The sequence below is a fragment of the Solanum dulcamara genome, chromosome 6 (genome assembly GCF_947179165.1).
Source record: "Solanum dulcamara chromosome 6, daSolDulc1.2, whole genome shotgun sequence".
NCBI lineage: Eukaryota > Viridiplantae > Streptophyta > Magnoliopsida > Solanales > Solanaceae > Solanum > Solanum dulcamara.
In genome coordinates this window covers 16,467,738-16,539,826 of record NC_077242.1, presented here as the reverse complement: position 1 = coordinate 16,539,826, position 72,089 = coordinate 16,467,738, and the positions used below count along the sequence as shown (strand labels likewise).

The 72,089-nt window shown below is 33.3% G+C and overlaps 3 protein-coding genes across 4 annotated transcripts; 2 read left to right on the top strand and 1 right to left on the bottom strand.

The window, feature by feature from the left end:
• Positions 1 to 4,277: 4,277 nt before the first annotated feature.
• Positions 4,278 to 11,372, top strand: LOC129892374 (gamma aminobutyrate transaminase 1, mitochondrial). 2 transcript variants are annotated; one of them, XM_055967942.1, is made up of 18 exons: positions 4,278 to 4,531; positions 6,101 to 6,231; positions 6,438 to 6,522; positions 6,605 to 6,677; positions 7,942 to 8,039; positions 8,151 to 8,243; positions 8,541 to 8,614; positions 8,704 to 8,742; positions 8,832 to 8,920; positions 9,005 to 9,081; positions 9,167 to 9,241; positions 9,753 to 9,884; positions 9,965 to 10,052; positions 10,136 to 10,214; positions 10,417 to 10,507; positions 10,595 to 10,673; positions 10,752 to 10,867; positions 11,026 to 11,372. In XM_055967942.1, exons 1-18 carry the CDS (start codon positions 4,475 to 4,477, stop codon positions 11,095 to 11,097), a joined length of 1,548 nt encoding a protein of 515 aa, XP_055823917.1. In that variant the 5' UTR covers positions 4,278 to 4,474; the 3' UTR covers positions 11,098 to 11,372. The 2 variants fall into 2 exon arrangements, with proteins under 2 accessions (XP_055823917.1, XP_055823918.1); XM_055967943.1 differs by lacking the exon at positions 4,278 to 4,531 and adding an exon at positions 5,302 to 6,002.
• Positions 11,373 to 42,141: 30,769 nt separating this feature from the next.
• LOC129892372 (uncharacterized) lies at positions 42,142 to 52,173 on the top strand. Its single transcript, XM_055967939.1, has 6 exons — positions 42,142 to 42,328; positions 45,593 to 45,710; positions 47,005 to 50,250; positions 50,364 to 50,606; positions 51,163 to 51,300; positions 51,599 to 52,173. The coding sequence occupies exons 2-6, from the start codon at positions 45,630 to 45,632 to the stop codon at positions 51,845 to 51,847; spliced, it is 3,957 nt and encodes a 1,318-aa protein (XP_055823914.1). The 5' UTR covers positions 42,142 to 42,328; positions 45,593 to 45,629; the 3' UTR covers positions 51,848 to 52,173.
• Positions 52,174 to 56,702: 4,529 nt separating this feature from the next.
• Positions 56,703 to 58,358, bottom strand: LOC129893157 (scarecrow-like protein 23). The gene has a single exon (XM_055968652.1). The coding sequence runs from the start codon at positions 58,142 to 58,144 to the stop codon at positions 56,834 to 56,836; it is 1,311 nt and encodes a 436-aa protein (XP_055824627.1). The 5' UTR covers positions 58,145 to 58,358; the 3' UTR covers positions 56,703 to 56,833.
• Between the last annotated feature and the right edge of the window lie 13,731 nt (positions 58,359 to 72,089).

The following is a 72,089-nucleotide window of genomic DNA, read 5'->3' as shown; positions in this document are numbered from 1 at the left end:
AACATCACTGACTCTACAACCAGACAATGTCAAGTGGCATAGCAAGAGTAGTATCAGTACAAATAACATGTACTGATAGGCATTATTGGTCAACTCGATATCCACCGCATAATATACAGAAATCAACAAGAAGAAGCATGCTCATAAGGAAATACACTTGGCAACCTTTATGCACAAACTCTTGTCATTCTCATTAACCTCATTAAAGTTGTTTAAGCCTAACTCTCATCCCTTCTAGTTGATCCGGTGCCAACTCTAATCTAGATCAAGGCCTAACACTTTTATCACATAGATGAGTTTCAGAACTACGAAGCTCATTAACTTTATCTAACTAGTCTACTACCTTTAGCTTTCACACCAACAACTGGCCCTAGAATAATTAGCATCTCACTCGAAAGAGGAAAACATTTAGGTCGTCTAAGGCTCATATTCTAACCGCACTGGCCCGCTATGGCAGGACGCTCTGGCGTCCTTGCCACAACAGGATTCCTCCCGCCAGAGCGGCATGTACGGAGGCAGAAGCTTTGAATTCTCTTCAAATACCTCATTTAACATACGTGCCCACAGGACATCAGCAATATCTAACTTTAAGTCACTAATTTCACTTAACAATGCATCGATTGCTCTCCACTTATTTACCCATGACCTCATGCCTACGATGTGGACAAATCTAGCAATCATAACATAATACGAACGGGCATATACATGAACACATTATAAATTTACCATTTCAGAGCAATATACAGTTTCACAATGTAAATCTCAGATACAACAGTCAACATGGTAACACTTGGACCTTCTGTCCTTTCATATCAATTATTACATTAGATGGGCATGCTCAATTATAATCGAGTCAGTTTCTCTATCATCATACATATAGTCAAGATCAATTCACATATGATAGCCACACAATCGTTCTCTCATGAAACCCATACTCAAACTGCTAATATGTCGACGTGACACTCGATCCAATAGTTAGTATGTGTCAAAATGTGACATCCGATCCAATATATGTGTCGAAACGTGACACTCGATCCAATATATATGTCAGAATGTGACACCCTATACAATATATGTATCAAAATGCGACACCTAATCCAATATCACAATCACAATACACAATACAATCAAGTAATCAGGCTCATTGAATGTAATTGTTCACAAATAGTTATTTCACTAGTTTTATTCTATATTTCCCTTCGTTAATAATATTTCATCAAGCCTTCTTTATTTAATGCATCACTTTTGATAGGGCAAGTTCAAGATTATGAATTTCAGAGTCTTGAGATTCTAGACTCATCACAACAATATATCATTCATACAACTACAGCAATTAAAAGCATGGTAAATGTCACAACACTACCCAGTCACTATTAAGGGTCTATCTATGATATAGACTAAACCATAACCTACAACCATAGATAATCAAATAGGTTCATGGCATGAGATCTATCAACACTAAGAGCCTGTTTGGATGAGCTTAAAAAAAGTAACTTTTATGTATGAAGTGCTTTTAGAACTTTGAAGTGCTGAAAGTTATTTTTATAAATAAGCAGTTGAGTGTTTGGATAAAAGTTCTTATGTTGAAAATAAGTGTTTGAATTTTAGGGTTAAAAGAATAAAAAAGATAGTTTGGAAATTTAGTTAAAATATAAGGGATATAAAAGTAATTTTCATTGTCAAACAAAATGGCTTTAAGCACTTAAAAAAAAGTTAGAAATTTTAATTTTTCATTTTTGACTGACTTTAAGAACTTTATGGCTTAAAGTTAGCATTAAACAAATACGTCCAAAAGCTAAAAGGACTTTAAGTTGGTTCCCATCCAAACGGGCTCTAAGTCACTCTAATTATTGTTCACAAATTTAATTCTTATTTGAGAAGTGGCGGAAAGGTCAAAATAAAACAAATCATATATTATTGGTCAAATTAAGATTACAAAAAGAATAAAGAAGAGAGAAAACAAAAGACTTTGGTGGGCCAATGAGAAATTATTTCCTTCTTTTGTCTTCATTTTCATTTGTCTTTGTTGTCAAATTAAGTGGCACTTGAATCAAATATTCGTTTGACTATAAAATTTAATTAATATTTAAGAAAAAATATATTTTTATTTATAATTTTTTAAAGTAAAATATGTATTCAAATACAATTTTAAGTTTCAAACATCATAATTTTTAAAACTCAATTTTTTAATTTTAACTTTAAAATTTATAAACAAACAAAAAAAAGGTTTCCACTATTTCCTTTCCATAATAATTTTCCTACCTGTCAAAGCATATAATCCTACCCTGGAAAGGACTTGAGTTGATAAGTCTTTTATTTCCACAAATTTTGGGCAAAATAAATGTATCTTATATCATTGTCAAATAATTATACCTACGAAATATTCCCTCCGTCCCTAAGTGTTTCCTTGATAAAAAAATTTATCCAAAAAATACATGTTTATTTAGCTATATTTTTATATTTTATTTTCTTAATAATATTCAATTTTTATAAGACATTTATTAGATAAGAACAATTTAGTAAATTACACATTTTATATGAATTTTGTAATAAAAGTAATTTTGATAAAATGGCACCTATTTTAAGATGAAAATGATATATTTCTTCAACCACATTATACACTACTACTTCACTTTCCATGTTTAAAAGGAGAAAAAGGTGAAAGTACACTTGTACTACTTTGAATTTGTCATTTTTTGCTTAAAGCCTGTTTGACATTACTTAGAGCAAAATAGGTTTTATTGACCAAAAAAAACTATTTCAATTATATAATGTAATTTGATTTAGCACCACGTTTGAGTAAGAAATGAATATCATTAAAATGTGCAATCTTAAATATGTAATACTATTTGGGTGGTTATAATTTTTTAAAGAAAATTATAGTCTTAACCATGTAATAACATTTGTTTAATTATAAAATATTTTCATTAAAAGTAAAATTAAAAGTTATGAAAGAGGGAATCGAAAAAAAAATCCAACAAGAATTGATTTTATTATAGAATAACTCATCATGTTCATGTTGATTTAATTTGCGCATCTGCATTTAACATTGCTCTAACCTCATACAAATATTGTCATTAACTCTATAATATCTTTTATTTCCAAAAAAATAATCAAGATACTTTTATTGATTATGAATCTATTATCAAAAAATTAATTTATAATCTTCATATTTAATATTTGTTTCTGAATAATCTCAAATTTACATTAGAGATGTGTTAGTTTATTTTAAACAATTAAGAAAACAAGATCACATAAAACGAACAATGTGAGTGTTTTTTATTTTTTGAAAGTTAGATTTTTAATACCTCCTCTATTCACTTTTATTTGTCTATTGTGAATTTTACACATTCCTTATAAATAATGATTGATATTAGTATTTTATCATAATATTTATATTAAATATTAGACCTTGAAAAATATATTAGTAATATCAAAAATAAAATATGAAAAAAATAATAATATTTTTTAATATATTAAAAATAACAAGTACAAATAAATAGGTGGAAGAGTAATTAAATTTTCTTTCTTTTTTCTGGTGTGGTAATCAGAGCCTATTTAATGACGAGGAAATCTACGTATTCAAATTGGTAACCTCAAATTCAATGCACCACAAGTTTCTCCCAAAAAGTAGCAAACCTTCCGTACGTTCAAATTATGTTACTTTTTTTTTTCTTCCTTTTTTCCGTTTCAATTTAAGTGAGTTAATTTAACTTGTGATAAAATTTAAAAAATGAATAAATTTTACATTATAATTTAAAATACTCTAAGTTATAAATATTTATTTGACTATAAAATATATTATTAAAAATAAAATAATATTTTAAAATAAAATTATTATTAAATATAAAAATATATCATCTTTCTTAGAGTTGATTAAAAAAATAAGTAAGTCATATAAATTAGGATAAAGAGACCAATATTTAGTATATATATGTGGGTATTTTACTTAAATTCTATAGTGAAAAAGTTCAATTACAATTTATCCCGACTTTTTTGATAATTATCCGAATTTCTTCTTTTTTCTAGATTTTTGATACATATGAATGAATGATGCTGATACATCGCGATTTGATACATAAATTATTTTTGTGATACATTGACGATTGATTTTTGAAATTTTTACAAATAATTAAAAATATAAAAATATAAAATGTGTAATTTGATAATTTTTTGAGAAAAAAAAAACAATTCTATACCTAAGACTTAAAGAAGACTCAATCCAACACGTATGTTGTGGTTAAGGAGGAAGGAGACGATTATTTTATTTTTGGGAACCCTTGTTGGTTGATGATTATTAAACTGATAAAGATATGTGTCATCGCTGAGTTGGAGTCCTTCTAATCAATTTTTCCTTTTTCTCTTGGCGACTTATATATTACAGCTTCATCTCTTTTTTTTTTCTCCTTATACTTGTGCATGCTTTTATTTTACGGCAGTTTTGATTAGCAATTTATTCCAAGGATCCTATCAAATGGCCAAGATTTCTCGTCTTCTTGGATCTACCGTCAAAGCAGCTATCACCGCCCAGGTTTTGTTTCTTTTCTACCTCTTTTTGTTAAAGACAAACAACTTCTTCTCTCTTTTTTTTTTTGTTGAATCTCCTTTTTGTTCTCTGGCCTCTGTGTTTTTCGCTTTTTAATGAATGGATTTATTTTGAGTTGATGGCGGCGCTACTTTTTCTTTTCTCTTTTTAATTTTCTAGTTATGGTTGGTAGATGTTTGATAGCTTTTTAGTAATATGGTGTTTGATACATAAATTATGTCATAATTAATTTCTACATTATTAATAGCCGGAGAAGCTACCAAAAGACTCCTTATTGAATAGAAATGTAAATACTATACTCAAGTTGACTCTCTTCTTGAAAGAGAAAAGCAAAGAGGGGTTGGGTTACTGGATTCGAAACCTTTGAATCTTTTTTTAAAAAGTTACTGAATTTTAAGTTAATAATTTCGTTTGATCTAAAAGTATTGTGTTTGGCTCCGTAGCCTAAAGCCTCCCCCTCTCTGGTCTTTGTTGCAGCCTAGCTTGCAGGTTAGGGATATAAAAATAGGAGTGTGCCCCCTCTCAATCTTTTCAGTAATATAAAGTTAGCATTTTGGAATTAGAACTGATTTGTTAGGGAATACATACAATTTTGCAGTTTTAATGTTTTTTTTAAGGAGCTGTCCTAAAGTCAAAATGCTTTCTGTTTTTGTTCGTATTCTTTCTTTTAGGCGTTATACTTGGTTGTTATGTTTTTTCATCACTGTTTTCTTCTTTTTTATACCTGAAATTGTTGTACTTGAGCAGAGAGTTTTCCAAAAACAGTCTTTCTACCCTCCCTCTCCGGACACCTTATGGAATTGCACTGAATATGTTGTTGTTGGACTTCTTTTAAGATATTTTCCAGCCTTGTCTTGATCACCTTTCTACCGAGGAATAGTGAAACTAATTGATTTTGACACACAAAACTATCTTGATCAATCTACACAGCATTAAAAGCGATTTCCTCACAAACCCAAAGATCATTAACTCTTTCATGGTGTTTGATTTACCATCTTTTGAACAATCTGTATTTTGGTAATAAAACGTTCAACTATTATATATGGCTCTGACCAATGACTGCCAAAATTGCATTTGGAGCATCACCATCTATTGGTGCACATTTAGATACATTATCCGTCAACGGGCCTTGGCTTTACAAATACAAGAGAAATCATGGAAAAGAATGTCTTACACAAAGGAGTGTTTGATTCAATCATTTTTATAAGAATTTACAGTCTGCACTCTGGAGAGACTCTTATTTCAAATTGTAATAGGGGAAGTGAAGTTTCTTGAGACGCTTTTCTAGTGTTTTTAAGTTCATTTTGTGCTATCATATTTACTTGTTTTTGATAAGGTAAGATTTTATTGACATATAGGGGAAAACCTGGTAAGAGCTGGCATGATAAACTGGACCTAAATATATTTAGTACTATGCACCAGCTATCATGTTGATCTCTTAGACTTGTTCTTAGATGTAAGATTTTGAAGACTAATATTTCCATGAAGCAGCGTTGATTTTGTTTTGCGGTCTGCCATTAAGTTGTTTATGTTCTAATTAATCTGGTTTTGTAGGCTGGTTTCCATGCAAAACGTATTCCAGCAGCTAGCAGTTTACAGGAGCATATAGTTAAAACAACACCGGCAAGATACAATAGTACGCAGGCATGTTTGGAAAATGATATTTCTGGAACTGATAATAAAGGGTAAATTCTGTTTCCCTTTCAAATCGCTGGATCTCTTTTTTTGCCTCCCATTTTTATGGACACTCATTGCTAAATGACATAACATTTCTTCATGAGCACTACTCCATAGTTAGTCATGTGTGGAATATATTTCACTCATTTGACATAAAAGGTGCACCTACAAGCGTAATAGAATTTTGTTAAACAATATATCTCCACTTTTACAGGTTCAGGGGTCATGATATGTTGGCACCCTTCACTGCTGGGTGGCAAAGTACTGATGTGAATCCTTTGATTATAGAGAAGTCTGAGGTTAGATTTATGGCTACTTTTGCTGTCCAACTTGAGAAAACTTTATATATCTTTCGTGATCAACTTTTACAATTTGACATAGGGATGCCATGTCTATGACATGCAAGGGAGGAAGTATCTTGATACTCTAGCTGGTTTGTGGTGCACAGCATTAGGTACTTACAATCCCTTTTATTCTGTTTTTGTGAGTACTTCTAGCTCCAAATACATTAAACATGTATATGTCTTTCATGTATGTTTTTTCTGTTTGGTTAACATCTCCAGTCAGACATTGACACACTTGTGTTCCGACATCTCAGATGTTTTTCTTTCCCAATTTTACTGCATAATTCTTTTCGGTAATGACAATAAGTATTTTACGTCATGATCGTAACATCCAAACAGTTTACTTTAAAATAAAGTTAACTCCATTAATGAAAAAGCTGTTTATCTTCATTTTATTGATAATGTCTGCTATGTTAGCCTGATTTGTTGCATTTAAAATGTGTTGGAAACTATCAGCTTGAACCATATATTGCAAGGTTACCATTGACGGGAACTCGTAGAACTGTTTTGATCTTGGTTAAAGCTGTCTTTCATTATCCAAGTATAAGAAAATAGTTTACAGGCCTCACTGGATTTTAGTTAGTCCAAGAGCTTGTTTGAATTGGCTTTTTTTTAAGTGCTTTTAAGCCAAAATAACTTTTAAGCACTTTCGGAGTGTTTGGGTAAATTAAGAAGCCCTTATAAGCACTTGATTTTAAGCTAAAATGATTTTTTTAAAAAAGCCATAAGTTAGAATTTCTAACTTAGAAGTCAAAAATCAAAAGCCAATCCAAACAGTCTCTAAGTTGGCAAAATTTATGAATTCCAGGTGATAATAGTTCCACACTTCCATTCTGGGGAATGGGTTTTCCATCCTTTCCGGAAATTGTGTTAGGGCAGTAGGGCTATTCATTTTTGAAATGCAGCTCTACTTTTGTTAAATTGCTACAGTTTACTAGATATTCATTTTGAAATTGCATAACTTTTCTCTTGGGGATACTCGACAACAATATATTCATCTGGGAGGCCATTATACCAGTCTACTCAATGTATTAGTTGTAGAAAATTGTCATGCTATTGCTGCAAATAAATTTTCAAAAGAAAATGGGAAGATCTATTGTTGTTGTAAAATTGCAACATGTATGCCATACTTATATCTCTACTGCAGAATGACTCCTTGTTGAACTGTGATAATCTAGTGCATGGTCCAAAAACTGGAGACAGGCCTTAGAACGGCCTTTTGTTTTTTTATGTGATTGCTCAAGTGTATTTAACAGAACAATTTAAAACCTAGACAATGGCTAATTCCTGACAGCTATGAAACTTTGCAATGAGTTTTTATTTATGATGTATCTGGCCGTGTGCAGTGCTTTACCAACTTAAATATTCTTGTAGGGGGAAGCGAGCCTCGCCTGGTTGATGCTGCCACTAAGCAATTGAACACACTGCCATTTTACCATTCATTTTGGAACCGTACAACAAAGCCTTCTTTGGTATGACAAAAACTGAGCAGTATCTTTACATGAAAAAGGAAAGCTAAGTGAGCTAAATTTGGTTTTTCAGTTTTTCTGGATCTCAGGCTGATTGCATTTTCAAATATACAGGATCTTGCGAAGGAGCTTCTTGATATGTTTACTGCAAAGAAAATGGCAAAAGCTTTTTTCACCAATAGTGGATCAGAAGCCAATGATACCCAGGTTTTGCTTATTGCCTTCAAACACTTGATTATATAATCTAGATCTAAGTTCTTTTCTTAAAACACTTGATAATCAATCATCAGAAGAACATTGTTTTTGGGGATAGTGAAAGAGCGGGACATTTTTTATTTTTTTAAAATTGCATGTTTTAGTTCTGCTAGCATCAAATGAAATGAATACAGTAGTTGTTTGAAATTTTCTCTTTTTGTGTAGAAGTTTGATAACAAATATCAGGATATTATGTGAAGAAGTAAACGAGTATAATACGTTGCTTTTTCCCTTGTACTTCAAATGTAGGTAAAGCTGGTTTGGTATTACAACAATGCTCTTGGAAGGCCAAACAAAAAGAAATTTATAGCTCGAGCAAAAGCGTAATCTGTGAATCTCTATTTATTATTTTCTTTTGGTTGTTTTTTTTTTCCTTAGCCTTACTAATGTTTTTGCTCATTCATTGTAACAGATATCATGGTTCAACTCTTATTTCTGCCAGTCTCACTGGGTAATATAATAAACACCATTCAAAATCAAAATCAATGAGATTCATTATTATGCAACAAAGTATCAGTTTGCTAATACTTTCTTTTGTAGTCTTCCTGCATTACATCATAATTTTGATCTTCCTGCTCCATTTGTTCTGCACACCGACTGTCCTCATTATTGGCGTTATCATCTGCCAGGTTGTTACTTATTCTTACTGACTCTTACTTTGCTGCTGTTCTTATGGTGTAATTAACCATTTTCTGTTGAAATGTATATGTCAGGTGAGACAGAGGAGGAGTTCTCTACCAGGTTGGCTAAAAATTTGGAAGATCTTATCCTCAAAGAAGGGCCTGAAACAGTAACTTCCGTCAACTTTAACTCCTGCTACTCAGTATGTGCATTGAGGGTGATTTATTGCTGATTAATTCGTTTTTTCACCTCAGATAGCTGCTTTCATTGCTGAACCAGTCATGGGGGCAGGAGGTGTCATACCTCCTCCAGCTACCTATTTTGATAAGGTAGTTTTCATTGCCTTCTGTCTGTTCCTTTTCATTCTATTAGGAGGAAGCTATATCGCTTTTGCATTACTACTTAGAATGTTGCATGCAATGCTCAATCTAGGATGTAAGAGTTCTTTCTATAGTTTTGGTGCCAAAGAATGAATACAATCAGCTACTTTTTAAGAAACTCTGAAGTTTCGTTCTTTAAGTGCATAACCAAAAGTTTGTTCTTACTGTCATTGTCAAAGAAGGGTGTAACTGGTAACCTCTTTCTTTCTGTAAACCCAAGCATATTTGCATTTGGTTTTGCCAGGAAGTAGAATTGAGGATTAACTGCATATAGAAATTTGTGGGTGGATTGTTGAGAGAAACCATCGTGGTTGGTTCAAAATGCTGTGATCTACGAGAAATCTTGCAGAAACAAGTCCTTTTCTTTTGTTTCTGGCAGTTTTTGCAATTATCTATCTTTAGTTCCTTGAGATTATGCTTATACATAACTGAAACCACGATTTCTCCCTTTCATTTATAGATCCAAGCTGTAGTGAAGAAATATGACATTCTTTTCATTGCGGATGAGGTCATCTGTGCCTTTGGGAGGCTTGGAACAATGTTTGGCTCTGACATGTACAACATCAAACCTGATCTTGTCTCCTTAGCAAAGGTAGATTAAACAACATCTCATCTCAGCTATACCAACTTAAATCTGGATATATAAATTTCTCTTCCTGAATTGTTTTTCAGGCTCTTTCTTCTGCATATATGCCAATTGGAGCTGTCCTTGTAAGCCCTGAAGTTTCTGATGTAATAAATTCCCAAAGCAATAAACTTGGTGAGCATTCTATTTGTTTGATAGCATATCAAATCATTTCCTTAGTCTGTTAGCCGAAGCGCTGAATTTTTTTATGGAACTAGGTTCCTTTTCCCATGGATTCACTTATTCTGGGCATCCTGTTGCATGCGCGGTGGCATTGGAAGCTCTTAAGATCTACAAGTATGTATGCTTGAATTTCCTTCCAGTTGTGGGTTTGTATGAAAATGTGCTTTTCATTCTTTACCCTCATTGCAATTTGCATATGACCTATTACTAGTATGGTTATTTTAGTTTATGATTGCTTAGAACTCTGCATTTTAGTAGATAGACCTTGGGCTTGATAGCTAGTGCTAAAGATCTGAAACTGTTCAAATAATTTCAGGGAAGGGAATATGGTCGAGAGAGTAAATAGACTATCCCCAAAGTTCCAAGAAGGTCTGAAGGCATTTTCTGACAGTCCCATAGTCGGAGAGGTAGAACTCTTATCACTTGTATAAAATGTGATCAAAACTTGCTAAAAGGTTTGGCTATTCATTTGTTTCACTCTTATTTTTCTGTAGATTAGAGGAACTGGATTGATCCTTGCCACAGAGTTTGCAAATAACAAATCTCCTAATGATCCTTTCCCTCCTGAATGGGGTATGTAATTTCTTCATTGGCTTCAACCGGAGGTCACATTAAACTCTTAGCTCATTCAATCTGCTCATTGCTGCTCAGGTATTGGTGCATATTTTGGAGCGCAGTGTCAGAAGAATGGCATGTTGGTACGTGTTGCTGGAGATATCATCATGATGTCTCCTCCATTTGTAGTTACTCCAGAAGAACTTGACGAGGTATGCATATGGCTTGCCATATATATATATATATATGTGTGTGTGTGTTTTTTTCCCGGAAATTGCTTTGAGGCTTCACTTGTATATCGGACGCTTTTGAATTCCTGCTCTATAAGTTTGATAACCAATTTTTGTGAAAATATTTTCCTTTTCTGCAGTTGATTAGCATCTATGGGAAAGCATTGAGGGAAACTGAAAAGAGAGTAGAAGAACTTAAGTCCCGGAAGTAATACTAGTTGACAGCAAGCTTGACGATGGCGAAAAAAAACAAATTTAAGCATAATAAAAAAAATCAAATTATGTGTTGGATATTCTGTAAATGTCCAGAATGAAGTAAGAAATATTATAATTTTTAGTCCAAGTTGCTCCTCTTCTCTTTCATTTTACTTGCAGTATAGTTCCAGCAGTTGACTCATTAATGAAGATGTCTATCCCGTTTACCAATTGTCACCCAAGATTAATGCATTTCAAAATTTTCCAACTTTTAATCTATATGCTTGTAATTATTGTTTTTTTTTTATATGTTCGAGATGGTACGCTGTGCACATTTCTAAAGTTTCTCTGTTAATAACATTTTCTTAAAAGTTACGGGTTTAGACCTTATTTGTTTGCATTTAACGGAGGAGGCCTGAATTTGAATGGTTTAGACATTAGATCATTAGGATTTTAAGCACTTAATTAGTTTGAGTAAGTTCTAATTATTAAGATCTAGAACGAAGTTCTAATTATTAAGATCTAGAACGGAGTCTTAATAGGCATTTGGACATGCGATTTAATCTTCTGATTTGAAGTCATGAGATGAAATCAGCATTTGGATATGTGATTTCATCTCATGATTTGAAAATTTAAATTCTCCAAAAAGCTTGATTTGAGAATTTCATATCATAATTTTATATTTTTCAAAATAAAAATTGACACGCAAGTTTATATTTTATTAAAAAAAATCCACCATTTTGTATCTACATATTTTCTAGATTACCAAAGGAGTGAAGAAATATTCACAAAATATAAATATGATGATATAGTTATTAATGAAATTGACCATATTTAATTCTTTTATTAAAGAGTAGTGCACGACAACTCATGTTCAATTTTATTTTTTATTGAGTTAAAGTTTGATCAATAAATATTGTATTTTTAGAATAGCTTTGTGATAGTATATTATGCGTTTGCCATGAACTTTTGCTTATTTAGTAAAGATTGTATAAAGAATTAGGACAATTTTGATAGTTTTCACAACTTATGGGAATTTTATGCTTGTGAGAAAAAATACAACTGAAAAATTTAAATTGCATGTCTAAACAAAACTTCAACTTCATCTCATTGGATTTCAAATCATGATTTCATCTCACATGACGAAACAGACAATATCATTAAGAGGTATTCTTGTGTGGTAATATTCACTATCACTCTATCCATAATCAACATCAACCACCACTAACCACCCTTGCCACCACCACCATTGTCAATTACCATTGTTGCCCAATCAATTCTACCGTCACAATCATTATCGTTGCTAACCACTACTGTTAGTTGCTACTACACTTACCTCCTCAATTATATTCATTGTTATCACTAGCCATGTCTCTGTAACTGACACCATCTCCACTATCACTATCAACCACTACTTCTCTACAGTCAATTACTACTACCAACAAACTCTATCATTACAATTAGTACCATCGTCAACTATCACCATATATTCTTTGATCTCCATCACCACCGCCAGTTCCACCACTACCACCACCGTGGTCAATTTCTACTACCAACCACCTCCATCATCATAACTAGCACCGCCGTTAACTACCACAAACACATAATATACCACCATACATTCTTCAGCCACCATCGTCAATACCACAACCTATAACATCAACCAGTTTCACCATTACAACCACCAATACCATTACCAGTTACCACCATTAGATGTTGAAAAACCAATGGTCTTAATCATTCAAGTTCAGATATAGAGATAACATTTTAATCATACAAATGTGCATTCATATTCAGACGTTTAAATTTTAATGAAAAAGAATGAGGCCTTATTTTCTCAGAGTGTATTTGGTATGAAGGAAAATGTTTTTCTAAAAATAAGATGGTTTATAACTTATTTTCTCATTTTTGGTTGATGAGTGAATAATATTTTCTAGTGTTTAGTTGGTAAATAAAAAATACTTTCCAAAAAATATCTTGTCGACTTATATGAGTCCACCAAAGGTCAAAAGACCAGGTCCCTTGACTGTACTCGTAACAGAAGGGTTTAAGTAAATGCTTAAAGTAAATAACATAGATGTTTACGTGAAAACCTCCTTACTCAAGGGGAGAAAAAAATACGATATGTCACATAAGATTTCTCAAAACTCTATTAACTTTAAGAAACTTGTTAATAGAGACTCGAGTGCTTACACTGAATTAAACTCTTAATCCTACACATCTTATAACACCTCTATTACAAGACACAATGTAATAACATCATTGCTCACTATATCAACTATCTCTAGTAAATATAGACTTCAACAATACAACTCGGCTAACTCTAGCCACTAAAAAACTATCAAAAAGTGACAGACAAAAGCGACGGACTACATTGCTTTTTTGGTCAAAATCGATGAAAAAGCGATGCAGTCACTTCCGTTATTTTTTATCTCGATACTTTTCAAAAAGTGATGGACTGCATTGCCATAAACGACGCAGTCAGTCGCTTTTTTGTTTGAAAAAAACTACAGACTGTGTTGCTTTGTTCTTGAGCATGAAGAATTTGTTTTTGTCAATTTTTAAATTTTTAGAAAAGCAACGAATAGTGTTGCTATGTTCGTCGCTTTTTTCTTCATTGTTCTTCACTACAAAGAAAAAGCGACGAACATAAAATCTCAGTCCATCGCTTTTTCTGTATTTTTTTATAGAAGAAACCTACAATCCCTGCTGCCTGCCTTCTTTATATTATTATTTCAATTTTAATCAATATACAACCCAACAAAACAATCAACAACAAGCACAACATATAAAATATAACATCCACAGGTTAATAAAATATTTAAAAATATAAAAATAGTAGTTTAAAGACTTATAAAAGTCTTTCAAAGTTAGTCAAATATCCCAAACTTAACAATAATATTCAAAAGCTAAGGGTGTAATGTAGTTAAGGAGTGAGGGCTATGTATTCATCCTATGATGAGTCATCGCCAGAAGTGGACGTTTTTGAAGAACCGGACGACCTATAAGTGAGGTTGAGCACTTGTTATTTGATTTTCTCGATGGTTTCATTCGTTCTTTTTTGTTTAGCAAGTTTTCTTGCCCAAGACACTGCCAATGCACGTGTAAGTTCTGAGTTGTACCTCGACATCTCAGCTATCTAAACAACATCAATTGTCTCGACTTGAGGTGACGATCCAATATCTTATAGACCTGATTGGAGTCGTTGAGCGCCATTTTGTGAGCTCATCCCGTAGATCCTGCTCTTATGCTCCCTCCTACCATTTTTTCGGTCCAAATTCTAGTGGACTCTTCCGGTGCGAGTTGGACCGAATCTCCCATCTCATTAACATACCGCTGGTACATATCTCACATTTAAAAATAAAAGCTATCATCAAATAGTGCATATATATATGCACTATTTATCTTAAATAACTTACATAACAATATGCATCTCTTTCCTCTATCCACTCATTCAGATCTGACTTATTAATCTTCTTCTTGACATGAGTCTTCTTGAATACCTTTCTACGAAGGGGAGGGCACCCCAATTCGTTTTTCTAGAAATAAAAATACAATTTTAGATGATATAAATCAAATAATATGTAAAGAACTAAATTTATATGAATTAAAATTTCAAATTTAAAAAACTTACCGTCTCTCTTGTAATCGTTCCAACACTCTTTGCACCTATGATGTGCAACAAACGACCCTTTAAACTGCCTCTAGCTTTTTTGGCTTGAGCGTACATAGCTTTGAATCCATCGGTATCCCAATACCGACATAACTCCTCAAAAACATGTGGTAACATCCAACTCGGAGGTGTCATGAAATCCCATACCGACTTAAGCTTGCTAGACAGTCTAGCGCTTGCTTTTCTCTTAAATGTGATCGCAATGATCATATTGTACTTCGGGTTCCAAGTACACGAAGTCTGAAAAAAAAAGAATTAGTAGCTTTAGATAATTAATTAATCATACTAAAAAATAGATAAGCTTAGCTAAAAATATATATAAGAAAACATATATATATATATACCTTAAATTCATTAAACATGGTCTGCTATATACTATTTGGAATCTCACGCCAAGAGTGATAGGACTCTGTATAGAGCCTCCTAAGACTCTTTTGTAGAGCCCTAGCAGGTTGTGTAGAAGGATGCCACCTGCAAGACAAACATGTTAGCTCATGCATTATACATTAATAGTGAAGAAATAAATAAAATAAAGAAATTTATGATGATCCATCAGGCTCAATCATGACTCTCCTAAGCTTTTCATTCTGCCTAGGTGCTACCTCAAGCAGCTCATCGGGTGTAGCAATAGGAGGAGGTTGAGGTGATATACCAGGAGGCACATAATGTTGAGTCAATGGGAGTAGCAGCCATAACATCTAACTCAATACTCGTGTCTCGAAGTCTCAGGGCAGATAGGTGAGGATATGCAATATCTATAGGAGGTGGAGATAGAGATGGAGTTGCAGAGGATATCCTATTGGCTGATAACAGCCGTGGTCGATAATAAGCCTCTGTAGGTAGGAGAGTGTAGCTACATGGAGGCAAGGACTGCGAAGAAGAAGAAGCATCAGCTAGTCTCCACTAATGAGAATGATAATCTAATGGATTTTCTGTCCAAAATAGAATAACATATATATGTGTACCAGTATTGCGCTTTTGTAAGACCCCGAAAGATGAAAAGTACTAAAGCAAGGAACAAAGGATGAAATCCCAGAGAAATGCAGAAAATAGCACAAGGTGTTGACCACAAAAGGCCATCACGGGTTATGGTCCGTACCACGCCTCATGATGAGCCACCATGGTAGTGATTCAGAGACTCAGACCTATAGGGAAGGAACCATCACGAGAGACCATAAACCGTGATGAGCACCACGGACTGTAGTGCCCTCCGTAGTGACCCATACCCCAAGGCCTCATACAACTTTCCAAGGCAAGACCGACAAACGACCACCACGGGCTGTGAAGCTCTTCAAGGACCGTGGTGTGCTCCGTAATGGTCACTCCTGCAGGACCTGCATCACGACCACGGTTCACGGGCCGTGATTCCGTTGACGGAACAGAAAGGTCTCCGTAGAAGAAGTTTAAAGACTTTCTCTGCAAACCCCAAAAAAAAATTCTCCAAGTCAATTACCACGGGACACCATCACAGACCGTGATGGGTCCTCCATCAAGCATAGTTCGACCAGTTTCAAAAGGATATTTTGGTCTTTTTCTGTATTTTAATATTGAAGTGTTGTCATTTTGAGGACTATGGGACGTTTAGAAAAGTTTTCATGTCTTTCAAATTTATGTCATGCCCTAGAGTGTCATAAGACTTCCTCTAATTAACGCATCATTTTATGTCTTCTAGATCATGCCTCCAAGAAGAGTACCTCCACCTAGAGCGAGTGTTGATGATGAGGACCAAGTTCCTCCAACTCCCGAAGCTCCACATCATGAGGAAGGAGTGACACATGCAAAATTTCACAACATCATCACTTTGTTGGCTCAAGCCATATCCAACCAAAATAACCAAGGCATTTCTCCACCTCCTCAAGTGCCTACTCCGACTTCTAAGATTCAGGACTTCAATAGGATGAATCCGCCCAATTTTGATGGTTCTAAAGTGGATGAGGACCCTATGGAGTTCATTAAGGAGGTGTATTAGATTGTGCCTATTATGGCAGTGCCTCCAAACGAAAAGACCGAGCTAGTGACCTATTAAGTCAAAGGCGTGGCAAGGGTTTGGTATGAGCAATGGGTTATAGATAGGTGTGAAGATATGGGGCCCATAGAGTGGGAAGAGTTCAAGAGTACCTTCCTAGATCGTTTATTTCCCTTGGAGCTAAGGGAGACAAAGATTCAAGAGTTCATCAATCTTCTCCATTCGAGTATGAGTGTGAGGGAGTATACCCTCAAATTCACCAAATTATATAAGTATGCTCCTTTCATGGTCTCCAACCCAAGGGCAAGGATGAACAGGTTCATCTCCGGTATTTCTAGCTTAGTATCCAAACAGTGCAAGATGGCCATATTGGTCAAGGAGATGGACATATCTCGACTTATGACATATGCGGAATAAATTGAGGAAAAGAAGTTGAGGGAGAGGTCAAAAGGGTTCAAGAAGGCTAAAGTCGATGGTAGAGGGTTCAATCCTCAAAGGTCCGATTATAGTGGTAGTGAAAAGGGACAAGGTGGGCAACGATTCATGGGGCAAGGTTACACTAATTCTCCTCCTCCAAGGTTCAATAAGGACAAGGGTGCAAACCCAATGGTTCTAAGAGAGAATGTAGTGCTCAAACTTTCCCCACTTGCAAGAAGTGTGGAAGGAAAATAAAGGGGATTACTTAGTAGGCTCCAATGAATGTTTCAAGTGTGGAAAGTCAAAGAGGTGGCTAATGCACCATCCGCTTTTATGCTTTGCATGTGAGATAAGAGGTTGAGGAAACACCCAATGTTGTTACCCGTATGTTAAAGGTCTTTGCTTTTGATGTGTATGCATTATTAGATTTGGGAGTCAATTTGTCATTTGTTACTCCATTCCTTGCTAATAGGTTTGATGTGTTATCTGAAATGTTAGTAGAGCCTTATTGGGTGTGTACCCCCATTGGTGAGTCAGTTGTTTCTAGAAAAGTCTATAAGGGTTGTCCCGTATCTATCTTGCATAAAGTTATTCTTTGTGACCTCATAGAACATGACATGGTAGATTATCATGTTATTCTTGGGATGGATTGGTTTTATGCATATTATGCCTCTATAGATTGTACAACTCGTAGAGTCAAGTTTTAATTTCCAAATGAGTCTATTCTTGAAAGGAAGGGTCGTGATTTTTTAGTGAAGGGTAGATTCATTTTTTGTCTTATGGCCCAGAAGTTGATTGCTAAGGGTTGTATCTAGAATATTGTGAGGGTTAGGGATGTCGACTCCAAAAGTCCTCCTCTTGAGTTAGTTCCTGTAGCTAATGAATTTCTCGATGTCTTTTCTGATGACCTTCTCGATATTCCTCTCAAAAAAAAGTTGATTTTGCTATCAATCTTCTCCCAGATACCCAATCTATATCTATTCCTCCCTACCAAATAGCCCCGACAGAATTAAAGGAGTTGAAGGAACAATTAAATGACTTATTGGAAAAAGGATTTATAAGGCCAAGTATTTCATCATGGAGTGCTTCTGTGTTGTTTGTAAGAAAGAATGATAGGTCGCTTCGAATGTCCATAGATTACCGTTAACTAAACAAGGTGACCATTAAAAACAAGTACCCAATCACTAGTATAGATGATTTGTTTGATCAATTACAAGGGGCATATCATTTCTTAAAGATTGATCTCCGGTTCGACTATGATCAACTAAGGGTAAGGGAATGTGACATTCCCAAGATGGCATTTCGAACATGGTATGATCACTTTGAGTTTTTAGTGATGTCATTTGGGTTGACGAATGCGCCGATGGTGTTTATGGATCTAATAAATAGGGTGTTCAAACCCTACCTTAATACTTTTGTGGTTGTCTTCATTGATGACATCTTGATTTACTCTTGGGGTAAGGAAGAACATAAGAATCAATTAAGGATTGTGCTTCAAACCTTGAGGGAAAGGCAATTTTTTGCCAAATTTAGTAAGTGTGAATTTTGGTTGAAGGAGGTGGAGTTTCTTGGTCACATAGTGTTCGGTGATGGGATCAAGGTTGATCCTAAAAAAATAGAGGCGGTCAAGAATTAGCTTAGACTATTGTCTCCTTCAGACATTAGGAGCTTTTTGAGTCTGGTCGGCTACTATAGAAGATTTGTTGAAGGGTTCTCTTCCATCTCATCTCCTATGACGAAATTGACCCAAAAGAAGGCAAAATTCATATGGACGGATGAGTGTGAAAAGAGTTTCCAAACTTTGAAAGATCAACGTACCTCCACTCCTATTTTGACTCTACTAGAAGGATTAAAAGGGTTTGTGGTGTATTGCGATGCTTCAAAGATTGGTTTGGGTTGTGTCTTGATGCAAAACGATAAGGTTATAACCTATACTTCTAGACAATTGAAAGTGAATGAGAGTAACTACCCAACCCATGATCTTGAGTTAGCAGCCGTTGTATTTACTTTAAAGATTTGACAGCATTATCTCTACGGGGTACATGTGGATTTTTTCGCCTATCACAAGAGTCTCCAATATGTGTTCACACAAAAAGACCTTAATCTAAGGCAAATGAGGTGGATAGAACTCCTCAAAGACTATGACATGAGTGTGCATTTCCATCCGAGTAAGGCCAAAGTTATTGTCGATGTGCTTAGTGGAGTATCTATGAGGAGTGTGGCTCATGTTGATGAAGGAAAGAGGAAATTAGTAAAGAATGTTCACCGATTGGCTAGATTAGGAGTGAAGTTGAGTGGTTTCGATGATGATGGTATGGTTGTTCATAACGGGTCCGAATCATCTTTGGTGGTGGATGTTAAGTCAAAACAAGACTTTGACCTGACATTAGTAAAATTAAAGAAGTTGGTAAAAGAAAAGAAAGTAGAGGTCTTTTTATAAAGGGGAGATGGGGTACTTCACTACCAAGATCGATTATGTGTTCCGAATGTGGATGGCCTAAGGGGTTTGATATTGAAGGAGGATCATAATTCTTCATACTCCATTTATCCAGTTCAACAAAAATTTATCGAGACTTAAAGGAGCTTTATTGGTGGAGTGGCATGAAAAAGCACATAGCAAGGTTCGTGTCCGAATGTCTGAATTGTCAACAAGTGAAGGCCGAACATCAAAAGTCGGGTGGCCTAGCAAAAGACATTAAAATCCCTACTTGGAAGTGGAAGATGTGAATATGGATTTTATAGTGGGTTTTCCTCGTACTTAGAAGCATCAAGACATCTTATAGTGCCGAAGATTATGCTAAGTTGTATATTTGGGAGTTGGTGAGGTTGCATGATGTGCCATTGTCAATTATTTTGGATCGTGGAACCCAATTCACTTCTCATTTTTGGAGATCATTTCAAAGGGGTTTTGGTACTAAAGTGAAGCTAAGTACCGCATTTCATCCTCTTACCGATGGGCAAGCCAAATGGATAATTCAAACACTAGAGGTTATGTTAAGGGCGTATGTGTTGAAATTCAAGGGAAGTTGGGATGACCATCTACCACTTATTGAGTTTGCCTATAATAATAGTTACCACTTAAGCATTGACCGGTTGAGACTTTATATGGGAGACGATGTAAGTCTTCGGTTGGTTGGTTGGTTTGAAGTAGGATAGATAACCTTGTTGGGTTCCAATTTGATGTTTGATGCTTTGGAGAAGGTGAGAGTCATTAGAGAAAGGTTGAATACGGATCAAAGTCATCAAAAGTCATATTTCGATACTAGAAGGAGAGATCTTGAGTTTAGTGTGGATGATTGGGTGTACTTGAAAGTTTCACCCATGAAGGGTGTAGTTTGGTTTAGTAAGAAGGAGAAATTGAGACCTAGGTATGTAGGGCCTTATAGAATCTTGAGATGTGTTGGTAAGGTTGCTTATGAGTCAGAGTTTCCATTGGAGATGGTCATGGTTCATCTGGTGTTCCATGTATCTATGTTGAGAAAGTGTGTGGGTGATCCTAGTTCCATTGTCCCATTGAAAGTAGTGAATGTTGAAGAAAACTTAATCTATGAAGAGGTCTCGATTGAAACTTTGGACCGACAAGTTAAGAGATTGAGGAACAAAGAAGTTGCATCCGTCAAAGTCCTTTGGAGAAATCAACAAGTTGAAAGCGCTACATGGGAAGTGGAAGCGGATGTGATGAAGTGTTACCCTCACCTCTTTCATTCTACTCAAGCCTAAGGTACTAAGTTGCTCATGAAATTGTTAAGAATCATATTTCTCAGATTTTCCTAAGTCTTCATATTCATGTATGTTCATAAGTTGAATTTCTTAAAAGTCATGTTTTATGCTAAGTTTAAAGATCTCATGTTCTATGCATTTCAAAGTGACATTGTATTCATGATTGGGTTGCTAGTCCTCATGCCGTATCCTTTTCTATGCTAATGATTCTTATTCAAGGACGAATGTATCAAAGGGGGAGATATTGTGACACTCCGAAAGTTGAAAAGTCCTAAAATAAAGAACAAAGGATAAAATCCCAAAAAAATACATAAAATGGCACTAGGTGTTGCTCATTCAAGGATGAATGTTTCCAAGGGGGGAGATATTGTAAGACTCCAAAAGTTGAAAAGTCCTAAAATGAAGAACAAAAGATAAATCCCAGAGAAATGCAGAAAATGGAACTAGGTGTTGACCACGGAAGGTCATCACTGGCCGTGGTCTGTACTACACCTCGTGATGAGCTACCCTGGTAGTGATTTAGACACTAAGACCTGTAGATAAGGGACCATAATGAGGGACCACAGACCGTGATGAGCACTACGGACCATAGTGCCCTCCGTGGTGACCCCTCCCCCAAGGCCTCAGAAAACATTTCAAGGCAAGAACCACGAACGACCACCACAGGCCATAGAACTCTTCACGGATTGTGGTGTGTTCCATGGTGGTCACTCCTGCAGGGCCTACACAATGACCATGGTTCACGGGTCATGATGCCCTCCACGGACTGTAAAGGTCTTCGTAGAGAAAGTTTAGAAACTTTCCCTGCAAACCCCAGAAAAAACCTTCTCTAAGTCAAATACCAGGTCCTCCGTGAAGACCAGTCCGGTCTCTTTTAAAAGGGATATTTTGGTCTCTTCCTGTATTTTAATATTGAAGTATGGTTATTTTGAGGACTGAGTTGACCTATCTAAAGGCCCCAAACTCTCCCAAACCCCTCATTTCTCACACTTAGACTCAAATACAAAATTCTCTCCTCTGAAATTCTCCCAAGGGTTTCATCTTCAAGGTTTAGGATTTTATTCAAGGTTCTTCAAGTCTCCATTATTTCCAAGCTTGCATTAGGATTTATTTGTGGGTCTCATTCATGGGTTCTTCCACCCATGGAGCCAAAATATTTTTCCCAATTTGATAGTTCAATTTCAAATGGTGAAATTTTATAGGTTTCTATATCATGATTCCAAATGCATGGATTGTTGTTTATTTAAAGTTTATTTATCTATCTTAGTCTATATTGACTCTTAACTGCATGAAACTGATGATTTTAATAAAGGTTCTTATATGAAGGCGTGAAAGGGTTTCAAATCATTTCATTACTCGCATGCATGCTAGCATTGTTCTAAATGATTTAAAGGTTGAATGAATAGAACCCACCTAGTTTTGCTATGTTTCGATGAAGTTTGGATTGAAAGACTTGATTCCAAAATGAATGTTGATGAAAGCAAATATTTATGATCAAAGGTTATCTTATGAAATGATGAAATAATTATGAAATGATGTATTTCACTTGTGAAAGGCCATTTCTCACTTATGTGAATCAAATGAAAGGTTTTAATGAGTTATTCCCCAAATGATGTTTTGATGATCTAAGGCTATATAAATGACTATGTTCTTATTATATGAACTATTCCGTGGGATTGACTTAGAACCGAATGAGGCATTGAGGTGAGATTTGGTAAGGAAATCCTAGTAGCAACCCCTTGTCTCATTAACTATGCGCCAACATAGGAGCCAGGCTAGTGGATCCACAAATAGCCCTAAAGGTTAAAGAAATGAATGAAGTTGACGGAGTCCTATTTGGTAAGTAGACTCCCCATGCCAACATAGGGAGTTATGTTAGATTTTATGTAATACCTCATACGGTCTTAAATATCAATTATAGTTATTTTCCCACAAAATGAATGTTTCAAATGTTATTCACATAATTGATTATGCATACATTACACTATGATCCATACTACATTAATGTTCAAATGTTTCTTTAATGTTCATGCATTCCTACATACTTAGCACATTCAAAGTACTAATGCATACACATTTGCCTACATGATATCACCATATAAGTACCGGCATTGCTCCACATTAACCTCCACGTGGCTAGTTGATTATGTTGAAGCCTACTACTTTGGTGAGTTTCCATATTTCGGAGATAATATCTTTTCCATTTCTATCTTGTTGTGTATAGACTTTTGGTTACCTTCTTAGCACTTAACACTTATTTTGAGGATGAGCTAGGGACATGTCTTATCCCCCCGCCAAGTCTAAAGATGTAGAGGTATTGTTGGACAAGTAGAAGTTGTCTGATGTTGCTATTGACTCCTATTCTTTGTTGTTTCCCTTAGTCTCATTATCCCTTTTTATTTCCGCTTGTTATTGAATGGCATTACCTATGAAAAGTTAAATGAATGCTAAGGGTCTTGGGTGAGGTACCTCTGGATGTCTCATTTGTCGTGTCACGTCTAAGACCTAGGCTCGTATCGTGACAGCTGCTCTATATGCCTCAGTCAGAAGAAACAAAGCATGGTATATCCCCAGCCTCTATAGGCCTCCTAGACTTTTTTTTCCTACTCGAGCTAGGCTGGGTCACCCCAAAATGATTCCGAGATCTATCACCATCACCAAACATCTGTAAGCAAATTATATTACAATATATAAAAATGATTAAATAAATTAGTATTAGCAAAATAAATTAACTTGCATCCTAACTATAATCTATCATTTTACCTCTCTTCCTCCTCGCTTTTTTTATTTTCATCAATATTCTCCTGTTCTCCCTCCTTATTTGTTTCATTTTCATTATTCCATTCTCCCTCCTCGAATGATTCATCGCATTCTTCATTTTCATTTATTTCTCCTCAATATTTGTCATTATCTCATCATCAGAAACTTTTTCTAATATTTGTTGAGGATGTTCTAGTGTGGTTTCCAATTCAACATCAACTTGTTGTTGAACAAGTGTGACATCATTTTGGTACGCCACATCTAACACATTTTCAATTTCAATTCTTCCCATATGATTTGTCTTTATTACAATCCACCAATCAGTCTTATATGTACGCAACGGATATGGAGCGCAATAGACTTGTTTAGCATTTTGTGCAATGATAAAAGGATCATAACTTTTGTATTGTCTGTTGTGCTTAACTTCAATTATATTATGTTGTTGGTACACCCTTATGCCTCTTTGTGATGGGTCAAACCACTTACACCAAGACAATACGATTTTTATTTTTGGCCAACCTAAATACCTTACTTCAACAATCTTATGAATAATACCAAAATATTCAATAGTTTGTCCAGTACCATTAATATCACCATGTATATAGACACCGCTATTATTAATTTTTTAAAACCTAGAAACTTGTTCGGTTTGAAACTTAAAACCATTCACACAATACTTATTCATTGTTTGAATTTGAAATTCAGGTCCAAGTGCAATTTTTCTTATTAATTGCAAATGTTCGACATTTGAATATTCATAGTAAACCTGCATATTGTTATTCAAAATGATACAATTTAGTATAAATTGAATACATTATTATACTTAGTGATTCAATGTAAGCTTGCATACTTACATATTCTTTTAGCCATTTGAAAACCTCCTATATATTACTTCATTATCCCATGTATTTACAAACATGCTAATAATTGTACATTCAGATTTTTTGTTTGTTAATAAACACTTATTAGTATGTAATTTAATAACATACTTTAACACTTACTCGAGATATGGTTGAATCTCTGGATAATTAAGAAAAATATGTGTCACAACTGATTGCATTCCCATACTAGTGAAGCCTCGTTTTCCATGTTTTTTAGATTCTCGATTATTTTGATTAAAAATTGATATCGGAGAAAACAAAGGATCAGTATCACCTTCATCATTGCGATTGAGCCTATTTCTCCTACATGTCACTTTATTCCCAAAGTAGTAAGAATAAAAATCACCAGTTTCTTTCACAATATGACCTTGATCAACTGATCCTTTGATCTTTCCTCTTTGTTTAATTGTTTGTTTGCAACTGTCAATTTTTTTGTATGTATATAATTGTTATATGTTAGCTACTAATTATAGTATATATAAGAAAAAATAACTTAATGAATATAAAGGATAATATCACCTCTCAAATGGATACATCCATCGTGTTTACACCTTTATTGCTCTGTATATGCTGAACTTGACTTGATATGATTCATTGATGAGACTATTGATGAGTATTCATGGATTGTATTACTGTTATTATTGTACGAGTGTAGGGTTGAGCTGTTTTTATGCAGGTTGTAGTTAAGGAGGGTCGGTTGGGAGGACAGGAGTACTTGTATCTATTGAGCTTTGCTTAGTTTTAGTTGTCCACTTGCTGAGTACCGTGTTGTTTGGTACTCACCCCTTGCTTCTACACTTGTGTGGGTTGTGAGCCCGGACTTGCTTGATCTCCTAGTGTTTCCACCACATTCGAGGCTATCATTTCGAGTGTTAAGGTAACTATTACATCCATCTAGCGGACACTTCTTACTCTTTTAATATGTTTTAGTCCTATTCTAGAGACAAAGACATTGTGACTGTATTTTCTTTCGTACTTCGATAATGTATTAGTGGCTTGTATACGTGACAACCAGTCTTGGGGATTTTGAGATTATTTATTTGTTTCTGACTAAGTTAAACCTTGTTTTATCTCAATTACTTCCGCATTTACTTTCCGTTGAGTTTTAGGCTGACTTATCTCGATGGGTTGAGATGAGTGTCATCACACCTGAATTTGGGTCATGACAAAATGGTTATACTAGTTTTTGGAAATATACGATATATGTGTATGTCGAGCTATGTATTATGAGATCTTGTAAATAACATCAACATAATCGCTAAAATAATATTTTAAGTAAATCATTGTATATGAAATTACAAAGTGCAAGTTTCTATGGATCGTCGTATAGTAACTTGTTTGTCTAGGTCAATATAGTTATATGCAAATGCGTGAAAATTTAAGAAGAAATACAATAAAAAAATAAAATTTATTTTTGTGTAATACTTTTCGACTATTGACTCTTATTTTTATAGAGTATTACTCTAACTTATTAGATATATGAAAAAAGAAAGTACTATAAAAGGAGTTAATGAGAATAAAATAATATGATTGTTAAAAGATATATAGAATATAAGAAGATAAAACAATATTTTCTTAATTTCTTCAATTTGAAAAAGGTATAGAGTATAAGACAATCTATAAATTGGAAAAATTACCAAATTACACACCTTATATTTCTATATTTTCAATTATTCCCTACTTTGTAAAAATTTCAAAAATCCCTCTTCTGATACATAGGAGTGATGCTGATACATCGCGATTTGTTACATAAGTCATTTTCATGATACATCGCTAGTTGATACAAACTAAACACAAAATGTACCAGTAAAACATAAGTTTTACTGCTATTTTTGTTGTGTTCATGATATATTAGGTGTTATAAGCTGATTCATAAGTTTTATTGATATTACAATATTTGGTTTGTATCAACTAGCGATGTATCATGAAAAGAACTTATGTATCAAATCGCGATGTATCAGCATCATTCGTATGTATCAGAAATCTGGAATTTTTTTTTTGAATAATTACCAAAAAATTGGGATAAATTATAATTGAGCTTTTTCACTATGGGATTTAAGTAAAATACCCATCTAAATTTATAAAAAAAAATATTGTACTTATTATTTTATAATCAACTTTCTCTAAACATTCTTTATTAGATTTGGCCTAAGGCATAATGGCTTACTGGCGTAGTCTGTGAGCCGACCCACTCTCAAAATAATTTGCATGTTTTTCCCACATTATTATTATTATACACCAGCAATAATAATATACTCAGTAAAATTTCATAAGTAAATTTGAAGAAAGTAGAGTGTACACAAATCATATTCTTACCTCGTGAAGGTAAATAGATTGTTTCTAGAGTATCCTCAACTCGAGTACGTATAACATATCAAAATAGGTATGAAAAAGAAAAATCAACAGTGGAGAAACAAAAGCAACTGATAAGAAAACAATAACAACCACGAAATAATGTGAAATTAAACCTAAGCACAATCAACAAAAAGTTATGTTGGAACAAATTAAATAACAAGACACTATAAGAATAATGCTAAACCCCTCAAAAATCAAGACAACACTCCATACCTACTAACTTTCTACCCTAATATGCGACCTCCACACCCTTCTGTCTAAGGTCATGTCCTCGGTAATATTGTGCTGCGTCATGTCCTGTCTAATCACCTCTCTCCAATACTTTTTTGACCTACTTCTAGCTCTACTCGTGCCCACTATATCCAACACCTCTCGCAAGCATTTGTGCATATCCTCTTCACATATTCAAACTATCTCAGTCTTGCTTTCTTCATCTTTTTCACAACAAAGGCCACTACTATCTTATCCCGGATATCTTCATTCTTAATGTTATCTCTTCTAGCGTGCCGCACCCATCTCACCCCCCTCATTTTTACAACTATGGAACAGTAATCATGTTAAATATTAGGTAAATTGATCAATATATTATAAGAACTCATTTATAGCTGGAGACCGGATTATATCAATCATGGATTGTATTCGCAAGTTATACTTCTATTATACTTTTTCTACCTCTACTTTCTAGGAACATTGTTAACTCATCGCAGTAGCTTGCGCGCAACTGAAGAAGAAAAAATCTCATTTGTTAGTGCATTTTATAATAGTCAAATGGAACTTGTATTTAGTAGATGAATTACATCTGCATTAAATTATTTAAATGAATTTTGTTCATATTGAGTTATTTGTGTAATTCTTTCAATTCTAATGATTTTTCAGAAAATTCAAGAAAACATCCACCAAGGCTAGTTTAATTAATGTACCAATTTGTGAACATATAATTTATTTATATTTAAAGGGTATTGTAGCCCGTCTACTTCATATAATTATTTTAATTTAGAGATTATAGGGAAAAAATCATTTGATCAAAGGCTATTTGCTTGATGTTAATCACACTATGCGAGGAACCCCAACATAATTTCGAGTTCCATTAAAAGCAGGTGATTGAGGTAAAAAAAAATTATAATTGACAATTTTGTTCGCTCATTTGCGAGCATATCTAATTTTTCTGCTCATTGTTCAAATATTTACTAATTCTTACTGCTTTCTTTTATTTAAATTGTACCTCTTTTAAACTGCCCTATGGAATAGTTAACTGATTAATAATTTTTATACACAGTTTTTAAAATTATTTTAACATCTTTTCCTCCAATGATATACCTTTTTTCATCAGTAATATATTTATTTTTCTTATATATATATATATATATGTAAACATTAAAATTATATTGAATTTAAATCCGTAAATTAATTTGGACTATATTAAATTTAAGAAAATAGTCCAAATGATGTGGCAATCCAAGTCAAATAAATGATCCATTAAAAGCACACCATGTGCCAAAGTTATGTGGCAATCCAAGTCAAATTAAATGAGCTACTAAAATCACACCACGTGTCAAAGTTATATGACAATCCAAGTCAAATTAAATGAGTCATTAGAATCATGTCATGTGCCAAAATTATGTGGCAATCCAAGTCAAATTAAATAAGCCACTAAAATCATGTCACGTATCGAAGTTATGTGGCAATCTAAGTCAAATTAAATGAGCCACTAGAATAATGTCACGTGTATATGTGACATGTTCTGACCAATCAAATTAAAGCTCTTCACCAAAGAAATCTGATTGGCCAGTTCAAACCAACCAATCAAATCACACCCTCATACCACTCCCTACAACTATAAATAGGGGTCCTCATTATTCTCAGAGGAGGTTTTTTTTTCAAGAACAAGAAGCAAGAAGAGAGCTCGTGGATCAAAGGCCATAAATTTTCTACAAATTTCAAGTAATCAAATTCAAGCTCAAGTTCAAGATCAAGAACGAAGGAAAATATCAAGAAGTTCAAGATCAAGTTACTTGTTCATATTTATTATTCGTCATATCCATACAAGTGTTGACAAATAATTCAAATCCAAATTTAAACATGAAGATTCAAGATCAAGTTATTCAAGTCATTGACTCTGTTAAGATAGTTAAAGAAGTTAAAGCAGGTAGTTAGAATTAGGGGCAATATGGTCATTTACAAGGTGATAGTTAGAACTAACTAACTGAATTAGTTAGATAGTTAACACTTAGTTAGCTGTGTATATATATATGGCTAATGATACTTGTACAGACTTAGGGCATTTTAGCCCCAAAAACAAAATCACATTATCTCTATTCTCTCTCATCCTTCTTATCTTCATCTTCATCTTCATCATCTTCTTCCTCTTATCATCTCTGTGTGTTGTTGTGTGTTTGAGTACTCATTCTCAAAGAACTACATGGTATCAGAGCTATGAACACTGCGAAAAAGGTGTTCTTGGTTGAGTCAAAGACTCTAGATAAGAGTCAAAGATTCGTCCGATCAAAAGCTATGTTTTGGATCTAAGCTCCAGTGAAGCTGAAATCTGCAAACAACAAGTGTTTTTCCGCAACAAAACTCAAAGAAAAAGATTGAAGCAACAATGACAGTCGAAGCAACAATTCTAGATCTAGGTCAAAATCTCAATCAAACTCAGTTCAATGTGCAACGAGTCGGTGTACCTACGTCTACAAGCTCTGCAAATAGCATTGGGAAAGGTATTGACTACAATCACCCCCTATTCCTTAGCCCTACGGATGTGAGTGGAATTAGTCTCATTTCATTTCAGCTGCAGGGGTGGAAAACTACACCTTGTGGAATCGATCGATTAAACTTGCTTTGTTAGGGAGAAATAAGCTAGGATTAGTGGATGGAACATGCAGAAAGGAGATGTATATTGAAGAACTGTGGGGACAATGGGAAAGGGTGAATGCTATTGTGTTGTCGTGGTTGATGAACTCGGTTTCAAAGAGTCTGCTAAGTGGAATTGCATTTTCCTCAAGTGCCTCGAGTGTGTGGACTGATCTGCAAGAGAGATTTGATAGAGTTGATGGATCAAGAACTTACAGCCTACACAAAGAAATTACCTCATTACAGCAAGGTACTGCCTTTGTATCAGTATACTATACAAAGTTGAAAGCATTGTGGAACGAATTTGAAGTACTAGTGCCCTTACCCTGCTGCAACTGTGAGAAGTCCAAAGGATTTGTAGCTCACATGAATAGACAGAAACTATATCAGTTCCTAATGGGATTAAATGACACATATTGTTACATTCCGTATTTTTGCATTTTGAATTATTCGTAAGCTAACGATTATAAATTCAAGGACTTTTAATTTTGAATTTTAAAAGGACATGATTTGTTGTAGATGCCAAGTTATATGAATAATTTATGTGTAGTAAAATACATCTCAAGAAGGACCCTTAAGCCAAATCAAAATAGAAGCCATCAAATATGTTTTTCTTAAAGTCACATTTCGGGTAAGCTGACTTTGGGAGGCCATAACCTCTTTATAATTTGGGAATTTGGGAAAACTCTAAAAATGAAAGTTGTAGGTAATTGAAATATCTTTCCAACCATAGGTCGTGGGACGAAATGTGATATCGGAGTAATAAGATATAGACGTTTTAAGTCTGACAGGCCAAACTAAATAGTGAATTCGGCCCAACCCAATTCTAATTCGGGTCAGGCCCAATATCCACGAAATTAATCTAATTCTTATCTCTTCCTTCATACTTTAGACTAAGAAAATATCCAGAAAAATTTCCAGAGAGAGAGAGAGGGGAAGTTCTTGAGAGAAAAACCAAATCCGACCAAAATTAAAGCCCCGAATCTCAAAGCTCTTGAAGAGAAAATTGTTGTACGTCGCATTGGCTTCAATTTGAGCTAGATATCATCCAATAAGGAGAAGATTTTATGTGGTGCTGCAAATTTAATGTAATATTAAAGTCTCCTTTTCATTGTTAACAAGTTTAGTTAGAGTTTTAACGGATTAGAACGGAGAAAATAGTGTTATAAACTAGTTTGGTGATTTGTTGAGATTTATAGGTTAAAGGGTTGTTTTAGGTAGATTAAATGGATGGAATTAGCTTAGTGATGATGTATAATAATGGTTGATATTGTTTTGATGTTGTTGATGAGTTGTTGTTCTTGAATTTGGAGGAAAAAGGTGTATGAAGATTGTGAATGTTCAAACCCGTTTTTGGAATTGAGTAGCTAGTAGTAATTCGGGAATATCTCATTGTGTAGACCTTCGAATTTAGATATTAAACATGTTTTGGAAAGCTAATACACGTACCTACAACTCTTATGTTTATGTCTTAGTCTATATCTACTGTTATTATGTCTAAAACTGAGGATGAATCATAAGACAAATTCTGTCCAGATTCTGGATTGAAAAATCCTTCATGTATAGCTGTTCGTATTTTGATGATATCTCTTTGTAGAAAATGATTTTTGAGTTGATTTCTTTTGAATTGGAAACTTAAGACATAGATCTAAATGTTTTATGAAGGTCATAAAGTCCAGTTTTGCCGTTTTCATTTTCAAAATTTAGATACAACGTGAGGTACTTGACTTTCCGAATTTACTGCTTTGGTAACATGAGTCGGGTGGAAATATTCTAGACTTATTGTCAATAATAAATCTTATTTTGTGTCAATATTTTGGATTGTTGATGTTGATTGATGATTATATGGCTGGTTTGAAAGTGAGAAAAGTGAGCGGTATAGGGGAGGTGCTGTCCAATTTTTTTTTAGAAATAACCTACTAACGATAGACTACGTTTTATTCTTGTCCATAGCTTAACCATAGTGCTTAACGTTTTAATATAGGTTGAGACAATATTGGACAGCATATACGTATAAACGCTAAAGGTATGTAAAGTTAACATTTTCTTCTTTTGGCATGATCCATATGAAACGAACGAATGACGTATGCTTAAATTCCAAAGAAACTCTTATTCGTAGATATACTCGGATGGCTACCGTTCTTGATTTTCAAAATTTATATTGTTATGTCTTGACTCATGTGTATGATTCCAGCCATCCTAGTTGGTATAACTCATGTTGTGGTATAATTCATATTTTAGTATAATCCATAATTGGTGTGATTCATAATGACTATTGTCTTGGTTTTCAAATGATGGACTGTTTTGCTTATTCTATTAAGTCTCCGATAATGATCAAATTTCACAAGGTTGCTAATGATACCTTATTCGTGCATATTGTTATGGTATTATTCACCGAGTCCTACGATAGGCCGGGTATGTTATCATGTATGGATTCCACTACATTATTCACTGAGTCCCTTACTAGAGGGCCGGGTACGTGATATGATAATATGATATTATGATGATATGACGATATGATTATGGCACCGAGTCCCATAATGGGCCGGGTACGGTATCAGTGTACACTACTCTATTCACTGAGTCCCTTGCTAGAGGGTCAGGTATGGTATATATATACATATAACGATATATTGATATAATTGTGACACCGAGTTCCCTAACGGGCCGGGTATGATATATGATGATGATATGCATGTATTCATTTCATTAGACACAGGTACAGTGATTAGCTCCTGAATCTTTATTGCAGATGTGATCTCCTTTACGGTATTTTATGCTTTATATACTCGGTACATAGTTCGTACTGACCCCCTTTCTTCGGGGGGCTGCATTTCATGCCCGCAGGTACAGATACTCATTTTGGAGAGCCACCGGCTTAGGATTCTACTCAACGAGTTTGAAGTGCTCCATTGTCTCGGAGCCCAAACTTTGGGTACTAATCCTTATAATGTATATATTTGTGTATTTAGGGGTACGACGGGGCCCTGTCCCATCATATGCTATTGTTAATCCTCTTAGAGGTCTGTAGACATATGAGTGGGTTGTATATAGATGTTGTCCGGTGTACTAGTATGACTTATGTTTTTGGACGTTTACATTCAGAATGGAAGCCTTGTCGGCTTACATATTATGTTATCTTATTTTTGACAATTAAGACTCCCCAAGAAATAGGTGATTTTGGTATATATATAAGTAACAGTTTGAGAGGACGTGCTACCCATATAAATCTTATATCATGTTTAATTGCCGATTGACTATAGATAATAGGTGTGTATATGAGGGTCCAATTCGAACACTAGTCACGGGGTTAGGTCGTGACACATATCATCAGGCTAGAAGTCAGATACTCATGATAGATCCCCTGCCAACTATAAATCAAGCATATGTTATGATAGTAGGAGATGGGAGCCAAAAATCTGTTGTTACAGGCATCAATAACCTAGGATTACATTCATCCATCATAGACTCAGCTGCAATGTATTCTAGAGGTGGCAGTAGCTCAGGTGTCAGTAACAGGTTCAAGAAGAATACACTACTAATCTGTGACTTTTGCAAGTGTCGAGGTCATACTAAAGAATCCTGCTACAGGGTGGTTGGATATCCTCCAGACTTTAAGTCCAAGAGGAAGATCCAAAGTGCAAACACTGCTTATGCAGATACCATTGGCTTGGCTAGTCAACCTCAACAATCAGTTAAGGCTAATTTCTCATATGGCTTGAACACAAATGTAACTGATAACTTAGTATGGAATAAGAATATCACAACTCAACATCTTGCAGACAAAGTTTCAGTTGAAGCTCCTAACTCCAAGGTAACAATGAGTCAAGCTGAGAAGGATGTCAAACAATTACTTCAGGGCTGCACATTTACAAAAGATCAATATGAACACATTCTCAAGATGATAAGTCAATAATCAGGATCAAGAACTGATACATCTGACTACAATAAGGCAAACACTACAGGTATGTAGACTGACAAAGTCCTTATATAGACTCAAACAAGCTCCAAGGCAGTGGAACCACAAACTTAATGCAACTTCACTAATAATAAAGAATCTGCACATGCTGTTGACACTGCTCATTCACCAGGAAAGGAGTCAGACATGGAGCTATGGCATCAAAGACTTAGACATGTGTCCTCAGCTGTTCTTGCTAAGATGTTCACTATAAATAAAGACAGTATATGTAAGGTGTCCAAGTGTTTAGCTTGTCCATTTGCAAAGTAAACCAGACCTGGTTTTTCATCCAGCAATATCAAAAGCAGTAGTTGTTTTGAATTGATACATGCTGACATTTGGGGACCCTATCATACACCTACATTTGATGGTAATAAATACTTTCTCACAATTGTTGATGACTTCTCAAGAATGACCTGGCTGTTTTTACTTAAACAAAAGTCAGATGTCTGTGTATCTCTTAAAATGTTTTTTCAATATGCTCAAACTCAGTTTGGTAAAGTAGTCAAAGTCCTAAGGTCAAACAATGGCACTGAATTTGTTAACTCAGTATATGATAGCATATTTAAGGCACAGGGTATCATACATCAGAGATCTTATCCTTACACTCCTCAACAAAATGGTGTGGCTGAGAGGAAACATAGACATCTACTAGAAATAACCAGGGCATTAAGGTTTTAAGCTAAAATACCTATCAGGTTCTGGGGTCATTGTGTCCTAGCTACAGCTTATCTTATCAACAGAACCCCTAGTAGTGTGCTTAAGTTTCAGTCTCTTTATGAAAGACTGTATGGTAGTAAACCATTACTAACCCATTTGAGGACTATTGGTTGTCTAGTCCTGGCAAAACATCTTACAGAACATGACAAACTGATGCCCAGGTCAAGGTCAGCAGTTCACATGGGCTACTCTGAAGTACACAAAGGGTATATTTTATTTGATTTACACACCAGCTCCTTCTTTGTGAGTAGAGATGTTATTTTTAGGAAAGATATATTCCCTTTTGCCAAAGCTGACAGTTCTGCTCAACAGAAGATGTTTGTGGACAACCTGCAAGGGTCAGGTGAAATTGATCAAGCACTACATCATCTAGCTCTTCCCATAGTCCCAAGTAATGCTCCTTCACCAGTATCAGAAGGAGTAGAGGCATGTATTGATATAGGTGGTGACCATGCCTGTATGCAACAACCTCAACATGAGTGTGTGCAGCAATCTACAACTAATGTACCTAGCTCTGAAGGCCCTGCTATGACTAGACAATCTACAAGAGCTAAACAACCTCCTATATGGCTGAAGGATTTTATTTCCTTAAATGCAAAGTAGGATGTTCAGTATCCCTTATCCAACTATGTGAGTTATTCTCATCTTTCACCCTCTTATCAGTACTTTATTGTTGCTACTGCATCTGTGTCAGAACCCACAAGCTATGAAGAAGCCATCAAGGACCCAAGGTGGGTTGAAGCTATGCAGGTAGAGCTTCAGGCTTTAGACAGCAATAACACCTGGAAGATTACATCTTTACCTGTAGGGAAGAAGGTCATTGGTTGCAGATGGATCTTTAAAGTTAAATACAAATCGATAGGTGAAATAGAAAGGTTCAAAGCAAGACTAGTTGCTAAGGGCTACAGTCAACAAGAAGGCATTGATTACAAAGAAACTTTTTCTCTAGTGGTCAAAATGGTAACTGTCAGGACTGTGTTATCCATTGCAGCTTCCAGGAAATGGCACATTTATCAAATGGATGTTTTCAATGCATTTTTACATGGGGACCTGGAGGATGAAATATATATGCAACTCCCTCAGGGTATTGTCAGTCAAGGGGAGAAGGTATGTAGACTGACAAAGTCCCTATATGGACTCAAACAAGCTCCAAGGCAGTGGAACCATAAACTCACTGAAGCACTCATCTCTCTCAAGTTCAAACAAAGTCAATATAATTACTCCCTATTCACCAACAAAGTAGCAGAAGGTATTGTGATTATACTTGTATATGTAGATGATATGTTGATAACTGGCAGCAGCCTAAAGCTGATAGAGGAAACAAAGAATGCATTACAAAAGGCCTTCAAGATGAAGGACCTAGGAGAACTCAGATACTTTCTGGGAATTGAGTTCACCAGATCAACAGAAGAAGTACTTATGCACCAGAGGAAGTACGCTCTAGAGCTTATAGCAAAGGTGGGAATGACAGCAGCCAAGCCAGCAGGAACACCTATAGATGTCAATCTTAAACTAACCTCAAAACAGTATGATGATCATGTGAACAAGAAGCAAGAAGATGACCCTTTGGTAGACCAAGCAGCATATCAAAAGTTCATAGGAAAGCTACTATATCTTAATATGACCAGGCCAGACATATCCTTCAGCACTCAGACACTAAGCCAATTCCTAAATCAGCCAAAGAAATCTCATATAGAAGCTGCACTAAGAGTAGTCAGATATTTAAAAAGGCAACCTGGACAAGGTATACTACTGTCTAGTTACTCAGATAATCAAGTCACTGCCTTTTGTGATGCAGACTGGGCAGCTTGTCCACTTACCAGAAAATCAGTCACAGGATACTTGATCAAGATAGGAAAGTCATTGATCTCATGGAAAGCCAAGAAACAGACCACAGTTTCAAGGAGCTCAGCTGAAGCTGAATATAGAAGCATGGCTTCAACTGTCTCAGAAATTATTTGGTTGTTAGGAATGTTGAAGGAGGTGGAAGCTAAAGTTGAGGTACCAGTGCAAATGTTCAGTGATAGCAAGGCAGCAATTCAAATTGCTGCAAATCCAGTATATCACGAAAGAACAAAACATATAGAAATTGATTGCCACTTCATTAGAGAAAAGCTGCAACAAGGCATGATTAAAGTCGACTACCTACCAACTCAAGAACAACCTGCTGACATATTGACAAAAGGACTGTCCAGAGCTCAACATGAGCATCTAATGTCCAAGCTAGGAGTTTTGAACATATTTGCACCTCCTAGCTTGAAGGGGAGTGTTAAGATAGTTAAAGAAGTTAAAGCAGGTAGTTAGAATTAGGGGCAGTATGGTCATTTACAAGGTGATAGTTAGAACTAACTAACTGAATTAGTTAGATAGTTAATACTTAGTTAGCTGTGTATATATATATATGGCTAATGATACTTGTACAGACTTAGGGCATTTTAGCCCCAAAAACAAAATCACATTCTCTCTGTTCTCTCTCATCCTTCTTATCTTCATCTTCATCTTCATCTCCATCATCTTCTTCCTCTTATCATCTCTGTGTGTTGTTGTGTGTTTGAGTACTCATTCTCAGAGAACTACAGACTCTAAATCAAATTCAAGTTCAACATATTACATATTATTTGAAGAAACAGAGGATTATTATAGAAATTGTAACACACACTATATTTTGAAATCAAATATTACACTTTGTTACTCCAATTTTCCGATTTTGATTATTTATTTTTCTCGGCTCAAAATTTGTTGTTTACAATATATATATATATATAAATATATAGTTCAGTGGACAATAGAATTGAGCCACCATACACGGAATTAAAATATCGCGTAACAAATGTAAAAGCACAAAAAAAAAAAAAACTATTCACCTATTGAAAAATGTAGAAGCACTACAAAAAGAAAACTAAGGTGGCAGAAAACGATATAGTTAAAAAAAAAAAAAAAAACTTAACTTACGTGATGTATCAGAACATTTTTGGATGTATCCGAATTTCACCAAATTTAAGATTTTTTTGTAATTTGAAAAAAAGTAAGAATATAATATAATTATCTCTTAACGCTATAAAATTTGTATAATTCTTTCAACATTTTATACCATCAGAAATCTCAATTATGAAATACGAAGACAGAGAATCGAAGCCAACAAAATTTTGGACATTCAAGTATCAGGTTTTTAGAAAAATGGAAGAAGTGAAGTGGTATTTTATTGCAGCACTTTTAGTTGACGAAACGTTTCTGAAAAAGCGTATTCAAAAGTGTCTGCGGCCTTTCAGTGATATGGCTAATCTAGTTTATCAATTGTTTAGGCATAAATTACATAGTTTTTTTTTCCGAAAGAACACATTCATTCAGTTAGAGTTGATTATGTTCGGTTTGTTTTTTAATAAATAGGATAATTAATTTTTAAGAAGGATATTTTAATAATTTAACTTTTAAATTTAGGAGTTCGTGTTTTTAAAGTAATATATATATTCTTATTCATTTTTGTTCCATAAGCTGATTAGCATCTAATTATAATTAAAACACGTTCTTAAGCAATATTTGTTACGTTGTTGTTCTTAAGCAAGATTATCTTCTCATAATTTACTTTCAAAATTAGACTAAAATCAAAGGCTAGCACAACTTCCTTAGACTAAGTTTGTAGTTGGCGATGTAGTATAATTAAACTTATTTTGATGACCGTCCTTTTTTTTATATAACGCAAAATATATTGAAATTTTCTGTCATTACGTGATACCATTTTGTCATGAAAAATAACTTAAGAATGACAGTATATTCTTTATTTTCTAAACTTTGTGGTGCGCTAATTTTAAGCCAGGAAAATTTAATGACCTTGGTCTTTGGTATATATAAACAATAAAATGCAAAAATTGAAATTAATTGGCAGCCCAAAGTTGGCGGTCAGTGGGGGATGAATTGACCAATATTTATTTGAATAAACTTTCAACTCTAATGTTGAACTACTGGTCTAAGTTCAGCTTAGCCGGCCATGATTTAGTCAGAGCTGAATTATATTATTATCATCCTTTAATTTCATACTCTATTTTCATTTAGCTCCATGTATTTTCTCTAATTATAGTTTTGCTCATTTTATAAAAGTCAACCTTCTAATTATACGAAATTATTTTGATTATGACCAGAACTTAGTCTGCAAACAAAAGACAATCCATTGGTAAATTACCACTAAAAATTAGTACAAATATTCCCAAAAACTAATTTTGGATAGTTTCTTTTTTCAAAATCACTTTCAGAAAACTTCTTTAAAAACTAATCCAAAACAAATTCCAAATGCATTAGTTTTTTTTTTTAAAAAAAAATATCATATTAATTTTTTGGTTACTCTACTAATCATAATTAAATTTTGACTTTTCAAAATAGTCTTGTCCATGTTTGACTTAGCACATCCTTTAAAAAATAATAAATAGAGGGATAATTTTACTATATCACCGCTATTAATTATAAGTCATCTAAATATTAAAAAATAAATAGTATTTAATAGCAAAAGTAAAATAGACACAAAATGGTAAATTATCTGTAAATTTTTTAAGTTGGATAAATAAAATTGGACAACTATTTTTTAGAATATTGGATAAGTAAAATGGAAGGAGAGAGCAATATTAATAGCTAAAGAAAGAACATGAGAACTTATTATAAAAATAGAAAATGCATACCACACCATCTGAAATATATATGAAAGGTGACGCTCCACAAAAATTCCATAAAAATCTGGCCACGTACTAGACTCAAAGTAAAGTTTTATACTTTGAATTTTTTGATGTCATATGTTCTTTGAAAATCTACTAAATTTCTGCGTAGTTATATCAGTGATGCTATCTTTAAAAAAAGGTATACCAAAGACTCAATAGTGGTATGACATATTTGGGTATTTCCATATGAATTCATGTTCATGATCAATGTCAAATTTTTATAATGTTTTCTATTTTTAAATTTAACATACAAAATACATATAAATTTATTTAGTTCGATTAGGTATTAAAATAAAGAAAAAACCTATTCTATTATAAATGTGAAACCTGTAATGATTTACATGAAAATATATATAATAATCAGTTCAGCTAGGTTCACTCGATTTTTAGAATTGTTTTGACACCCCTCCTGAGTGTCATATGAGTTTGCCTTGTAGCTATTTGTTGAAGACAAAATTAGGGGATTAATTTCACATGTCTAACATGGTGCGTAAAAGATGAAAATCCAACTAACATGGCCACGACATACTAATCACATAAAAAAAATTAGTATTGCTTAAGAAATATTAATTAACACGAGAATTTTACTATGATACCATTATTAATTGATGTGTAGTCTTAAATAATATTTTATCTTTTCTTAATATGTTAAAAGTGACAAGTAAATATAAATTAATTTTTGAAATATTGGACTAGTAAAAGTGAACGGAACTAGAATAGAAGTACAATTTCGGCCTTATTATTGAGGAGATGTGATCCTTTCCCACTACAAATTTTCTATTATCGTGGAAAGAGTTAATGACCAATAATTAAGAACCTTAGGTTGGCTAGCCTTTTGGACTACAGGCGTTACAATGTGAGCAATAAATATATCAACGTTTGTTATCAATATAATTGATTAATGCATTTATGTTTACTCTTATGTCTAAAAATGTGACTAGTAAATGCATTTGTATTATATACTTTCTTCTCTGTTACAGTAGTTACTAATTAGTGTAATTCATCACTAGGTAAATTCGATCTGAATGTGTATTATGCATTCATTTGTTGGCTATTTCGAATTTTCAAGGTAATGGCTGTGTAATATTTGGCTCTAGATTTTATCAGGTTATTTATATTCGTTAGTGTTCTAATGTCAACGTAATGTTGAATCTCTGCATAAATGATCATCCTAAAAATAGAGAGATAAATTTTAAAGGAAGAAACTGAGGAAATCTATTAGAGATACTTTGTTTAATATTTAATTTGCTATCAGATTATTGGTTTAGTAATTTCTGTAACAGTTTTGATTTTTTTTTATTATTGGATTATCGATTCTTAACGATTTAAGTTTTTTTCTTAACGGGTTAACTGATAACCCGATAGCAAATTAAATAGTTATATTTATACCATTTAATATATAATGACCTTGACATGGAGTTTAATTTCATGCTTTTATTTCTGATTGTCTCAAACTTTCAGTTATTCTATAATGTGACATTATTTGCTTTTGAGCAAGATGCAATCTATCAACTCATGTGCATGATTCATTTAGTTTGTCACCTTGTTTCTAAGAAAATTTCAATAAAAAAAATTTGTGTCAAATTTTAATGATTAAATCGATAATCGAACTGATAATGATTAATAATCGATAAATCAATATCTTAATGATTCTATAACGGTTTAACATGTCTACAAATTAATAATCGATAAATTTTAAAATCGAACTGAATCGACCGATACACAGCTCCAAACAACAAAGGTTGAGGGACTTATGATTCATGTCACAGATTTGAATCTTGTGAAGTAAACCTGATATTTAAGTGGAGAAGAATAAAGTGATGGACTCAAAAAGGAATTGGTAATGGAAAAAAGGAAAAGGGAAATGTCTTCATCGTTGGGACAGAAGACTAGTTAGCAAGGCCGGTTTGGTCGGTCTCAAGTGGACCGTCACCACCTCAGCTCTACAAAGACAACTTTGCCTAATCTTTATTTAATGACAACACTAACCTTATTATTTTATTTTTCAAACTCCCATTATTAAAAATATAACTATGAAAGAACGAATCTTAACCTCATTCTTTTTAACTTTTCTAAGGAGGGATGATTCTTTGAATGACGAAAAGAAAAGGCATGGAGAGTGCAGAAAATAAAATTAAAATGCTTGATTGAAATTTAAAAACATAACCACAGTTTTACATGCTTAATAGGTTTTGTTTTTGCTTTTAGAATTTTATTACTTGTGTAATTTGGCTAGTTTTGAATTTAGTGTTCCCACCTAAAATAATTCTGATAGCATTTACCTTTTTCAGTATAATATTAAAAAAAGTGAAGTTTTTATATGATAGAATTCATGCGTATTTCAATTAATTTCAAATTGAAGCATATATAATTGACTTTTATTTATTTATTTTTATAGCACATACGAAATTCCGATGATAAAAGTTGCAAGGAGTTGGTTATGGACTTATGGTGCTTTTATAAGGGTTTACGATCGACAATAATAACAAATCTAAAGATGTATTATTAGTACTAATTTTTTCTTCTAATGTATGTTAAATATAATGGTGAACGTTTAACAAACAACAGCGCAAACAAGAACTGAAATTTAGCTAATATACTATATATGCATGCAACTTTTGAATTTTCTCACCTTCTTTCGAACACAAAATTAACCAATATTTCTGCATATTAATTTATATAATACCATTTTGACTAAAAATAAAATTTAAAATATTTTATTCACTCATATATTTTATATTACCAGACACACAAGAAATAAACTAAAAAGTCAAAAATTTTGTTTCATAGAACATTGTATTATTATAATTTGGTTATAAAAAGTTTAAAATTTAACGGTTGCATTAAAAAAGGAACAGGAACATGGTGTAGATAGATAATATAGACAAAGTTGTAATAATAAAAGAAATGAGTGGCAAATGGTAGAAAGAGGGTAAAGCGGGCAAGGGGCAAGATTTGAACAAAACAATTCGCCAATTGCGGGTGGCCCGCCCACAGCACAGCCATCTCCTTACTGGCCCACTCCTCTTCCTTCTAGTAGCCAAATTGCCAAATAAGAAAAAGAAAGGCAGGCTTCTCTTTCATTTCTACTGCTACTAAATACCAACAATTCCTGCACAATCTTTCTTCATTCTCTCTATTTGATTCACACTTTTTCCAAGTTCCAAACAAAAACAAAAGCTTCAATCCAAAAAGAAAAGCATCGAAAATCAAAATCAAAATCTCTTTCTCCCGCGCTCGTTCAGGCAAGCACTCATAATTTATTAATCTGTTTGTATTTTCTTTCATTGTCGATCGATCTCTCTGTTATTATATGTCTTTGTGATTATATGTTTGATCTGTCAAGTCATAGCGTTTATTTCTCTGCTTATTTCGATTCTGTGTTTCGAAATTGATGAATTAGCTTCTACATGAACATCTCATTTTAGTTTTGTGTGATGATTAAACACCGAATTCTTCTTCTACATTTTATCTCGATTTTATGTTCTCAGTTTTAGATCGCTGATTAGCAGTGTGCTTTTGAGATCATCTCGAGGAAGTAAACTATTAAAAGGACCTCTTTGTTCATCATTATGGGATGATTTTGATCTTCATCTTCTCTCTAATCGATGCTCGCTAGCTTCTTCTTAAACAATTTGATCCTCTTACTTGGCGATACATCTTCTGATCATTTTTTACTTTTGTTAATAAAAAAAGAAATTGAGTATTAAAATTCTGTAGATTTTATTATTTTTTTGGCAATCTGTGGTTGAGAAGTTACATCAATGGTGGATTTGATCATATTCATAGTGATTGATCAGTAGTGGATCCTTCTGTGATGTAGAAATTGTAAATTTGCGATTCTTATCTGTAAGAAAGTGACAAAATCATTACGCTGCTCTTCATGCGTTGTTTACGCGCTTTTTCCTCTCCAGTTACGCCTTTTTGTTTTTTTTCCTTTCATTTTTCCCTTTCGTTACAAATTATGTCCTCCTTCCTCAACTGTAGTTCAGTTTTCGTCAGAACAATCGGAATATAACCTGCATTTTGTCGGATCAACAAGCATCTTTTTTTTTTTTTTTCAAATGAAAATCTGTGTGATTTGAAATATGACTATCCATAGATTACATTTGATTCCATCTTAAATATTTGATCGTTTTAATTTATTGGTATGATTTTGATTTATTTGAAAATAAAAATAAAAATTGAATCTTGTGATCTTAAACAAAAAAATGTTAATTATATCAGAATATTTTTTTATCTCACGATCTTAAACATGTCATTAAAAAAATTAAAGATAAGAAAAATATATTTTTTAAAAACCAAACTAAAATGAAAAGTAAGACCAACCAATTGAAAGTGTGTGAGTAGTACTCGTGTATTTTACTAGGCACTCTAGTAATTTTCACTTGGCTAAAAATTTTCATTCAATTGCTTCGTCTCACTGTGGCGTGGAATAATTTGAGCTAATCTGGTTCTACTTTTCAACTCGTTATTTTGACCGTAAAGTTCTGACTGTGTGACGCTTAAGACTCTATTAGTTTAAAATTTCTTTTAAAGGTTGTCGTTGAATGTTTAAAAAATATAATAATAATAATAATAAAGGTGGTATCCGAAGTAAATTTTTGGCATGTATGAGTTGGTTGGCAGGAAGTAGAATAATAATACTGAGTACAATGTTTTCGTAACATTGAGATGAATTATATTGATAATATTATTTTTTATCAATGATTTGATTTGTTGAATTAAATAAATATAATATACTAGATTAGGAATAATCCTGAATAAATTTTATTAGAATATAAATAGTATCCCGTATGATTTAATATCATAGTTTATTAGATATAAAAATAATAGTATTAACTAAAATATATGATTAATAAGTTATACATAAAGTAAAAATATTACTTATTACAAATCAAAATAATATTAAAATTGATACCTATATTATTCTCTTACGACGTTCGGTAATTGTAAAGCAATGGACTATAACTTTGCATCTGGAGTCGGAAGAATTTCTTATTTGATCTGTGACGGTGATGCTTTCGTTATTGTTATTTACTTTGTCATACTCCTGAATATTTTTAATTGCATACGAGCTGGCTTGTCTCATTTTGGCCTACCTAATTTTACTACTTTTTTCTTTTCACTAAATTGACTGTATAGAAGAATAAATTTTTGTTGGTATTGACATTTTGTAATCCTATTTGGCAATCTAAGGTAAAAAGGGGCAAAGTTTTGGGAAGAGAACCTCCATTATTAATTGTCATCCTACATGGAAGCCACGCCATAAGCAACAAATGATGACAAGAACTAAGAAAATGCCAATTGCCATGTTTAGGATGTTTTGGTCTCTGTCCCACTTAAAAATTCGTGCACGTCATGATAGAGTAATGCTATCATGTGGTTGGGTCTTTGAAAAAATTTCAATAATGCTTTTAGCTTATAATAATAAATAATTCAAAAAGATGAGATGATAGATATGTTTGAACCTCATCGGTCACCTGTTTATTTTTATTTTCCTTCTTTAGAGCCAGCAACACTTTCTTTTGCTTTTTCACTTTTTGATCCATGACCATATAATCCATCTCTATCCCGTCCGATAAAGAAAAATGAAAAAACATAATATATAAATGTGTTTGATAATTATTTTTTTTTAATATTTACGTTTTTAATTTTTGACGTGCATAAGTAGATATTTAAATATATATAAAGTTTAATAATTAGATATATGTATCCTATATAACAATTCACGTTTTATGTGTATTATGACAAGTGTATTTACTTGTTCAATATTATACAAAATTAAATGTCTAGTATTTACTTGTGCGCACTCAAAGTTAAAAAATATAAATATTAGTTGAAATCAAATTAAATAACACGTGTATATATTATATCAATTAGAAAATCGAAAAAAGAAAATCTATTGTGTGTAGCCTTTTGATTAGTTACCTCCTGCCTTTGCTGCTTCTTGTTTTTATGTTTTGCCATAAAAAAATTTCAATCACCTCTCTTTTTATAATAATAATAATGATAATAAGCAAACATAGACACATTTGTTATTTCCTTTACTGACCTTCCGAGGATTTAAAAGTAAGAGAAGAAGTCGCATTTGAATCACTATATATAATTGTGACGTGAGAGCTATCTCATCTGAAAATGTTAATATGAAACCATTGAAATTAACTTTATGTTTTGGATAAATTATAAGTTATGTTCAAATCAATATTTTGTTCCTTCCTTTAATTTTTCTTTGCTTCTTAAAATATAAAAAAGTCGATTCTTGCAAATACTTCTATAACATGGACACGAAATTGTACCAGTATTTTTTATAATATAGGCCAATCTAAACAGCTAACGTTTTCTTCGCTTTCTCTTTTCTTTTCCATTCCCTTTTAAGTTGTAAAGTTTGGAACTGACGCAACATATTCATACAGCAAAATAAGTTACTAGAGAAGTAAAATAATGTTTAAAAAGTTTTAACTTGTTAGTTGTTTACCTTACCAACTTAGCTGTTTTCATTAATCCAGATACTGTAAGAACTTCATAAGGTGAGATTATTTTGACATGGAAGCAGAGACAGCAACCACAGATGTACCGGTGGTACAGGTTTCAGAAAAGATAGAGGGCAAAGGCGATGTTATTAAGGTAATGCTCGTTGCTTTTTAAAACTTCACTCTCAAGAATATCATTTTCTTAAATGGCTGTGGTGATATTTTGATATTTATATCGATGGACTGTAGGAAATGGTTTCAATATTATATTCAAAATGGCCTGAAACAAAAAGTAGGTTATTTTTTTCTGCCATTGCTTATTTTTGAAAATGAAAACTCGAATTACAGTAGAAGAAACCTCTAAATTTCATCAAACTACACATCTTGCCAGTTGCTTGGTCTGTTGGCATTCCGTGACAATAATATCTTGGGAATTGGGATCGAAATAGTAGGCGTCAATTTGGAAGCTAATAATTGCAAATCTCAAAGGTCAGATAGTTTAGATGACAAAGAAAACGATACTAAAAAAACATAATCTTTGATATGGTTTGGTCAATTGGCTACGTATAAAAACTTAATATAAAAGAAAACATAAAAACTCTTTTAGTGACTCCATTGTGAATGTTATTGTATTATTTGTATGAGAAGAAAAATCTTTTATTTATAGAAGTCCAACACTTCTTATCCAAGAAAAGGATAGATATACCAGAGTTCTTTCCACCGAGAAAACTTTTTGTAACAAGAAAACCTTTTTGATACAAAACACAATCGTGGTAGTGGTAGAATTCAACTAAGGTAGGAAATTCAGGAACCCTAAAATAATAGATAACTTTTTCTTTTATTGGGTGATATCATTTGGATCACCATTAGAAACACATAAGTACGAAAAAATGCTGCTCAAAGTTTATCTATTGTTAAACTTTTTCCTTCAGGATGATTATTGATCAGTTCATCTGAACATTAGCATTGCATAAGTTAGGTGCTTTCGAGATTGAGGTTGCTTTTATGTGCAAATTTCTCACCTTAAGTTTTTTTTGTACTTAAAACCAAGTTTCCCTTTCCATGTATGTGCAAGCAAAAGACTTGGGCTTATGTTACTAGAGGAGTGCTTTTCCAGTTTTCTTTTGACTACTTGATCACTGGTGCGGTTTAAAGTGATTATGGATTCAAAGTTTTAGATGTAAAGATGGTGGCATTGGAAAAAGACAACATGAATTTACTGCACTGTTGTCAAATATGATGCAACAAATAGTCTATGACAAACTTGGGTATTTTCTACTCTCTGCATATTTAGTGCATCAACTATGGCGAGCAATTTGCTTAATTTCGAGTAAATCATTTTTGTAATTTACCCTGTTTAAAGCTCAAATAACTATGATTGAATATACTAGTTAAGAAATTCCTTTTTCTTCTTCCTCATCTTCTGTTTGGGTTACATCTTATTAAAGGGGTCCAATGGCAAGATAGAAGGTCAGAAGGAGCACGAAGAGTCTGCTTTTGACGGAGAGTTTATAAAAGTAGAGAAGGAAGCTTTGGAATCAAAGGATGGTTCACATGCTATAGCTGAAGCTTCTCCTGCAGAGGGCAAAGTGTCTGCAATGGAGCGTAGCTCAAATATTTCATCTGCTAGCAGAGAATATCTTGAAGCACAAGAAAAGGCTAACGAACTTGAGCTTGAATTGGAAAGATTTGCTGGATCATTAAAAGACACTGAATCTCAAAATGTGAAGTTAAAGGATGAATTGTCGCTCACAAAAGAGAAGCTGGAGGAAACTGCAAAGAAATTTGAAGACCTTGAACTTGATCACAAGAAATTGAAAGAGCAGATTGCAGAAGCAGAAAATAGATATAGCACTGAGCTTAATGCTTTGCAAGAGGCATTGCATACTCAAGAATTGAATAACAAGGAGAATGTTAATGTTAAGGAGGCATTTGACAGACTTGGCCTCGAGTTTGAAAGCTCAAAGAAGAAGATGGAAGAACTTGAGCAAAAGCTGCTGGCTTCGGCCAGTGAGGCTCAAAAGTTTGAGGAGTTGCACAAACAAAGTGGCTCACTTGCAGAATCAGAGACAAAGAGGGCCTTGGATTTTGAGAGATTGCTGGAGTTGTCGAAACAGAATGCAAAAGAAATTGAAGACCAGATGGCTTCTTTACAAGAAGAACTCAAGAGCCTAAATGAGAAGATTGCTGAAAATCAGAAGGTTGAAGAAGCACTCATGACCACAGCTTCAGAGCTTTCTAAAGTTCAAGGAGAGTTAGAGATCTCAAAATCACAAGTGCAAGAGATTGAGAATAAACTTGCATCAAAAGAAGCTCTGATAGATGAATTTAGCCAAGAGCTTGACACGAGAAAAGCTTCTGAATCTCAGGTAAAGGAGAATATTTCGTCTCTTGAGCTTTTGTTATCATCCACGAAAGAAGATCTTCAGGCTAAGGTATCTGAGTTGGAAGACATAAAGTTGAAGCTTCAGGAGGAAGTAGGTTTGAAGGAACACATTGAAGCTGAACTGAAAAACCAGGAAACACAACTCTCAGTGTCGCAGGAGGAGCTGGACAAACTATCTACAGAGAAAGGAGCTCTTGAAGCTGCTGTAGCCGAGCTAAACAATAATGTGGTCCAGATTAAGGAATTATGTAGTGATCTAGAGGTGAAATTGCAGCTTTCAGATAAGAAATTCTGCAATGCAGATTCTCTTCTTTCTCAAGCTTTAGCAAACAGCACGGAGCTGGAGCAGAAGCTGAAATCATTGGAAGAGCTTCACCTTGAATCTTCAAATGCCATAACTACAGCCAACCAGAAAAATGTTGAACTTGAGGACATGCTACAAATATCCAATGCTTCTTTAGAAGAAGCAAAATCGCAGCTTAGAGAAATGGAGAATCGCTGTGCTGCAGCTGAAGAAAGGAGTGTGGAGCTAGAACGGCAAATAAATCTGGCGGAACTGAAAAGCAATGATGTGAAGAGGGAACTAGAAGAGTTCTCTGGGAAAGTTTCTGAACTAAATGCCACGCTTGAGAAGACTGTGGAAGAAAGGAAACAGCTGGATACCAGATTGCAGGAGTACGAGGAGAAGATAGCTCATTTGGATTCTGAGTTGGTCAAATCAAGTGCTCGTAATTTAGAACTTGAAGCAGAGCTTAAAAATGTTGCTGATAAATGCGCTGAGCATGAAGGTCGGGCCAATACCAAGGATCAACGCAGCCGTGAATTAGAGGACTTGATGCTGGTATCACACTCGAAAGTAGAGGAAGCTGGCAAAAAGGCGAGTGACTTGGAGCTATTGCTCGAAACGGAGAAATATAGGATTCAGGAGCTTGAAGAACAAATAAGTACATTAGAGAAGAAATGTGTGGCTGCAGAAGCAGAATGTAAGAAGCACTCTGACAGGGTATCTGAGCTTGAAGCAGAAGTAGAGACATTCCAAACAAAATCGTCAAGCCTTGAGGTTGCTATGGCAGAGACCAAGGAGAAAGAGAAGGAATTGAGTCAATGTCTCAACAATGTGACAGAGGAGAAGAGAAACTTAGAGGATGTCTACAAGAATTCAATTGAAAAACTAGCTGAAGCAGAAAGCTTGCTTGAGGTCCTGCGTCATGAATTGAACACCACACAACAGAAACTGGAAGGTATTGAGAATGATCTTAATGCTACTGGGTTGAGAGAGAGTGAGGTGATGGAGAAGCTCAAGTCAGCAGAAGAGCAGCTAGAGCAACAAGGAAGAGTTTTGGAGCAAGCAACAGCTCGAAGCATAGAGCTTGAGTCATTGCATGATACTCTGAAGATGGATTCCGAGCTCAAACTCCAAGAGGCAACTGGAAAATTTGTTACCAGAGATTCAGAGGCACAAACATTGAATGAGAAACTGAAGTCTCTTGAAGATCAGCTAAAGAGTTATGAGGAGCAGATTGGTAAATCTGCTGAAAGCTTTTCAGCTGTGAAGGAAGAACTGGATCAGGTGTTGGTGAAGCTGGCTTCATCTGAGACTGACAATGAGGACCTGAAAAAGAAAATATTGGAGGCAGAAGATAAAGCTGCAGACATTTTATCTGAAAACCAACAATTAATGGAGACAAATATGCTTCTTAAGAACAGGGTGAATGATCTGGAAGAAATGTTAAACTCAGCCCATGCAGAAAAGGAGGAAAGTGTTCAACAACTAGTTTCTCATATGAACACCATCACAGAACTGACAGACCAGCATTCCAGAGCGTCTGAACTTCAATCGGCAACTGAAGCCCGCATATCAGAAACGGAGGCAAAGCTGCAAGAAGCCATTCAAAAGTCCACCCAGAAAGAGTCTGAAGGTAAAGAGTTGATGGATAAACTACACTCTCTTGAAGCTCTGGTGAAAACATATGAAGAGCAGACTCATGAAACAGTTACTCTGGCTGAAACTCAAAAGATGGAACTAGAGCAAAGCTGCAAGAATTTGAGTCATCTTGAAAGCATTGTTGAAGAGCTGAAGGGGAAGTGTACCGAACTTGAAAAGGAGAAAGAAGGACTAACTCAAGAGAACTCAGAGCTAAAGGGAGAAGTGGCCTCAAATGACTCTAAACTCAATGATTTAGAAGCCAAAGTGTCAGCTGCATTTGCCGAGAAGAATGAAGCAGTTGAAGAGCTTAAAGCTTCAAACCAGGTGATAGACAACTTAAAAGAGCAGCTTAGTTCTGAAGGACAAAAGCTACAACTTCAGGTTAGTGCCTGGCTACACTTTGAAACTGTATCATTCATACTACTAGGCAATTATTGGAGGTGCATGTACTTACATCTGACAACTCGCTATTCTAAAATATTCACTGTTTACAGTTATCATCCATATTGGAGGAAAACAACTTGCTCAATGAAACACATCAAACCTGTAAGAAGGAGCAGCAAAATGTCATAGCACATCTTGAAGAACAGTTGAAAGAAATCAAGTCAAGTGAAAATTCTCTGAAAAGTCAATTAGAACTTTTCCAGGCTGAGATTCATCAGAAGTCTCAGTTGCAAAGCCGCATCAAGGAGCTTGAAGATCACTTAGGTAGTGCTGAAGCGCAAGCAAAAGAAGAGGTAATGTATTTTTTATACAGTTAAATATACAACCAAGTTAACATTCTAGAATTCAAATTATTAGCCAGATGCATGCTAGTAGCATTTTTTAAATATTATATTGCCACATCCCAGTAATTTAAATGTTTCTGATTTTTACTCTTCTACTCCCTCTGTTCCTATTTATATGTCACCATTTTAAATTTTACGTGCTGTATAAAGAAATTAAGTAAGTTTACTATTCTACCCTTATTTAATGTTTTTTAAAGTTAAGTTTTCAATCAATGAACATGAATTAACTTATTTCGATTCATTAATTTGACCAATGAACATGAATTATTTACTTAATTTTTCTATGTTGGTCAAATGTATATTTTCAAGGTTAATAACTCATAAGGGTAAAATAGGAAGAATAATGTCATTTATGCATTGAAATGAAAAATATTAAAGACCATATACTTTTAGTAAGGATGACATATAAATAAGAACGGAGGGAGAGAGTATTATGGTATGAAAATTAAAACATTTACTTTTCGAGCCTGGTTATTAATTCATATTTGAAATGTCAACAACACAGAAAGAGGCTATGTCCAATAAGGGGTTAGAGCAGGAGGCAACTTTGAAGAGTTCATCAGAGGAACTGCAAGCCAAAAGCAAGGAAGTAGTTACTCTACAAAACCAAGTCAAGGAACTTGAGGAGAAATTGAAGCAGAAGGTTAGTTTCTTTCATGAACCGTATTTGCTCGCTATCTTGAACGGAATCTGCATTAATTCTATCACTTCCATATCTTTTCTCAGAGCCTCCTGTTTTCATCTGAGTCTACTATTACTATCAGAAAGAGGGGATATTGAAAGAAACTAAATGAACAAGGACATTTCATCCTCTTATATTTTGTCTTTTAAAAATTGTTATGGACGAGAGCAATGCAAATTATGTAACAAATGTGACCATAATGATTGTTAAACAGCTCGAAAGATCAATGATTTCCAATTGCTTTTAATTCAAATTGCAGGATATTGGTGGCGGTAGTAGTGATCAAAAGGATGAGGTAGAGGTAAAATCTAGGGACATTGGACAAATGTTCTCTACTCCAACGAAACGAAAGAGCAAGAAGAAGTCCGAAGTCTCTTCAACTCAACCATCCTCCAGTGAGTCACAAGTTCAACACATTGAAGGATCTGCTGCTCTGTCCCTGAAATTTATTTTGGGGGTTGCTCTAATTTCAGTCATCCTGGGAATAATTCTTGGTAAAAGATATTAGTTTCAAGGTTTTCGAGTTTTGGTCTTGTTTTAGAATGGGGTTCTTTTTTGGTATAAGTTTTTTCCCTTTGTGATTTTTGATCATCATTGTTGGTATCTTAATCGATAGTTTGGGCTGGAAGTTTGTTGGGGAACTGGTTTTCATATTTCCTTCAACTTAATTGATTACTGTAGTAATCAAGGTTGTTTTAGTTTTGCTCATGAATTTGCTTAAGAAGGCGTCGATTGTTGAAGATTTCAGGTTACCAGCTTTTACCAGAATTTTCTCTTGATGGAGTCATTTTATTTGACTGAAAATGAAGGCTTAAAAGTTGAAGCTTTTAGTGATATTGTGTGTAGGGGGCTAAGGGGGGATTGAATTGAGAAAATGTTATTGTTCTATTATTATTGAGTTATTGGATTAATGATTTTTTAAAAAAAAGTTATCGAGTTATCACTTCAGTCTTAATTTTTTAATATTAGGTTATTGGATAAATTGATAACTTATTAAAACTGTACTAATTTATTATTTTATTCCTACATAAATATTAAATATTAATATTAGTACGTTACTATCTTTATCATTTCGCATTTAATTCACATTATTGTCCAAATTTTTTATTTGTGTTGTATTTGTATAGTTCTTTTCATGTTAGTAATTATTATTTATATTTTATTAGCATTATGTAAAGTTATATTATTGTTTTGTCGCGTCAAACTATTGGAGAAATCATATATTTGTCGTATGAGTATTTTTGTTATTGGTTAAACCATTAAAGATTAATAATCGATAAATCAAAACTCGATAAGAAATATCTTACTGGTTTGGTAAATCAAAAATCGATAAATCGAACCAATAATATTTGAAACCGAACTGACGCACACCCCTAATTGTGTGTTCCGTATGAAGAAAAATATTTTTAAAAAAAGTTTTTCATGTTTGATTGTTCAAATATTGGGAAAATATCTTTTCTAAGAAGACAGACTTCTTAAAAATGAGCTCCCTTATGGAAGTAGAAAAAACAAGTTCTACTAGTAATATTTCACATTGATTTTGTCCTCCAACCCTTTAACACACCTCATTTTCACCCATCTCCATAACTCTTATCCCCACCATCCAACACCCTTACCTCCCCATTCACTCCATCTTCCATAATATTTATTTAAATTATATACAAATACTTCTAAAATAATAATTTTTATTTATTATTGAACATAATAAAATAAACAGAAAACTCACTTATTATTTATTTTTGAACCAACTATTGAAGGGAATATTTCTGAACATTATGAAAGCGTGATTTTTTACAACAATGAATACGGTTATCTCTTTTATAATGTTAAAACTCTTCATTGTATAGCACGCATAATATATGTGTTCTATAGATTTTCGTGGGTACTTTAACATTACAATGTGTTATATAAAATTAACAAATTGAGTTGTTACTCAAAAAACAACATTCGAGTAAAGTTCAAAATAAGGGTACATAAAGCATATAGCGCAAATAATATGCGTATTATGTTGATTTTTGTGGGTACTTTAACAATATAATGTATCATATAAAGTTAACAAATTGAATTGTTACTCAAAAACACCATTCAATTTCAGTCCTGCGATCATACTCACTTTGATTTCTCATAAGGTGTCGGCTGAATCCTAAAAGCAACATGGAATCTTGCCAATTGACGGTAAATAGAATTAGGAAAGAAAATAACTAAATGCTAGCAAGAGATTGTAGATTTTACATGTTCAAATTAACCAAGAAACAAGCATCATCAATCGGCAGGGAACAAGCATCTATTTGTGAAAAAACACATCTTAAGAAATTCACAATATTTATCTGAGGACGATATTGACGACTTTTATGATATTTTTTTAATTTTTTTTTTCATGATGTCATTAATCTAAAGAAAATTGATGGACTTAATTTTAAGTTTATTTCTTATATTATTATTTGTATTGTTTTAACATATTAAAGTATTATATACATAATAATTAAAAACCAACATTTTAAATTGTCATAGAAAATAGGTTATTAGAATTCAAAAAATCGATTGTAGCTCGCAACCACAGAGTAATATATTAGAACATTACATAGAAAATAATAATACATAAAAGTGCAGCTAGAAGAAACAAAAAACATTGCATAAAATCTAATAAACCTAATCAACTATGCAATATATGACAACAATAGACCCATAAATCAGTCTCAAACAGTCTATTGTTTTCTCATTGTGCCATTCAATTTCCCTCTTAATAGGGTGTTCCTTAGTAGATTCCTATCTTCTCCAACTTCATTCATATTAGTCTACATATCATACCTCACATTGTTATGTGAAGTAGTTATATCTTCGTCAATCGGGGACCTTCTCATTGTTGGAATATTGTCTTCCCAACAAAAACAGTCTCATTCACCATTTGCATATAAAAATAATTTTAAAAAATTTAAATATGTAATATGCACTTTGTTGCTCTGAAAAAGTAACACAAAATCTTATTTCCGACATTTTACAGCCCCAAAATTTACGATCTGAATTTGTAGGGGTCCTTGATGTCTTGATCCTACAATAATCTCCGCACAAACGAATATCAAATTTTATAAAAAACTTTGACGTACCAAGAATCTTCATACCATGAGCGGAGCTAGCAAGGATTCACCCCTTCGACAAAAATTTACACATAATTAAATTATTTTTTGTGTATATATAATAGATGTTGAATTTTCTTTGGTCTCTTTATCTGTTTACTTTTTATATTTCAAACCCCATTAATAAAAATTCTAACTCCACCATTACTTGAGACATAACTGATTTCAACAAAGTAAGAAGAAAGATGAAAAGTTTGAACAGGAAAAAGATGAACTAGGACAAAAATGATTGATACCCTAATTTTAATGAATCATAAAAGGAAACTAATACCATATTCATATTCGACCAAGCCTTTGACAATAATTGATATCCTAAATAGAATGTATTAGTAATGCTTGTATTAGTTATGCTTGCATTAATTATAGATAGAATATTTTTTATGCATTATTTGGTTTAGTATATTAAAAATATCATGCATTGCATAAAAATATTTATTTAAAAAAATATCCTCAACAATTATGGTGAAGAAGATGTAAAAATGATTTTGAGGGGTAATTAAGTCTTTAATTATATTAATGCATATATTAAATCCCCTTGCATTACTAATACCTAAAAATTCATGATATTAGTAATACACACCTTAGTACACAATAGAGTGTATAGCTAATGTAAAATTAGTTATACATAGGCGGAATGACTTGGGAGACCCTTGGACTTGGCTCTGTTTGTAAGTTGGACCGTTATACTTACGATTTTGCCAACTAAACTCTTAAACTCACTGAAACACAATATTTTAAATTTTTTAGTGATATGTCATTATATGTGGCATTTTTTATCTTATGTGCGTGTGATACACATATTTTATGCACGTGAGACATCCTGAAAAGTCAATTTTGATCACTTTTGACCTTTATAACATGCATCTTATTCCTCAATTAGTCCAACACCATTATTGAACAAAATTTGAGCTCAATTTGGTCTTTTCTTCAATTTTTCTTTCCAAATTTCTTCTCCATTAATTTTTTTTTGTTTCTGCAATTATTCTTTTTTTTAGGTTCGCTTACTTGTGTAGATCCTTCATTATCAGTCAATTTTCTACTTTAATTTTTTGATTTTATCTTTGATGCTTGTTCAACTATTTAGCTTAATTTATTTGTCTCACCACCTATATAAATATCTCTTCAATAATCACTCTTCACAAAACTTTCTCCTCCATCTTAATCTTCTTATTAGATCCACAAATTTCAACATCTTTAATAGAACAATTTTGTCCAATTTCATCAAACACCAAGATATTTTTTTTTCTCTTTCTACAATTTCATCAAACACACATAAGGAAAAAAATCTTTTTTTATTTTCATCAAACATCCAGAAAAAAGAAAAAAAAAACTAATCTTCCATCTTACTCCATTTTAATCAAATACCAAGAAAATGGACTTCTACTTTCTTCAATTTTATCACACACACAAAAAATAGCTTTCTCCGATTTCATCAAACATCTAAAAAAGAGAAGCAAAATTTCAAAAAAGCCCACGATAATTCTTATAAAATTTCTAAAGGCTAAAATTCGACATGCACAAAAATCAAAGACCAAAAAAGAATGAACAAAACAGATATTATTCTAGATTAAGACGGGGTTAATAAACATACAAAGAGACTGGAAATCGCACTCAAATACCATAAACAATAGACAATATCATGGGAGCAAAAGGACAAAAAATAGGGTGAGAAATTATGTGGATCTATTTGAACAAAAAGAAAATGAAATATGAGGTTTTAGACTTTTAACATGTAATTTTTCATTTGTGCAGTTTTACATGACGTGTAATCGGTTGTAATTCATGCACCATTGATCTATCCAAAAAGGGTTTTAAATGTTGTGTTTCAGTGAGTTTAAGGTTTCAGTTGACAAAGTCGTAAGTATAACGATTCAACTTACAAACGGAATCAAATATAAAAACCTCCCAAATCATTCCGCCTTATATATAACATAAAAAATTGCATCAAATAAAATATTACTAATACATTTAATTAATAAATACATTAATTTTACTAATATACTCTACCAAATAGACCCATAATAATCTTAAGGTTGTGTGTCAAAGTTAACAAGTAATATGAAAAGGAGGTAACAACGAGACGAGAATCTTCTACCGCAATAATTTCTTAAAGGAAAAGGACAAAATTTCTATCATGTATTGCAATTAGCATTTCTTAAAAGAATAATTTTCATGAATGTGAGCAAGACAAATACATGTGTAGGGGCCTCTTCAGAATTAGGACCAAAGTGAACAAGAGCACTTCGCTTATTAGTATGTCCAATCCAATTCCTTTTAGGACAACAATTATGGTATTTGCACCAATAAACATAATCCCAACACTTCAAATTGAAGCAACAAAAAAAAAAAAAAAGGGAATGTTAATCACACGGTTGCCATGCAGAGGCAGTCAACAAAGATAAATCCTTCCATCCCAATTTCAAACACCCATTTTCCTCCACCAAAGTATACCCTCTTGGATACATACCCAACAACAATGTAGCTTGAGCAGCTGCTGTACCCGATAACGAAACGGGTAAAAACCCGATTCGTTTCAATTCATCGCCCCATCTCTCTACGGGTATTTCCCCGCTCCTCTTGGGCCCACCTACCGCAACAATATTCCTGATTTCGCTACCGAACAATTGCTGCTCCACCGTATGCCTTTCTACACTCTCCTCCCTCAATCCATCCCCTAACGCATCAAACAAAGCCGAGTAATAATGCAATGCCTCAACGAATCGGCCTAAAAAGTTCCCTCCATGACTCAGATCTTGTTCAACCAGCGTTATCAATTTCGGCCTTAACAAATTCAACAATCTGAAAGTACCTAAATCACTCCCTGTGATATCGTAAAGGCAATGATGCATCCAATTGACAACTGTAGTTTCCCCAATTTTCACTCCCAGTTGAGTCAGGTCTGTGATGTGTCCGATTTTGCCTTCCAGTGGTTGAAACTCGAACGGAAGCCCGAACGAGTTGGCGAATTCGGTGAGTCTCCGGCCGGTGGATTCGAGCGATTCCGTGGAGGATCCGACGCCGGTGATTTTGATGGAACGGAGCTTCCTCGATCGAGAGGAGAGGATTTGGAACAATCCTGGCCATTGAAGACCTTGCATGATGTCGAGATCGATGACGTGGACGTGATCTTCACCTTCTAATGCTTGGTAAATAGCTTGATTCGCTGTGTAGTGAGAGAATTTGATGAGCGGGCTTATTGTATTGTACGATTGCAGAGCAGTGAATAGCTTTTGGGAATGCGTGAGAGTTAGGACTTTGAGGTTAAGTGGAGAGTAAAATCGGAGATGAGAGCTGATGATTCTGGCCGATAGAGCTTCAGCGAAGTAAGCAGCGACTCGCTCAGCCGACGAGCCGAACGGGGAAGAAAGCTCAGCGATTTCTGGTAATAAACTAGCAGCTTCGTCGAGATTCTCCATGGCAACGCACTCAGCGCATTGGAGGAGCAAGCCGAGAAGGCGAAGGCCGATGGAATCGGCGTCAAGGAGAACTACCTCCTCTGCTGCTGCTGCTGCTGCTTCTTCTTCCTCCTCTTCCCTTTCGTTACGAGGTCGTTTAGTAAGAAGAACCTGAGGTTCATCTGAGACAGGAGTAAACTCAACAATAGAGCGTTTAGAAGACATGGAAGATGATGATGAAGAAGATGTATGATTAATTAAAGAGAATTGAAGCATGATCACTCATCACATGGCAAAGAATGTAAGAATTGCCAGTTAGAAAAGGAAGAAAAAAAAATGAGTGGTGAGGATAATTGAAGGGGGGATTTGTGAAAAAAAGGTTGATGACTTTTTGGAATTATCCATCTTTGTAAGACACATTGAAGTGAGGTTTTTGTATTTTTGTGTTTGAATCTTTCCTCAAACATAAAATACTATACTCGTAATTAGTATTAATTCATAACATAATAATATATGTTTACATCTCTTCCAAGGGAAAAAACATAGTTTCCTTGGAATTTAATATTCTCTCTCTTTGACTTTTTTGAGGATAATTGAATTGATTTTAGAGTAATATTTTACCTTAATCTAGGAATTAAATCCAAGAAACAAAAAATGTTAGTGAATCGGTTCATATTTATTCAAAAAGATAGACGAATTAATAATAGAATTTCGAGTGAAGCAATTTTTCTATATTCAAAGAATATCCAACTACATATGAACTATTTGGGTCAATGAATTAATTCAATTCAAAATTTGAGATAATGAGTGTAAATCGAAAAAAATTTATATGTAGTTGTTAATGGAGATGAAGTTATAAATTATGAGGTATTAATATCAATTTACGCCAAATTGCTCCACATTTGTCCCCTAACTATTTTTTTTAAAAATGAATCGCAGCCAATTCGAATTGATCTTGTAAAAGATCTGGTACGGAATGAATAAACTATAAATTGGAGATGGACTGAGTAACTGAAGTTTGAACCGTGCTAAGCAATTTTGATTTTATATTTATTAATATAAAAACAATTTTATTTTATTTGCTAAAATATTTTTCTCACAAGGGAAATTCAATTGAATCATGACCTCTCGGATCATATGACACCGCCCTAATGTGGATCAGTGACGAACCCCAACAACAATAATTTAGTAAAATTCCACATTGTGAAATTTAAAAAGAATAAAATATACGCAGATCTTACTCCTATTCATAATAATATAAGCGTGTGCATTAAAAAAAAAAAAAAACTTGTCACGTCTGTTTGTATATGCAAACAAACTTGTACAGTAGTTATCATGTTACTCCAAGTAGCTTCAATGCCCCACGTTGCTTTCCCACTGTTATTTTACCCAACAGAAAAAGTAAGGTTTGCTCGAGAGCAATTTCTTGGGATTTGTTGGGGACTTTCTTGTGAAGATATTGATCGGGTTGCTGTCAAGCATGTGAATTATTTATGTGTTACTCTCTTTATTTATTTTTATTTATCAAATTTAATAAATTAATAAAGTATAATTTCTTTTATTATATTCTCAATTTATTTATATTAAGTTAATTTTTTTTTAAATGATTGTGAGTAAATACGTTGGGATCCTATAAATTAATAGCAATAAAATGATACACTCACTATATTAATCATTATTTTTTTAGCATGTATGTCAAATCAAAATTTAACAAGTAAACCTAAACAGAAGGAGTATGTATAAAGTTCACTACATTAAGTATGGTGTTTGGTTACCAATTTATAAACAAGATGAGAGTCGGAAAATTGAAATAAGAATTGTCAAGTAATTCTTGAATGCTTCTACTTATATAGATGGAATCCAGTATCATAACTAATACATGTATAAGTTATGAAGAAATCTATATATTATTTTATTTATGATAAAAAATGAAATAATTAATACACAAATAATTAACGTATACATAATTAATCTCTGCATTACAAACACCAGTATATTGAGAAGAGCTAAATTTAATTTTAATGATTCACAAACAGCTACAAAGGAGTTATGTTGTCACACTCCAAAGACGAATCGTTACTTGGTGCCTTAACTATGATATCATAAATTGAATTATTTTTTATTGAATTATACATATATATATATATATATATATTATGTTTACAAATAAATATATTATGCACATTCAGATGTTGAAAAACAAATATTTTTTTTAATTCATTTAATATTCATATATAGATATAACATCTTAATCATTCATATTCAGATATTTTAATCTTGATGAAAACTAGGGGTGTACATGGACCGGGTTGGTTCGGATTTTTTACAAATCAAACCAAACCATTTGTGTCGGGTTATTAAATCTATAAATTAAATCAAACCAATAAAAGTCGGGTTTTTCAATATCATTTTTTCTTGGATTTTTTGGGTTTTTTCGGGTTTTTCGAATTTTTTGGAGTTTTTTCGGGTTTCTCGAATTTTTCATAGTATTTAATAAAAAGCACAGAGCAGTGCTTCTTAAAAAGAGTTCTAATACAAAATATCAACATATAAGATAAAAACAGAATACTGTTTGAAGTTTTACTATAACTTTATAAGATGAACTTTTTTTGTATATTATTTAGAGGGAAACTTACATAAATATACAATATTAGGAAAATATTTATCATTTATAGCAATAAATATTTTTTTTCAGTGAACACTTATAATATATTTATAATACAATTTTAATACATATTGCAGAGAACTATTTATAAAACATATATAATACAAGTTTTATAGATGAATAATACATTTATTACATATTTTAATAGATTTATAATACATTATGTTAGTTTCTTACTACACAAACATAATATATATTTTAAAACACTTATAATACATTTATATTGTATGCATAATCCACTTTTAATACAAGTGTAGATTTATCATAGTATTGCTATATATTGCTATAAATGGTAATAAATAAAAAATATCGTTAAAATCAGTAATTAATTTTAAAAAGCACTCAATCAAGTAATTTTTCCTTATTTAGATGAGGTTCTCAAGTCCAAATCTAAATGTAAGAAAAAAATAAAAATTATGAAATTTTTAAAAAATATATTTATAAATTATATTTTAATAAATATTTTTATGTATAAGATAATTTAAAAATAGTATATCTATAATCGGGTCGGTTTGGGTTCGGTTTGACTTTTTTTAGTTAAAATCAAACCAACTCTATAATGGTCAAGTTTTTTTTCCAAACACTAAACCAAGTCACACCAAACCACTAGTCGGGGTTTTTTCCGGTTTGGTTCGGTTTGTCGGTTTGGTGTGGTTTGTCGGTTTGATGCAGTTTATCGATTTGCCCTATACAGTCCTAATGAAAACAAATGAGGCCTAAGTTTATCCTTTCGTTATATTGTAACCTAAAATTGCTTGAATTGATAAAATTTTCAGATATATCTTACGAGGATAGACTGTAGTGTTTGGCTTCCTTAAATAGAAAGTTTTTCACGATAAATTACTCAAGTACTTTAATTTTCATTCTTTACATTCAATTTGTGTCTAGTATAGTGGCATTAAAAATCCAATTCTTTAATTCATGAAAATCGGATAAAACACAATTCATCCTCTTGTGAGTCTAAGGTGGATTTCTAAAATAACACAACATAAACAATCAAACACCCCCTTATTTTTTTATTAGTTATGACCTAGTTAGGTTGATGTTACGATCATATCGTCATCATAAAAGTGGCTACTTTGCTTGCTTGTTTGACTTAAACTTGCTCCCGGCCCATTAGTTTTTAGGCCCACTGGATATCAGGCTGGGCCGGGTCGGCCCAATCTATAGCCTTGCTGGATCGGATCTGTCAGGGCTCAACATTGAAAAAATCTTAAATAGTCCGGCCCATGACCCATTAGGGATATAGTGTTTGGGCCTAATGGGCCGGGCCGGGTTGAATCATTTGGGTTTGAATTATTTTTTTTGAGGCGTTTATATATTCGAAAATTTGAGTCAATCATCAATATAGTGTATCATTATCTATTTAATTTAGAAGTAATTATAACAATTTATATACTCACAATATACTATCTATTATAGTGATATACTTAATTATATATTATATATATACTTACAATCTATATCTAATAAACTCACAATATACTATTGATTAGTGTGTATATAATTATATTATAATATATATACTTACAATGTATATCTAATATACTCACAATATATTATCTATTATAGTGATATACTCACAATATACCATATATTATAATAATATACTTATATCCTAGTATATATACTTACAATGTATCTAATATACTCATAATATGCTATCTATTATAATAATATACTGACATTATACCATCTATTATAATAATATACTTATATTATGTTATATATACTATAATTTCTTGTGCTCTGATTTTTCTTGTTATCTATTACTTTCTGTACTTTGATTACTCTATATGTGTCGCTTTCGTTATTTACTTTCTTATATCACTTTGAACTTCTTAGCCTTATCTAACCTATTTTTATTCTTTTATTGAACCGAGGGTCTTTCAGAAACAGCCGTCCTACCTTGATAGGAGTAAGGTCTACATATACTTTACCCTCTCCAGACCCCACGTTGTGGGATTTCACTGGGTTGTTGTTGTTGTGTTATGTTATATATACTTATAATGTATATCTAATATACTCACAATATGCTATCTATTATAGTGATATACTCACTATATACTCACAATCTACTATCTATTTTAATTATATACTTACATTATACTATATATATATATATATATATAAATATATATATATATATATATATATATATATATATATATATAGTTACAAAGTATACCAAATATACTCACAATATACTATCTATTATAGTGATATACTTAATTATATTTTATATATATACATATTATGTATATCAAATATACTAACATTATACTATATATTATAGTGATATAATTAATTATATATTATATATGTACTTACAATCTATACCAAATATACTCACAATATACTATCTATTATAGTGATATACTTAATTATATTTTTTATATATACATATTATGTATATCAAATATACTAACATTATACTATATATTATAGTGATATAATTAATTATATATTATATATGTACTTACAATCTATACCAAATATACTCACAATATACTATCTATTACTTATATTATATATTATATATACTTACAATGTATAACAAATATACTCATAATATACTATCTATTACTTACATTATATATCATATATACCCACAATGTATATATAATATACTCATAATATACTATCTATTATAATAATATACTTACATTATATTATATATACTTACAATGTATAACAAATATACTCATAATATACTATATATTATAATAATATTTTTTTAAGTATTGAAATCTTATCGTGACTACAAATTTAATTTTTCTTATATGATTATGTTAAGTAAAAAAAATATTTAATTGAATCATACAAAATTTATAGGAAAAAAATTAAGAAATGTAAAGACTCAATGAGTCTTTGACTTTATTAATATATTGATAAAATTCAAAATATACAAGTTACAAACTTATAATTAGTTGTATATAATAAATTGTAACTTCTACCTATTTCGAATAATTTTCTCCAATTCATCTATATTAATATTAACAGGAATTGACTCATAATTTTCAAAATCAACTACTCCGTAATTTGAATTAACTTGTGTCGAAGAATCTCTAATTGACATTATTTCTTCAAGTTCTTCATCTTATTCCGTATCTTCTTCTCTTTCTTTATTCCTACGTTCTACTCTAATCCAATCTCTGAGGCAAATTAAAACATTTATGGCATTGCTCCCCAAAGAGTGTCGATTGTCTCCGATCTGTTGCCTTCCTTGACTAAATGCGCTCTCTAATACAACAGTTGACATTAGAACATTTAGCACATCCCTAACCATGGTTGATAATACTGGATATTATTTTTAATTGTTCTTTCACCATTTCAGTGTAGTGATACTATTTTCAACATAAGTCTCTGGAGCCTGTCTCAAATAATAATTAAGCTTATTTCGATGTATGCTCCATTGTGATGTAGGCTATATTCTATTCCAAATAGATAAATTAAAAAAACCTTGGGCAAACATACCTGTAATGACCTTGAGGGTCATTTTTAGAAATTTGTGAAAAATGACCATTTTATCCTATCTTTAGTTCCCCCGAGTGTTATTTGATCAGTTTGTGTTGTTGGTTTTGTCAAAATCTTAATAGATTGTGATGAGTTTTTGAGTTTTCATTAGCTTTAAGTGTTAAAAAGTGATTTTCGGTGCCAACCGGAGCTACGAGTCTCAGAACGGGGTTTCGTCAATTATATCAACTTCGAAATGTGAAAATTGGTCTAAGAGAGTTGTCGGAATCATATTTGGGGTTAATACATGGATTTGAGGTCTTGAGTTGAAACGTTTAATTTTTATAAGCTAAGTTTGACTTTGGTCAACAAATCGAGTTTTGAGTGTTGGATGGTGATTCTGCTAGTTCCATTGGTTCTGAAATGTATTTTTTGATCAATTTGCACTACTGATTCATATTTATAGAGTTTCGAATGAGTTTTGAGGGTCAAAAACATATTTTGAATGGTGGTAGTGTAAGTTGACCGCGGTCAACACACGGTCAACAGTCAATACGCATGAATAGTAACACGCGTGAACAGTAACTTTTTGGGCAGAAAATGCCCCTTTTTTCCATTTCAATATTTTTCACAATTTGTTTGAGTTCTTGAATTCTTTGAGGTGATTTGAGAAGAGATTTTTGACGCAAAGTGTTGGATAAGTGATTTTTTGACCTAAAACCTTCTTTTTTCATGAAGTATTTGACGATTTTAACTCCTAATTTTAGTTTCAAACCCCAAAAATCTTTGTTTCTTCCCTAATTCGAATTTAAGGAAAATAACGATTTTCAACTCATTTTGAGCTCTATTTTTATGGGTTTTCCAATTATGAGTTTCTTATTACCATTAGAATGTGATTGTCCAATAAATTTTTAGATTTGATCCTTTTCGGAAATAATTAATTTTTAGACTATTTTACCCTTGATTCTGAAACCTATTAATATGGGTGTTATTGGACTCCTTGTGATGTGTATGTTTCATTGTTGATAGTGAGTTGTCATTTCGGGTGTTGAATTCGAGAGTTGCTTGTTCGGTAGAGGTATTCGGGTGCGGTTTCGGCAATTGAGGTAGGTTTGGCTATCCTTTTTTGAGATTGAGATGGGGTAATTAGTCATTCATATATTATAGACTTTGGGATGGGTTGTAGTATGAGTTGAAAATGTTATATATATTGTGATGCCCGTGTAGGGACTTATTTATTAATGTGTTGCCGTGTGAGGATTTATTTGTATTACATAGCCCGTGTGGGGGCCTTATTTGTTATCTTATTTGCTTTGAGAGAATGTGATTCGTGATTTGCCTAGGAGAGAGGCTTGAGTATATTATTTGACTTGTGATGCCCGTCTGAGAGGTTGAGTTGGGAGTTTTGAGTATGTTTGAGTATTGAAATATTGTTGAGAAAGGGGTGAATATTTAAATGGAAGTATTTCCTTCCCATTACTATTTATTGAGGGTGAATATCATGTGTAGGTTAAGTTTTGAGAACTTTGAACCTTGTACCACATGTGAGTTGAATATTACTTCCATACCATATATGTTTTGATGCATTCATCCTCATTCATCATATCATGAAACACGGAAAGTTGAGAAATATGGAAAAATAATTTGAGAAAGAAAATGAAATACCTTTAAACCTTTGTATCTTGAGTTCCTGTCCGAGGCAGTTTTACGATAGAATAGTGGATGCATTGTGATCCCTTGACCACAAAGAAGTGGAAAGGATAATGAGATATTGTAATTGACGTATATGGTCTACGAGACCCCCATGGGTCCTGCTTGGTAGCACAGCTCGGTAGGTGTATACGACAGGCTGTGCGACAATCTTGATTTCACTGTACCACCATATCATTGCATCATCATATTGCATTGGATTGCATTGATATCTGTACTGCTTGAATTATCTGGTTAATTATGATTATGAGCTGTTATTATGGGTTTACTTTACACGCGCCATTATATATATAAACTGGCGGCACTGATGCCGAAGTGAGACTTTTCTGTATGTAGGTGGAAGCGTTTCTTAGTTTATTTCATAGGTTTGATTAATTCCTTATACCCAATCAGCTTAAACCTACTGAATACATGTGAATTGTACTCACCCCTACTTCTGTGTTCCTTTTTGATGTAGATACTAGTCAGGGTACCTCACGTGGTAGCTGATATTCTAGCGGATTGTGTATTCTCAGATTAGTGGTAAGTTCTCGGAATTCGGATCATCACTAGTCTATCTTTATTTTTTAGTCTTTTGTATCATTCAGAGACTTATGTTGTATCTTCAGATTAGAACCTTGTATTAGATGCTCTTTATACTTATGACATTAGGTTTTGGGATAATTTCTTCACTGTCTTTCTTTTCATTTAAATCGTGGCATGACTTTCCCTTTGAGAGTCTCGTATGAGTTTTACTTTTAGACTTACACATCAGGTTGAGTTTTGGGATGTGTGTCATCATGAACTCAATTTTTGGATTATGACAATACCACGTGTCTGTCTTTTAGAAGATGATGGCTCGTCAGAAGGACGAGATAGAGGAACAGTATGATTAGGGGTAGCATTATCGAGTTAATCGATATAATGATTATATAATGCTTGAATATGATCATTTGTAACACTCATCACCTTAAACATATTAGGATCTTCATCTTATTCAATTTCTATAGAAGTATATATGAGGCGAACACATTTAGACATAGTATTAAATTTCATATACGGATTTAACATAACACCAATTAAATAAATAAGAGGAATAAGAAAAAAATATGTTTTAAAATTTTTCTATCATTTCAACGACAACTTCTTTGTAATCATCTTTCTTTTTATATTCCATAAGCAATACAGAAATTTTGACTAAATAAGCTAAAATATTAGAAACAGTAGGATAATAAGCACCGAAAAATTCAAGAGTAGCCAAATAAATATTTTATGAAAACATAACAATATCATTAATTTTAGTCCAATCAGATTCTTCCAACATGACTTCGGAAAATTTATATGCATATTGATTAAAAGTTGTAATTATAGGGGCTTTATAAATATACAAGTCTTTAAAAAATGATAAGTCAAATTCCATCTAGTCTCAATTTCTTCGAGCATTAATTTTGGTCTAAGATTATTTTCCTCGCATTTTCTTTTAATTTCTTTAAGTCTAGCTTTTCTATTAGTTCCTTGAATAAAACTAATTCTATGCCTAATTTTTTCAATTGTTGGCTCAAAAAAATAAAGTCCATCTTTTACAATTAAATTATATATATGACCTGCACATCTAATATGAAAAATATCTTCTAAAGGGGGGGGGGAGCTCAGTTTTCAAAGAATTAATAGCAGCGGTGTTGTTAGATGCATTATCAAAAGAAATACATAAAAATTTGTGTTGAAAATCATAATATTTTGTAACTATTGATATAGAATCAGAAGTAAATTGTGCATTATGTTTTCAGTTTTCATCATATTGAAATGCTAAAATACGATTTTGCATAATAAAATCATTATCTATCCAATGACAAGTAACAGTTAAATAATTATTTTTTATTTATAGCATGACTAATATCAGATGTAAATGAAACTCTAAATGGAAGATTTGTTAATAACCAACATAAATAATATGTATATTGTCCATGAAGTCTAAAAATATTTGATCTACAAATACTTTTAGGAATACCGTTAAATATGAGATTATAAATTGATTGTATATAATGAATAAAAGCATCAGAAGAAGCAAATAAAAAAGGTAGACAACTCACATCAATCATTTTCGCTATCTCTTCACGGTCCCTCATTTTATTATATGTCTCCGTTAATTTTCTGATCTGTGGGTTTATTCTACCTTGAATTGACCCAATAGTTGAACTGGCCCAGTAGCACCCCCTATTCGTTCTTTCCAATCAGGATGCTCATTGTCTAGATGTCTAGGCAATTGACCCGTTCCATCTCTATTACCCCCGGTCTTATGCTTAAGTTGTTTTGACATTCTTTACATTAAACTTTAGGCTAAAAATTAGATCGGACCAGCCCAATTTTTTTTTGGAGTGGGCCGGTATCCGGTTCGGTCCCTACCATACCGGGCCTTTAATGGACCGGTCTTAGTAGGCCGAAAACTGGGCCACCCGGCCCATTTGACACTCTTAGTTTGACTAGCATTTATCAATTTCAAAATTTATCAATGTAAAAGAATGGCTATTTTTTCTTTTATTTCTAGGCTCTCTCTAAATTATATTTCATGACACATTTTCACTCTCCTTTTTATTTGCTTGGATTTTCGTTTTAAATAAGAAAAGTTATGCTCTTAAGGGGTCATTTGGTCACGAAGATAGAATAAATAAGAATATCTCATGAATTGAAAATTTTCGTAATTATGAAATTAGATATTTCACTTTATATTTAATTTTATCATTTTACTAAAAAATGGATTTCTAAAACTAATTAAGTATATGTAATTAAAATATGAACTAAAATAATCTTATATTGTATGTCAAGATTATGGTCTCTTATCCCCTCAACAAAGATTAAGCATTAAGAAGAGTTTATTTTTTTCATAAAGTAGTTATCAAATCTTAAATTTTACTATAATAATTATTGGTATTAGTTATATTGTATCATCGTCATAAAAATGCGGACCAATGGAAGGACTAATAATTTATACAACATCTAAGAGGGCGTCACTGATCGTAAGGGAGGAAAACACCAATGATCCTTTTTCTTTTCATGTGGTATATTTATATATCCTTTCCAATTTTAGACTGACGACTCAACTAAAAATGAAGTAAATTTTAAAGTAATAATCACTTGAGTAAATATTAATTGCTTTACATAAAATAGAAAAAGAAAAACCTAAAAACATTACCTAATTGAGCGAAACAATTGATTTTATAGATATATTTCTTCTTAATTATTCTATCTCTTTTGGAGGTGAGCCTTATTCCATCGTGATAAAATGCGTATATGTATTGATAAGTTTTATTGAATATTATCACATTCACTTAAGAGAGTGGATTTGTATTTTTGGCATTTATCAAACGTTCTCATTCTTCATGAATGGAACACAATTATCCGATCATATCAAATTATGATAACTTATTACGTGATTCCATGCTCATGTGCATTATTTAACTATTTGTCTTCTTTCAGACATATTATGTACTGTTACCACATTCACTTTCATGGAATGGAGCATATTTAATAGAACAAGGTTCATGACTTTTCATCAAAATCACATAATATGTCTTAGTCATCATTATTTCATCAGTATGGTACATTAATGTAATGACCTATCCCCGTTGTTAGGAATAGACCAATGGAGAAGGATTTTGGGTCATAAAACTTTGGGTAGTAAATTTGAAAAAACTTCAATTATGTCAGACATGGATGGATTCTGAGTTAGGTGAAGTCTAGGGTGATCATGTGAATGATGGGAGGTCAAATCTCTAATTTGATTGGATAGGCTGATAGCCAAGATGATACAGAGCATTTACGGCTTCACGGAATCACATTCGAGAAAGTAAAACTCCCTGAATTGAATTTAGCGTGAAGGGTGTATGGTGTATTTTAATATGTCTTAGGAAGAGGGTATGTTGTGAAATGGGGACTTGGAGCTAAAATTCCGAGCTCACTATTTTCGTGCAACCCGCCAAAGTGGGATTTCTCCCGCCAGAACAGTCCCGTCAGAGCGGGGCAGACGTGACTTAAGTCGGGAAAAACCCCCAGAATGGTCTTTTTCTGCAAAAATATTTCCTAAGACTTCAGGAGGCGACCTATACCGATTTTTATCAATTTCTCATGGATTTTCATGTTTAAGATAAAGAATTTACTCCCTATATTCATTCTTTTTTTTTTTATAGAAATATGCCCTTTGGGCTTCTTATTATTATCAAAAGTTGTCAATGTTTTGAGTACACTGTAAATACTTTCCCAATTGACTTCCTAGTGTCTCTTCGTCTTCTTCTATTTTCATCTCCGTTTCCTCTGTTTGTGATGATGAAGGGGCCAAATTGATGATGGTTCCCTTCTGATATGCTCTTGATCTAGCTGCTTGTTGTGTTTTTTAGCCTTGCATGTCGGTGTGTTGACTCGTATTTCATGAAAGTGATGAAGGGGCTAAATCTCTTCTGATTTGTGTCTGATTCACCTGAATCTTGTGTATTTTAGCCCTGTATGTGTGTTTGCTGCTTTGATTAGGAAAGGGTCCTTCTCCTTGTTCATTCTTTGATATCTTAAAAACCTAGAAATTATGGTTGGTAATCATTGGGGGCGAGTTTGAACTGTAAAATAGTGGTGAAAAATAGCCCTAGGGTGGGGTTAGGATCATGAGTTTGGCTTAGGATGAGAATTATGTTGTTTTTCATGATAGTTAGGCCATTGAGTTGATCCTTTATATGTATTTACTATTCTAGACCAAGAATGAGAAGAATGAACTTGAAAAGAGAAGAATCTTGCATTGTAAAGGTCTTTAAGCTTGAATTTGAGGTAGGTGATGGTCTAGTTTCCCGTATGTATTTTATATGCTTATTAAATTACTTTATGATATGCATATGTGTATATGAATAGGGAAACATGCTAGATTATGTATGAAATGATCACCTGCTGGCCTATTTTTGTGATGAACCTGTTCTTGGTAATATAATGTTGTAAATACTAAATGCATTGTAATTGTGGTATGTTTGGATCAGGTGTTACGTTCCGATACATAATTGGATCAGGTGTCACTTTTTTGTATATATTTGGACAGGGTGTCACATTCCGATACAAAGTTGATTATTTGTAGGTCCCTCGAGAGGATCCTTGTGTGAAATTATAGCATGTGGAAGATATTGAGTTGTGATATTATTGAATATGGTTGAAGTTGAGATTAGTTGACTTATTCTGTATATATATGCCTATTGTGTTGATTTATTTGTCGATGATCTGTTTATTGTCTAATCGCATGATTCTACCAGTACACCATTATTTTGTGTACTGATACAACTCTTACTCTGCCTTTTGTTGAGTATAGGGCATATTCAACGGGCTGCGGAGAGACCTCGTTTAGAAGAATAGAAGCTTGTTCAAAGTCCAAGGGTGAGCTATTCTGTTATGCTGTCGTGGACTTTCTAATTGTCTAAGTCCTTCATCCAGGACTCAGATATTCAGACAGTCGTTTAATATTATGACTTCTTTTGGGGAGTGTTTCCCTTTTTTTATTAACATTTGGTTAGAGTTTTGGTACAAACGACTTTTAGTTTCTAGGATGTTTCCGCATTTTGTTTGATATTTAAATTATTTCACTGAGTTTATGGGAACTTAGTCTTATTCTGGTTTTATTCCTGCTTTCGTAAGTCTTTAATTATTTTATCTCATAAATTGATAATTTGGGTTGTAAAAATTGTTCTCCCACTAAGGGTTAGTGTGGGTGTCAGTCATGCCAGATTAGAGTCATGACAAAATTGATATCAGAGCCTAGGTTCATTGATCTCATCATACCAAAATGAGTCTAGTAGAGTCTTGCGAAATGGTACGGAGACGTCTGTACTTTTCTTTGAGAGGCTACATGATTTTTAGGAAAAGTTTTATTATTTTCTTTTCTTCGTGTTATAACTTTATTCTAATTGGTATCTAGCGATCCAAATTGGTATCTGACCTCTTTCAATTTCTTGTCCGCAGATGGTCAACACTCCTATAATGATGTCAGGTCCGTAGCTTCAGTAGAGCTAGATGAAGATTGAGTCATTCGAGGATGTGGCAGAGGCAGGAGATGGCGGCGAGGCAGGGGAAAAGGGAGAGTAGCACCTGCCAGAGTGGAAGTTCCTATTAAGGAGGTGCTAGTAGATGAGGCCCCGCTTTTTCCCCAGAACGAGTTAGAGGGAGAGGAAAGAGTTGGAGAGGAGGAAGAGCATGTTGAACAGAATGAGGACACCCAGACAGGGGCTGCTAGAATTCCCCTTCTGGATTCCATATTAGCTCAAAACATCATGACTTTCTTGAGTGGGATGGCCGGCACTGGAGCCATTCCCACCATGCCTGCAGCACCAAATCCTGTTGCTCGTCCTGTTGCTACTGTAGCTCAGTTAGCAGATGTGGTGGTTGGAACTG

What these genes read in the sequence shown, in the direction of transcription:
- LOC129892372 (XM_055967939.1), top strand. Translation starts at nt 45,630, where the DNA reads ATGGAAGCAGAGACAGCAACCACAGATGTACCGGTGGTACAGGTTTCA. An exon ending in GCAAAGGCGATGTTATTAAG is followed by an intron (nt 45,711 to 47,004) that starts GTAATGCTCGTT and finishes ATCTTATTAAAG; the next exon opens with GGGTCCAATGGCAAGATAGA. An exon ending in GACAAAAGCTACAACTTCAG is followed by an intron (nt 50,251 to 50,363) that starts GTTAGTGCCTGG and finishes CACTGTTTACAG; the next exon opens with TTATCATCCATATTGGAGGA.
- LOC129892374 (XM_055967942.1), top strand. Translation starts at nt 4,475, where the DNA reads ATGGCCAAGATTTCTCGTCTTCTTGGATCTACCGTCAAAGCAGCTATC. An exon ending in ATTTCTGCCAGTCTCACTGG is followed by an intron (nt 8,743 to 8,831) that starts GTAATATAATAA and finishes TTTCTTTTGTAG; the next exon opens with TCTTCCTGCATTACATCATA. An exon ending in ATCTTGTCTCCTTAGCAAAG is followed by an intron (nt 9,885 to 9,964) that starts GTAGATTAAACA and finishes ATTGTTTTTCAG; the next exon opens with GCTCTTTCTTCTGCATATAT.
- LOC129893157 (XM_055968652.1), bottom strand. Translation starts at nt 58,144, where the DNA reads ATGCTTCAATTCTCTTTAATTAATCATACATCTTCTTCATCATCATCT.